This window comes from Uloborus diversus, chromosome 2 (assembly GCF_026930045.1).
Source record: "Uloborus diversus isolate 005 chromosome 2, Udiv.v.3.1, whole genome shotgun sequence".
In the NCBI taxonomy this organism is placed as follows: Eukaryota; Metazoa; Arthropoda; class Arachnida; order Araneae; family Uloboridae; genus Uloborus; species Uloborus diversus.
In genome coordinates, this window is record NC_072732.1 from 145020393 (window position 1) to 145092481 (window position 72089).

At 34.6% G+C, this 72089-nt stretch overlaps 1 protein-coding gene across 1 annotated transcript; it reads right to left on the reverse strand.

Annotated features, from left to right (window-relative positions):
- Positions 1-4744: 4744 nt before the first annotated feature.
- Positions 4745-32945, reverse strand: LOC129217392 (mRNA-decapping enzyme 1A-like). The gene is made up of 9 exons (XM_054851689.1): positions 32712-32945; positions 29128-29168; positions 25334-25461; positions 15400-15466; positions 15173-15323; positions 12650-13291; positions 11953-12109; positions 9765-9907; positions 4745-6423 (listed from the first exon to the last, which is right to left on the reverse strand). Exons 1-9 carry the CDS (start codon positions 32838-32840, stop codon positions 6340-6342), a joined length of 1542 nt encoding a protein of 513 aa, XP_054707664.1. The 5' UTR covers positions 32841-32945; the 3' UTR covers positions 4745-6339.
- Between the last annotated feature and the right edge of the window lie 39144 nt (positions 32946-72089).

Here is a 72089-nt window from a genome sequence, read left to right on the forward strand (position 1 = left end):
AAATGGCACAGGCCTAAAATCTTTGGAATCGAAGCAACATTTACTAAGGAGATGCTAACTAAAAGTAAGCCTGATCCAACTGTAATGATGTTGTACAAGAAAAAAAAAAAAAAAACTTTTTTCCTTTTGGCTACCATGCAAAATAAAGTAAGAAAAAAGTCAAAAAAAAAAAAAAAAAAAAAAAGCACAAATGTGCTTTTTTTTTTGACGTTTTTTCTTGCTTTACTGTTCAGCACAAAGGTATTTATTTATCTTACCATGCAAAATGTTAAAGAAGTGAACCCATAATAGTTTCACATACTAATCAAATACGACATGCAAAGTTATAAAATATACACATTGCTTTATCATTTGTCTTCTACACGTAATAAATCAATCATTTACAACTAAATTTCAATTTTGCACACATGTCACTTCATTTTTTCAGTAAAAATACTTTTTATTGGCTAAAATACATCATTTCTGACTAGTTTGGAGCATTGAATTTTCCTACATAAACAACAGTATAAAATAATTTTAATTAGCACATGTGCCAATCTTTCAAAAGCTAATGAGCAATAACAACAACAGAAGTATTACCAAAGTAAATGACAAGAATCATTTTGAGGGGGTGGGGGGAAAATATATTCACTGGACCTTAAAATGGTTTCAGAAATTTAATTCAACACATGAATAACATTAAGAGCATTCATCTGTCTAAGCTAACACATTTCAAGACTTCAGCAAGCAAATAATATTATAGTATTCATTGAAAAGGAAAGTTTTATTTAAAATGCATATAGCATGCCAAAAAGAGATAAAAAAAACAAACAAACAGAAAAGTTTTCACTTTTAAAGTTTTGAAAGAATTCAAACTGCAAAAAAATACTCCTAAAGGAAATACATAAACTCTGCAATTAATGTGTTTTGCAATCGCAAAGAATTCTGATTCAAATCACATTAATAAAGGAAACAAAATTAAATAATGATAATAATACTCTAAATGAAATCAAACGAAATGTATTTCTACCACATTCTGTTTGCACAACTCTAAGAGTATCACAAAAATATTATTTTCCCCATAAGCAATATGAGATGAAGAAGGTTTTTTTTTTTTTTAAATTAACTAATTATTATTATTATTATTTATTTATTATTGTTGTTAATTATTTTTTGTAAAAGGTAGAGGAACTACTGTATTAAAAGATTTTTAACAAATACATTTCACATAATTTTTTAAATGCTACATGTATTAAATTAAAAAAAAAAAAAAGGTTTTCACTTATATTACTCATATTAAAGAAAAGTTGCAAAAGTTTGCTTACACAAAAAATGATTTTTATTAATATCTTGTCACAGCTTTTACCTCCAAAATTACAAAATATTCGTTACATAGCAACTCAAGTTAACATCCTTGTAAATGAGTAATAATTAGGAACTATATATTAATCAAATGAAGTGGGGTACATCTAAAATTACACAGGACTCGATTACTTTAGTGATTTTTAATAATTAACTAGAAAGTCGCTCGTCATGGTATGATGGGAGAAAATTTGCTTCTACATTTGAATGCATCAATTGCCTGTTTGGGGATATTTTGGTAGTTTAAGTTCTAACCCTAACTCCAGTAGATAGCGGTCATTGTTGACCATTTTTACGTTTCTTCATTCTCCTAAAATGAGTCTTACCAGTAAAACAGTTAAGTCACAGGGATCGAGTTCAGCCTTGCCAGAATTAAGTCTTTTCCTGCATGTTAAACATTACCAAATCATATTATCAAAATATCATGCCGTGGCGCGAGTTTCATTGTGAAGCAAGCGGGTTACTTGATCATCATCTATTATTTATATGACAATTATAAAATTCTACTTTTTAACAAGTATGTGTAAAATGCAATTTAAAAAAAACTTCAGGGCACTATTTAGATTGATTCAAAAAAAAAAAAGTTTAAAAACTCAAACTTAAAGGATGGGGGGGGGGGAGCAATAATAAATTAGCAGTCTGTTGAATGTGTGTCTGTGTTTTCAAACCACCAAATTTTACTACCAAACCTTTTTTCAATGGCTCTTTTGCTTGTGTACAAAACATTGTTAAAAAATACAAGCATCTTCTTTTTTATGTGATAATTTTTCTTTCTCATTTCTTCTAAGAAAGCTAAATACCAATAAACATTTTATTTGTATACAGAATATTTCCAAAGATGCTGCCAACAGTCAAACAATTAATAAGTGATTTTTTGTTGGTTATCTTAATTGCAACATCTTTGCAATGAACAGATGCAAGCAACTGGATTCTCTTTTTCTTAAATTTTTTTTTCAAATATCATGCCATGAAGTATAATTGCAGGAATACATTGCATATCATTATACTTCTGAAACTACTTAAATGAAAAAACAGAAAGAAAAAGGTTTTATAATTGAACAAAAAGAAAAAGAAAGACATAAAGAAAAGTATTATATTCAATTACTTTAGTTTTCTACTACAGTGAAACCTATGTAAGTTGACCACTTGCGGTGCACTACTTTAGTGGTCAACTTATAGAGGCTCAATTATATGATATAGATCTAATTCTGTGCCTGAAAATAGTAGTCAACTTAGACAGGTGGTCAACTTTACAGGTTTTACTGTATTCTAAAAAATACCGAAAAAATAAGAAACAAAAACTAAGAACTGTAAACTTACAACATTTTGACTACTATTAGTTTAAAAGATAGTTACTCACTATTCCTTACACTAGTATTTAATGTATTTTAATTTTCACTAAATTCTCCTTGCACGCCTAGTTCAATGTTCCGACATTTGTTTCATGAAATATATTTTAAGGAAAAAAATATGTGTTGTATGAAATATATTTTATAATATTGTTAAACCTTTTCATGTTTTACATATTGTGATTACTAGTTTTACTAACTTTAGTAGTTACACAGAGAACAAGTTTATACATATTTAGGGACAAAAATTCTTTCAATGATTCGCATTTAAATCAGTAGGATTTTTACTTTATTCTCAATTAAAACAACTCACTAAGTTCAACCACTGTTCAACAATCCCCTATTTGTCTAGTGGGGGAAAAAACTTTCTCCTTGTTTATAGTTCTTCATTGTTGGGCAATATGACTGAGATAAAACATTTCTTTTTATAGAAGGATCTTTTTTTTTTTGGTCTTCAAATTCAACTGTTTGAGCGATGTGTCGGGATTAAATCTGAAATTAGCAGACTAGACAGAATTCAAGAAATGGAGATTTTTAAGAACTTTTATTTGAGTAAAACACAGAAAAAAAAATTGCTAAATTTATACTGGAAATGAATGGGAATCGAAAATTTTTGACACAGTGAGGTGTTTGGTCAAGATCAGCAGATTCAACTGTATTAAAATTATTAATTTTAATATGCTTACAAAAATTTACATCATACGCAAAGTAGTTTTGCAGGATTTAATTTTTTTTTTTATTGAAGTGATAAAAAGAACAATATAAAAGCAAGAAAAATATAACCCATGAGGATATACATTGAATTTACTTTTATGATCAGAAATAGTCACAATAAGCACTATTCAAGATTGCAAATCATGCTTTAAAAATATTAAATGTAAAGTGTATATCACAAGATATATATATAATTGTAAGCAACATTTCAAAGATAATACCTATTTAAAGAATGTATCACAAAATATCTTTTAAGCTGCTTTTGTGGGGAAAAAATCTCCATCTCTCTCTCTCTCTCTCTATATATATATATATATATATATATGTATTCTAATTATTGTTTAGAATCATGAAACAGGTTAGCAGCAGGGTAGGCTCATTTAGCAGTATTACATTGGTAGAAAATATTAAAAGAACTTGTTTTTGTGTGCTCAAAAATTATCCCAATAAACATCAGTTGATTATAATCTTAATTTAAGGAAACATGAAAATATTAAAACTACTTCAGATTTAAAAAATAATATAGAATTCTTTTGACGGAAAATTATTATTATTATTTTTGTAGTTCCTATAAAACAGATTGGAAATGAGTTATTCTAATGAAAGATTAAAACAAATAAAATTTGAGAAACTGACCCATGATTAAAATAAACTTTTAAAAAAATCATTTTTTTTAGATGTAAAAACAAATGAGAGAACAGGGATGAGTTGGTTCAGGTAAAATTATAATTTCTAATACTCTGTAAACTGACAACACAAACGAAATGAGTTTCTTATTTTCATTTCATGCTTTACGAAGTTGTAAAATTTTGTTCAGAAAAACTGAATCTAAATAGTAGAAAAGTAACGGATAAGTTTATGGATCATTTAAAATCAAAATAAACCCAAGAAATATAAACTTTTTGCTTAAAAGCAACTTAGCTGCACTGTAGGTTTAAAAGTATAGATTAAAATAATGTTCAATTAGAATACAACAACATTGCGAAATAAACTGATGTACAGAGGGGGGGGGGGGATTGTAAAAAATTAGTCTACTAGTTTGGTTTTCAAAAAAACTACTTTTTAAAAAAACAATAATATGCACAAAACATAATTTCTAAACATACAAATAAATTGGGGAGGGGAAAGCCACTGAAAGCTTTTATGCTTAAAGTGAGAACCTTTTCCAACAATTATTTAATATACATATATTATAGCAACAGTTGCACTTGAAAAAAATAAATGAAGTTTTTGAAACATGTTTTCGTTTGTGCATATGTAAATGAAAAGCATTATTAAACTCAAACTTATGTTGAATGTTTCAATGATATTCAACAAAAAACAGACTGAAATTTTTTTTTCTAACGAATACATTATAATATTTTTTAGTTCATTTCTTCATATTATGATCAATACTGTGTTTTTGAAATTTTTGCATTAACAACGAATTTTAAATTGGAAGATCTAAAATTCAAAAATATTACCTATTCTTTAATGAAGCATGAAAGTGGGGAATGCCAGAAAAAGTCGAGTTTCCGCAAATGTAGTCACAGAAAGTGGAGAATTTCATGAAAAAAAATTCACAGAATAAAATTAAAGAAATCAATTTTGAAATTTTTTTACAAGTTTAATCTAAGCCATATTTGAGTGAAATCAGTTATCACAACACACATTTTTAGCTTTTATTTGTCAAAAACTTTTTATGATCAATAGACAGGGAAATCATTTTCTAGGGGAAATAATTTCTTTACCTTTCATCAAAATATTATTGCAGTTAGTAGCACAAATGTCAAAACATATAGTCCAGGAAAACACGTATGGAAAATCACACAATGGGCGAAAGTCCTTCCAAGGGTAAGAAATTTAAACCAACTCTAATTATTTCCATCTTTTGAAAGGGAAAAAAACTTAAGCTAATGCTAAAAACTTGAAGAATGTAGAATTTTTAAAGCCATAAAGCCCTTTTTCTTTTGCAAGAACTCAACAGTGCAAAATACTAAATTTATTTTGCATTACTTATTTTTCTAATAAAGTGTACAATATTGTTAAAACTAAAATGATTGTACAATATAAAATTTAAATTTTAAATTATTACAGAACAATCATTCTCACAAAAGAATACTTTTGTGTATCATAAAACCATCACTTCCAAATAAAGGATGGGAAAATAACATGGTAGGACATAAAATTCTGTAACAATGTACATTATTAAAAGATTAAATTAATTCCAATCAAGTTTATAAAACTTTAAAAAGTAATTCGGGCAACACATTTAAAACCATGCACTCGAAATACATCTCAATGTATATCACACAGTAACCGTTGAAAAATAACAGTTACAAAGAAAAAACATGACTATGCAAATTAAGAGTTGAAATTAAAAAAAAAAAAAACATTTACTATGCAAAAATTAAAATTTTTATGCAGTGGAATAAATGCACTTTGTCAGTAAAATTTAAATGGACAGTTTGTGAGACATACATACTCTGATGAATGAGTAAGCTATTGTACATATTTGAAAGGAACAGAATTTGCTTTCTCAAAACTAACAACGATAAGAAATACGTAACGTGTTCAATACTACATATTTCCATCATTTTTAAAGAAAGAAATGCTATTAACGTGCAAAAATTTGCGAAAAAAAGATAAATGCGAGATAACAACCATTAATTAATGCAAAATAATCCAATTTGCATTTAACATAATTTAAGATGATTCAATAAAAAGAAAAAAAAATCAAATGAAAAACATTCTAATATATACATCTATATTTTTTTTAGAAAAAAATAAACAAAAAGATATTCAGATAAAAGTGAAATCCTTCAATTCAGAGAAAATACATGAAAAAAAAAATCAACAAGTAAAAAATATTCTTTAGGAACAAATTATTTTCACAGGCATCTTTTCACTTCTCATGTACAACAGATCACAATTGACGCAGAGCTCCTTGATTTTGTCAGCTAGTGTTTAGAAAATTCAATTGACTCTTTAACCTCTGAACATAACATTCATGTATTTGCACGACAAAATCTTCATCATTCTAAAAATAAAAAATAGAGATAAGAATAAAAGCAAGAGAATCTTACAGTTTCCCTTTAAATGAAGATAATATAGCAGCTCATTAATCAACAAAGATTGGGAATGAAATAGAAAAATATTTTTCACATAGATTTTATATTTAACAATTTAGGGGCCTTTTACCTAGACAGCAAAACACACACACACACACACACACACACAAATGAATAAATAAATAAATAAATAAAAATGAAAAAAAAAAAAAGAATTTTTAATTTCCACCATTTAAAGGTCTCTAAAAAATTACATTGCATGATGTTTATTTAAAATTTGTACAACAATTTGGAATGATTACTTTTAAATGTTATTAACCCTCTTACTCAGCATCCCTGTAGTTCCAATATGAAAAAAGAAAAATGATTTGCACACCCATGATTTTCATAGGTTTTTGAAATTACTACCCATGAAACTCAAATTTAAATAATTGATACAAAAAAAAAAAAAAAAAAAAAAAAGCAAAAAGATTTAAAAAAAAAAAAAAAAGTTTTTATTTTCAGTTAAAAAAGCTTAATAAGTGAGCAATTTGACACATGACATAGATATAGTCAGATCTCCAGTTTCTTTTGCACATTATGTAATATCATGGTGTCAATGGTTCATAATGCTGTGAACAAAAAAACTTTGGAAGTTATTGTAGAATTCATCTCTACTGTTTTTTTTAAACCTTTTTTAAACTCCAGTAAAAACATGTAAAATCTTGAGCTAAACTACTATTTTAGAGCAGGAAAACTTGCCAAGTTCGAATACAAAAATAAATAAATTAATAAATGAAGTTAAACAAGTGCATCTTAGTTTGGTATTTTTTCTAAAAATAATTAAATACCAGTGAACTGATAAAAAATAAAATTTGAGCTAAAATATAAATAAATTATCAAGATAAAAAATAAAACAAGTTGATTTAAGGTAGCATACATTAAAATAACTTTCAAATAAGTGAAATATTTACAGGATGCAAAAGGATTGAATTCTCTAACAACAGTAAATTTTCATCTAAGCAAGCGCTAAATGTTTAAATGTTAACCTCAAAAAAAAAAGTTTTTACTAATACAAATCGATTATGCATTTACTGATAACACCTACAGTAGCGCTCCAATTATCCAAACTCAGACAATCTGAATCGTTGATTATCCAAATCACTTGTGGAATTTCAGAAAAAAACAAGAAGTTCCGTCTAGAACTAGACGAGCCTACTTTCCCGTATACCCATACTACTTTCTAGTACCTGATCAATATTCTCAAAAATAGCTAAAATCGCAAATTTTTTCAAACATATTTTTTTAAATATTTTAAGCTGATTTCTAGGAATAAAATATTCCTTACTTTTCTTCAAAAAAAACGAACGAATAAAATAGCAGCACCTTTTAAACAAAGCAGCTAATACACTTCTTTCCGTTAAAAAATTTTTTTAACAGCTTTCAAAACGAAAAAATAATAATAAGTTCATTAAAATAAATACATCATATAAAAAAAATCGTTTCTTTTTCCCCTGTTGCCGAAAATAATTTTTTAAACGAATTAATGCACTTACCAAAAAAAAAAAAAAAACAATAAAATGTCAACTTAAAGAAATAATTTTCATTGTCAAAAAAAAAAAAATCGTCTGCGCATATTTTTCGAGTTTATTCACCGAAAACTAAATACCTAAATTAAAACTTTAGATTGAAAATAAAAACAAATCATATCAACAATAATTATTTCAGTTAAAACCACAGCAGCGGAGTCGGAGTCAGAGTCAATCTCATTTTGGGATAAAAGAGTCGGAGTCGAATATCCAAGAATCGGAGTCAGTCATTTGTCCTCCGTGTATAAATGTTTGCCAAAGCTACGAAGTCAGAGTCGAAGTCGGGGAGTCGGAGTCCGATTAATTGTTGGGAACAGGAGTCAGAGTCGGTGTCAGGTCCCCCTAAATTCTCGGAGTCGGAGTCGGGAGTAGGTCGTCAAGAGCTATTTCCAACAAAGTTTGTTTGAAGTAAATCCGCCTTCAAGTACGGAATCTACATTGACTTTCAGTTTCCCCGTAGGCGCTAATGTTAAGGGATTTGAACTGTTCAAAATTGAACGGAAAATTGTTCAAATCAAAAAGATATCTTATATACAAGTTTTTTATCAAAAGCTTTTTCCTACAAAGTTTGTTTGAAGCAAATTCGCCTCACAGTTCGGAATTGCTTTGAATTTCCCCGTAGGCGCTAATGTTAAGTTTTTTTGACCTGTTCAAAATTGAACAAAAAATAGTTCAAATCAAAAAGTGAAATATGGGAATGAGGTGTCCTCGCCGAGATCTTTCGAACAAAAAAAAGTTTGTTCGAATCGGACTATTCATTCAAAAGTTATTAGGGGGGGACAGACAGACAGACCGACAGACATTTTTCCCCATCTCAATACCCTACTTTCCAATTTTTAATTTTTCAATATTTATTTAATTATTTTATTTATTTTTGACTTTTTTTTTGTTTTTCACGATATTTTTAAGATGCATTAAGCCTTCTTTCATGCTTTTTTCTTCTTTTTCTGACTTTTACTGGGAAAGTAGGCTAAAAACGAGCTGATGTGTGTATTACATGACTTCCTTTTACTCCAAATTTTATGTCATTTCCCAATTACTGGCAATTTTAATGTGATTCAATAGTTGACTCTCTAAATATCACCAACAGTGGCCGAATTAGTCACCAAGTTGGCGACAAACCTTGGCAACCAAAAGACTGGCAATATATCGCCAAGTGTCTGCCAAATTATAACACCACTTGAGTTTACATTGAAATTAATGATTTCCCCCCAAAAAGGAGCAAAAGACCCCTTTAGAAACACCCGAATGCAACCAAAAGGGGAGGTGCACAACTAGATCCCACTAGGAGCCTACGTACCAAATTTCAACTTTCTAGGACTTACCGTTCTTGAGTTATGTGACATACATATGCAAACACATATGTACATACAGATGTCACGAGAAAATTAATTATGATTAACCCAGGAATCGTCAGTATGGATATTTTGTGCGTCTATACGTTTTTAGGCACTTATCCACGTGTGGTCGAGTCTAAAATTATTTATTCATTCGCGTATAAGTAAAATGAAAATTAATGTTGATTTTTGAGTGAAATTTTTTTTTTCGAATACAATACATCCTTTCTTGTAAAAGGAAGTAAAAAATGATTAAAACGTTAACATTCTGAGTCAGGTACGAAGATTTCATTTTGGCCTCAGCTGTCCCTATCCCTAATATAGAGGAAGATGAGACATGTTACAAAAATACTATAGCAAAAAAAAAAAAAAAAAAAGAGAGACAGAAATGTAGAATTTACAAACCTGCAGCATATAAATCAATGCCTCTCTGAGCTGATCTCTGTTCAGAGGAGTCACTGATGCCTTTGGGATGGGTGGCATATTTGGAGTAATGCCATTAAGCAAAGTTTGAGGATGAAGCAAATCTTTGTGATCATTACCATTACCTGAAAAATTCAAGTTGCAGCATAAGATATATGATTAAGATTAAATAACATATGAAATGAACTTTTCATGAAAATGAACTATAATTGCTAGGGGAGGGGAAACTTGAATTACATGATTTTTTTGTCTGCACACAACACAATACCAGCACATTAAAAAAAAAAAACAAAAGAAAAACATTTTCAGAAAACAACCAGTCAAAATATGCAGACCTATATTTGAGAATTAAAGAACTAATCCCAGCTTAACACAAAATCAAAAATATTTTACAGGCGGGGAGGGGGGGGGGGTGACAAATAAATTCATGATCTGCCTTTTGTTTCCAAAGGAATTAATTTTCATTTTAATAACCTTTGAGTATATGATGTGAGTTTTGTTTTTAAAAAAAATTCTTCTTCTTTACTTATTTACAGATAAAAATAACTTGGATTGAGCTGGTTTTAAGTAGAATCAACCTTTTTTTCTTTCTCATTTTCGATGGAAATTCCAATTAAAATGACACGGTAGCTCTACTTAATGCCATACATTAACCAGTGAAATAAAAAAAATGTGAGTTGATTAAGCAATGCAATGTAATAATTGTTGCCAGTGGGTTTTCAGTGGTTGTTCAGTAGAAGCATGAATTTGGCTGCTTTTGAAATAAAACTGGGAATGGCAATGGTTTTCGATCTGATTGAGAGGGGGGATTTATGTCAAAGCACATGGCAGCGTAATAGTAATAACCAAGAGGTATCAAATCATGAAATAAAAAAAAAAACTTTTGAAAATTCATAGATTGAGCTGGCTTTTTGGTTGACAGTACAAAATGCTTCATTTATAAAATAAATTTATTTTACTCAATTAGGTCTTTACTTTTTCTCTTTGCCATTGTTGCAGCCTTTTTAAGTATCTGATTGTGCAAGTAAGGGACCTCAAGGACAGTAAAACCAGCGAGTTTGAGGCTTCTTTCACTCATAGTTTTCAGCTTTAGCAGCAAATATTTCTTTTGGGCTTCACCCTTATTGAAAAATAACTTCTTTTACTCATAAGTTGGATAGCTTTTTGTGTAAATCTCTTGCCACATGAACCTAGCGTTAGAAAAATGGACTTGAGACACCAGCTTTTAAATAGAAATATATGCCCATCAATTGCACTTCATGTGATTTTTAAGTGAAAATAAAAATAAGAAATTAGTAAGGAGTAAGTTTTTTTTTTGGGGGGGGGGGACTTACGGGTATTTTACTCTCAATCACAGCAAGTAAAAATATGATAAGATAGAAAATTATTCTGCTCTGTCGAAAGATTCATTAGCCATGACTTTCATTTAGGGAACTAGTCAAATGATGAGTTCTGTTCTCAAATGTCATATTCTTTGGAGTCAGTTTGCATGATGTAACATGATTTCCTTTCATTCCATAGTCAGAGCTGAGTAGGAGGTGAATAAAACAGGAATTTGAAAAGCTCATCAAATACTCCCAAAAAATATTCTTATAGAGTTTTATTACAGAAGACCATGTTTATATTTGAACCTGCATACATATTTTTATAACTTTTAATGTGGAAAAGTTTTATTTTCCTAGCAATTGTAGAATAAATTCAATTTGTTTTCTAGTAAACTTGTATTGTGAATGGAGAACAGACTGAGCTTTATTTTCAAAAGCAGTGAAAAAAAAAATCATTTCTTTGTGTTCTCTGCTTTTTGCAATTTTACTTAAAATTGTGATGTACAAGTGAAAGAGAATGGTAGACGTGAAAAAGAAGATCAATGTCCTTTCTCTTGAATATGAAGTAAAAGTTTTGAATGTCAATCATTGAAAAATAAAATATTTATTCAACAGGTATGTGAAACTCCTTTTTTATCAATATAACTTCAAAAATTCATAAAACATCATCAAAAAATAAAACATAGTAAAATCCTCAATAATCTTTATGAAGAAAAATTCTTTTCTTTGCCAACTTTTTTTATGAAAACATTCAGTACCTCAAAATTGTCTTCTATTCTGTAAAATGTTTTTAAAATTCAACAGAGAGAATAAAATTGCACATGAAAAACAACATAAATGTTTACCATAGTTTTGAGAGTCATTAATAAAAGTTGACCCAAGTTCAGGAGAATACGAAGAAGGGAGGATGGACGATTGATGAGCTTTCTTTTTGGGGCAAGGAATGGTGAAATCCATGGGTGACAACAACTGATTAGGAGAGTATGATTTTGATTCATTAACCTGAAAATAAATAAAATAAATGTAAACTTGATAATTTTGTTAGATTTCGTAGTAAAGACAAAAATCTGAAAAGTTATGAGAGATGAATTGCTATCCCTTTTACACATTAAATCTAATAAAATTATCCTCATTATTATTTTTCACTTGGCTGCAGCTCATTTCCTATGTTATGAAATTCAGTTTATAAAAACATGAAATAATTTATAACAGATGACACAATTTGATATTGACTTACTGATAACACAACTAGAGAATTGTTTATTTCATAATTTTCCATAAAGGCATCTAAATACTTAATTAAAAACATAAAAACATTTCGATTTTCAGAATCTATAAATGGAATAAAATGTAAAAAGATGTGAGAGATACTTCTTTAAATAAGTTTAAGAGCAGAACAAAAATTTAAATCTCAATTTTAGATGTTTCCTGCAAAACTCGCTTGCAATGACCGTGCTACCCAATTCTTTGAAAAATCTGAAGTTTACTGTAATTACTAATTAAATTTGAAACTTAAAATTTTAAATATGTACTACTACTTACAACAGGAAGTGAAGCATCATTATATAAGCTTCTTTCACAATTTTCCATAAATGAGCTAGACAGAGCTGGGACAGATGAGAATGAAGATTCCAACATGGCCGGTGTAAGTATTGGTATATCAATAGGATCACTTTTACTATGGTCACCAGAAGAAGCAGCTTTTGAACTATCATTCATATAAGAGTCACTTTTAGGCATAATATTGAGTTTCTCTTTTAAGTCCTTCTCCAGTGTTTCAACAGAAACTACAGGTTCTTCCGCAGATACTGCTCTCGGTTTTGGAGAATCACTTTTAGTCTTTTTTTTCTGTTGCAGCGGCTCTATATGCTGAAGTGTATGAGCAGAATTGGACAACAAATTCTGTAAAATAGTTTCAGCATTTTGACCAGATGCCAACTGATTCACATTGTTAACAGTAAAAGACCTGTCCCGAGAGTTGGTATTCTTTAAGTTTGCAGAATTCTTTTCTTCGATTCCTGCAGCCTGAGCGAATAGCATTCCCAGAGTGATTGGCTTCACATCATTCGAGTCTGTCACAGCACCATTTACTCGAACTGGTTTCGGTTTCACAATATCACCATTTAGATTATGTTGGCTGCTTTTCGAAGACTTAGGTGTTGACCCTTTAGCCTGAGATGATTTCTAAAAGAGAACAAAATTTAAATCGAAACACATTAAAATCTCAACTATTCTACATTCAAGTGAACAGAACTTTTTTTACTAACCGTTAGTTTACAATCCTTTAAAAAAATATCATAGCGGATGAAAATAGATAACATTTTTAAAAATGTACTGATCAGAAGGATAAAATGACAACAAAAGCACCTTTAAAATGTTTTTGGAACTGCATTTAAACACTTAACAGGGGAGGTCACGTATATTTATGCTTTTCTTTCTAGGACAAATACTATAAATCTATAAACTTAGAATTTTGCTTTTTTTTTTTCATTTTATGCACATAGTTTCATTTCTCTAGATACCATTAGTAATGTTACCATCCCAGTCAAGTACTAAACATGTGGATAAATAATTTTGTAAAATATTGTAAGAAATAGTGCTGATTTAATAAAACTACAATGCTTTAAAACTATAGATACATGTTTAATTCTCCATAAGAATGTCAGGAAACAGAGATAAGCAGAGTAGATTTGACCTGTTCCTTAAGTGTTAATAAGATAGTAAAAAAGTATTTAAAAAAAAATAAAAACATTCTCCAATTTTTAATAATTAGTTTAAATTTTCTTGATGTTTACAATAGAATTAAATTCCATGAAAACTGAATAACTTCCCCTAATTTTTCTGCTCTGTTACGGCCCTGTACTATTATAAAAGCCTGAGCATAGTATCCAAAAATTATATAACTACTTCCATGCACTATGAGATTTTTTTTTTCAAGTTTCAATTATATGACTAATTAGCAACATCATTTTAAAAAACAATTAACATCCCACTAAACTAAAAATAAGATGCCACTGATACAATGGGACTAATGTGACAGACTAAGTGTGAAAAGTGAATATAAAAAGGGAGATATTACTGCTTAGGTGGACTTTCATAAACAGCGGTAATGATGAAAATTAAGCATATCACAAGATGTAACTTTTTTTGGTCCTAAGAAGAGGATATGTTAGGTAAAAGGCTACTGGTCCACTACAATAACTTCTGTTTCATTGCAACATAAAATGTGTTTTACTAAAACTTGATTTCTCAACAACAAACTACAATTGAGCAAATCCCAAGTCAATTTGATACCCCCAAAGAAAAAATAGAAACCAAGAGCAACCTGAAAGAAAAAGCGTCAGAGAGTATCTTGGCACACCATTAATGTGCCCTCGGGTGTTTGTATTCAAAAGAGTTAACTCTTTCTGATTCTGATATTAAAAAATAAAAACAAAAAACAATTTGGCTAGACCAGATGGATAGAGTCACTTTGGGGAGGTCTTTGATGTTGTAAGCAGACTTGAGCTCGAAAAGAAAAGTGTGACTTTTAAAAGAAACTTTTATAGCTTTTCTAAGTAATCAGGTAAATACTTAGGCCCATCAAGGCCTCTTGGAAGAAGCTATTCTTTTCTATTCTCTGCATTCTTTTACCCTTGATGCATGCAGAAGGAAGAAAAGGCTGTTCAAATGGACTAAGGATAGGGACTGTAGAATTTAAGGACTTTTAAGGGCCTTGAATTATAATTGACTACTTTAATGGACTTGAATTTTTAAAAAGTAAAAAAATTAATGAATTTCAGGAACTTGTACAAACAATGAAAACTTTAGAACATCCATTTTATGGAGACGTGCCACTTTCAAAATATTTCTTAGCCTGTAGTTCTTTCATTTTGAAACCAAGACTAGTGTGTTGGAATTTCAGTATGGGGGGGGGGGGGACATTGCATTTAAAATGAAATCTCATTAATTTTATTATCTGTACATTATGCAGAAAAATTGCAAATTTTAATAAACACATTCAAATAAGTTTTGATCACATGAAAAAACATTCTGAAAGGCTAATGAATCAAAGATTTATAATACCTTATCATACTCATTTTGAGCACGAGTCAAAAGAGATATGATATCTGTTTGCACATTGTTCTGTTTGTGATGTTTCCTGTTACTTTCTGAAAATGATCGTTGCCTCATGTCTGATGATTTGTTAGATTTCCAAACATGTAACTGTGATAAGCTGAAAAGAAACAGCAAGAATTAATAACACACATTTTTGAAATTGAGCTAAAAGAAGGTCTTGATATGTTCCTTACCTCGTAAGAAGTTTAAAAATTTTCATACAATTCTCTTTTTCATAAAACCATATTCCATAAATATGACCTGCAATAAGAAAAGATGAAGTTCTTGTTAATTAGAAAAGTTTTCATACTGCAAGCTGCATGCAACTCATTTTCAAAATTCAGCAAACTACCATATTATTAAATTTTCTTTAAAGTGAAACTTAGAGTTTTAACCCCCGTTATGGTTTTATTTTACTTCTTAAAAAACTCCAAATTTGACGGGTACTAGAAAATTGAGCTTCTACAAGAATAAGAATGGATACATTGCTCTCAAATAGGCTTGCTATTTTTCTGAAATTTTCAACTGGGGCACTGGAATGGTTCCCCCCCCCCCCTCCCTTAGCATGGTTCCCCCCCCCTCCCTTAGCATCCTGAGTATTCATAAAGGTACACACCCGGCTCGCTTCATAGTCCATGGGACAGTAAACCATATTGTTTCATTTTACGACAATGGAATTGTAAAATGAAAAAGCAGCAGAAATGAACAAGAAAATATTGAATGATTAAACCAAACTACTAAAATATATGAAAGCCAAATTTTCAATGTTTGTACAAAATGAAAAAAACTGACAATAAAATACCGATCTATATGCAAACGCGTAAGGAATATTACGTCAAATTTCCTTGCAACGGAACTTGCAACCACTCAGCTCTTACACAGTGTTTATTTTGTGCTAGCAGTGCAATAATACTGCACTGAGTACAATAAAGTTCAACAGCATTTTTTATTTTCATAGTTTTTATGGTAATGAAAATACATTTTTAACAGTCACTTCATAGCTGTTGGCAACCGGCGAACTGTCAGCTAATGTTTACGTGGAACAATGCTTAAGCCAGGTTAAAGCGTTGCTGCTTTGCAGCTCGGTCAAAGCTTTTTGACTGCGTATGTGGAATTGAATGAAAAATAAAATTTATAATTTGAAAATATGCATCACTACAGTATCTCCTAATAAAGATTAAATTTTAAAACATAGCATTGCAAATAGCAGAATGAGCTGAAAAGAGGAACCAAGGTTGCAGTACAAGCAGCTCTGGCACAGAACATTGCAGTACATGGTACTCTGAGATGAACAATTAGTTACATTCTATGTTCAAATCATGGGTGCAAGTTTGGTGATGTGCACTATGGATTTTTTGTTATTTGTCCGGGTGAATAGCATTTTTTTGTAATTAGTGGGTTTGAGGAGCATCTGCTTGTCAGGTGCAATTCTTTGAACTGTTAGGAAAATCCGAAACACCTGTTGGTCACGTGCTTCTTTTATTTCTGGTGTTATAGCAGGGGGCAAAGTTGAGAAAGGTGACTTTGAAAAGCATGGGACCGGACACATAGTATTCTTTTGGTTTTGAAAAGGGGTTACTTTATAACAGGTGGATTCTAAAAACTTGAGCAGGAATTATTTTATGCCACAAAACATGTGTTTGACTTGTAACATAGGCGTTTCTTTCCTTCGATGTTCTTGAAAGGTCCAGTATAATTATTCTCTTTATGATGTCGCGAAGGACTGTTGTAAAGGAAAATTTATCAGAAAATGAATTCCTGCAACTGTTGCAGGATTTGCCTGAAATTGATTCTGGTTTGGATGCGCAGTCTTAATTATCTGAGAAGGAATACATTCCTAGCGATAAAAATGAAATACGTTCATCAGCTGATTACGATAATTTTTCAAAACCTAGCATTGCACAAAAAGATGCTGATAAATTTTCTACCTGAGAGAAAAAACAAAACGATGTCAAATTAAATAATGCGGAAATAAAACTATGACTATTTGTTCTGATTGCAAAAAGACATTTTGTGGCTCATGTACAGGCAAAGTGATAAACATGATTATTTGTAAATATTGTAAAGAAGAGTAATGTAAGTATATTACGATATTTATGCATTTAAGAAATAAATCACATGAATAGTTGAAAATACAGTGAAGCACCTTTTATACGTTTTTGAAGGGACTGTATGAAAAAAGCGTACAAACGAAAAAATGTATAATAGGTATAGGTTAATATGTATTAGACTTTGCAGGGACCAATTTTGAAAACGTATAATTGATAAAAATGTATAAAAGAGAAATGTATAAACGGTGCTTCACTGTACTTGTTAGTGATTACACGCTTAGAAAATGTCCTCTATTTTGTACAAATTTTATCTTTCGCAATATCATTTACTTACTGTATATATGCTTTTCACTTGATAGAACATAAAATCAAATTAAAAAAAAGCTGTCTTAGACTAATTTGCAGGTTATAGGAGGCGTATTTTTAAAGTAAGTTCCGTTTTGACATAAAAAAAGAACGAGTACAGATAGAGCAAAGAAATTTATTGCACAAAAATCTACCATCCTTATGCTATTTTTTGACATTGCTCCCGTGATTTTTCCAAACATTTTTCATAGCGTGGTACAGGTTTTTGTATACTTATTCATAGAAAAATTGCCGCCTGTGTAGTCAGCCATGGGATAACATGTTCTCTGAGCTCATTATTGCTGTTGTGCCACAGATCACCTTGGAAAGACTTTAGATGCCGATACAAATGAAAGATGCTGCGAGCGAGGTGAGGGCAGACCAGAGGATGTTCAAAAACGCCCCAGCCAAAGCCCTGTAAGAGTCCTCATGGTTGACTAAACGGGCGGTAACTTTGTACGAATAGGTATACAAAAACCTGTACCACGCTATGACAAATGCTTGGAAAATCACGGGAGCAATGTCGAAAAATAGCGTAAGGGTGGTAGATTTTTGTGCACTAAATTACTTAGCTGTATCTGCACTCGTTCCTCTTTTATATAAAAACGGAACTTACTTTAAAAACACGCCTCATATTATGGTTAAATTGTTAAATGAATTTAATAATGCATCAAAACAAATCTTTCCTATGACTAAAAATCCCGAAAATAAATCATTTTCACATTTTTAAGTATAGCGGTCAAAATGACCGTTGCTAGTCTTTCTAGGTATACGGAAAAACGTCGTCTTTCTAGTGTTAATGAATTGTTTCAATGGAAGGTTTTGAAGTCCATTAAAATGACAAAACAATGTATGGCACAGCTAAACAAAGTTTCTATGTAACACTGATCAAACAAAGTGGCAATAAATGGAGATGAACAAGAATTGCCAAGATTTAAAATGCACTAATGGAAAAATACCCTTCAATTGTAATTAAAAGTATGATTATATGTGTTTAAATTACTGTACCTAAGAATCTGAGTTTTTGACGATTTAATCCGATTAAAACAAGGTTTAAAACCATATGATGTCAAAAACTTGACTGTTTCAAAATAACTTCAGCAGTTAACCTATACTTTGTTTCACACTAAGTAGGCACTGAAGGGAAAGCTAAGTGAACCGAATTGCAGCCGTTGTCAAGGGAACGAGGTCACTCTGCATAGGGCGCATGCCAGTCAGCTGCGCGACTTGCCGAATTTTGGCGATTGAAAAAAAAATTTAAAATACCAAGAAAGAAACAACTATCCTTGAAGTTTTCAAAGAAATTAGATTTGTCTCAAATATATTTCATCATATTTTTATCACAAATGCAAGGATGTAAATGGGATTTCATTTTGGGGCAGAGAGCTATCGGTCACAAAGTAATTAACAAATAATTCTGAATGATCAAAAAATTAGCAGGAAAACAAATAAAAAGTAATAAAGAGAGAATATGCTCTGAAAGACGCATACTCTGTCTCTGGTGATTTCTTCGTTCGCTGATAAAAAGCATTTGCCCTCTCGTCGAAATACTGACCATCCAGTATATATATCATCCATTTCAAAAGGAAAAGATAAGACAACCGAAGTTTATATATGTAAGGAGAACGTTAGCACACAGCTTTGAACATTTACCTATGGTAATAATGGGTACCAAAGGCATCAAAAAGAACCGTGTTCTTTTCAGAAGTATAACAAATGAAAAACTATCAGGCATTGTTCTCCAAAGCGCATTTTCGTTTTTCTACTGCAGATTAAAGTTCATCAACAAGCCTTTAGCGAAAAAAGAAATGTAAATTTTCAATCCTTGCCAGCAATTTTATTAGTTTGTTAAGAAGTGGATCTTTTATCCTGCCTCTGACATAGAAATGGTATTCCATATGTGCCTCCTCTTATCCATATCTTATGTATATATAAATCTATAGCTTCTTTACAACTTGTGCTTTCAGAAAAAATGACTAAACTGAAATTGCCATTTAAAAATAAAACTTAGCTTTCGGGACAAAATTGATTGCATATTTGAAATAATCTGCAGCCTTTGTTACCCCCCCCCCCCCCCCACATTCTTTACTTCTGTTTTGAATAACTTCTCTTTAATTTTTCACATGCACTCGACTTGCCCTCTGGAGTTGAGAAAAGCATCCTAAGTTCGTTTAAATCTTTGCAACAAAAAATGAACTTTTAATATTTATACATTATTTTCCATAAGCCTACTGATTTAAAAATCCAACTGTGCCAATGCCAACCATTTCTTCGGAATTTGGAAAAGGTGCCATTGTGTCTTTTTATACACATGTATATAAATCAAAGAAGAACCTTTGTGCAGAAAACTAAAAGAAAATATAACAATGTTAAATCGGTCAAAAGAGAACAACAGACACCTGTTTTAAAGTTTCGAGGAGCCTCTTTTCCATTGAAAAAAAAAAAGATTGTGCTCACTTTTCTGGATTAAAACTGGGTGTTCCCTGAAACCGCGAAACAGGTGTCTGCAATTCTAGGCAAATTTGTGTAACTCAACGTTGTTTTATTATCTAAAATAATATACTTCAACCCTGTATAGGCGTTTTCCTTTTATACACCCTAGTAATAATGGTATAGATTAAAGATTAAATAACCAGTTTTGGAGAAAAAAAAAATATTGCCCTTTTTAAAAAATTCTATTCAAATAAAAAACTTAGAAACTCTATGGAAACAATTAGCTATTACTGCATTCCGGAGCTTAGAGAAGATATTAATTTTAAATTTTTCAAAAAAAAAAAAGGTTGATTTTAGCTCAACTTATTTATGAAAAAAAGTTAAAAATAATAAATGAAAATGCATAGAGGTTTGTGCAAATTGAAAAGTTATGGCTCTCAATTTTGCGTGACTGTGAAAGTATATGATTAACCCCGAAACTCAATTTATTAAAAATTATTTTACTTACCTTAGCGTAGTTAAAGTATAGGTATACTTCGAGAGTGAGTAAATTTACTTCCTAAAAAAATTAATTTAGGGCAGGGGTTCTAAACCTGAAGGGGGTGGGGCGAATTAATTTCATATTTCGAGGGAGATGTGTATGTTTCAAATTTAAAATGAAAAAGCAAAACTTGATCATCCAGCAGTTCATCGGTGTAAATTTGTAATAATATATCTGTACATGCGTGAGAGCATTATTTTTTTTCCCTTCCATAAACTTTTCAAACGATCCAAAAAAAAAAAAAGACTCTCTGTAGCAAGGATTTGTACACAACAAGTATTCGATACATTCAAACAAAATTCGGGTTTCTTTCATTTTTTTCACAATAATTTTCTTGAAGTTTGGGCTCATTATGTAAGAAACGAAAGCTATTTAAAACTACCAAGTAATAAATCTCAAATTCAAAGAAAAAAAAATCCCGGTCTATTTGTAATTGCAGCAAGTAAATAATTGAAAACTAATATTTTCATTTCATTTTTTATTTGTTACTCACGTAAACTGTTTTTAAAAATGTATTAAATTGCTTGGAAATAACGATGGAAAGAATGAATGAGAAAACAGACCAGGTGGAAATGCTTTGACTACAATGTAGAGAGTTCATTCAAGACTGATAATGACAATTAGTTGTTTTTCTTTGGGCGATGCAAAGTGGAGGGAAATGAGTTCTGGGGGGTTTGCCGGTCCACAGGAAGCCCGCCAAGGTTAACCTTCAAAACTCAAGTCTTCGCCAAGACAGAAGTCAAGTTACGGCGCTTTGATTTTCCTTTCGTAATCAAATTCTTACAAATTAAGTATATTTAACACACAACAACTTCAACTATATGTCTTAACCACATACACTCTCTATTTTTTTCACATCATTTATGAATTTACACCCGTTTAAACCAGGGTTGGCAAAAACCCGGGTTTTTTTTAAAAAGCCCATGGACCAGGGTTTTTTGGGTTTTTTAAAATAAAACCCAAAAAACCCAACTAAAGCTGGGTTTTTTATAAAAGAAATGTGGGTTTTTTTTGTCTTTTTTTTAGGGGAAAGGTGGGGTACTCGTAATATATTGTAGCATAAGTATATGGACAAAGCACAAAAATTGTCTTGACAAATAAAAGCTGGAAAATTCAGCGTTTTCTGAAGAAAAGTATAAAAGACGACAAAATTCAAGAATGGTGAAGTTTCAGATTTTTTTAGTTTCCAATGATTACCAACAGTTAAGGCAAAGTTACTTCTTGAGTGATAAAATCTATTGTTCGTTTGTTCGTTTTTAATTTCTACATTTTTTTTTTTGTATTTTACTTTATTGTATTTTATTTTGTTATGCAAAACTACTGTAGAACCTCAATTAGTTTAAATCCCTTTTTACTGAATTCCAGCTTAATCAAGACGTTTCGTTGAATTTTATGTTACATGTTTTTCTATTTCTGTGTACAGAGTAAGAAATATTAAACTTTTTCGTAAGATAATGAAAATACTGTACATCCTATTCTGTTTTCTGTCCCACCATTTGTAAAACCTGTTAATTTCTAAAAAATATACCTTGTTTATTCGAGTTTTGTGACGTGTTGGTTTGCCAGAAAATAATTCACATGAGAGCCTTTTAGCTAAAGTAGTATCCTTTGTACAATCTGCAAATATTGAGAAAATCTGACGTGACAGGACTTAATCAAGATAATTTGAGTTCATTTTTGACCAGTTGAAGGAAAAAAGTTAAATATATTTATTTAAAATCTTTGAAGTATTTTTTAATGCCCTTAAGAGTTAAGAAATACTATTAAAGTTCAAAATTCATTTGGTACAGATGTGATATACCCCCCTCCCCCCTTGGCGAGGATAGAATTTTTAGCTCATTTCGAAAATCGCCAACGTTGGCGATAAAACTTTTTCTGGTAGCCCTATGTAACCCTGCAGAATATACCTGGGAAGTACAGATGTGAACTAATTCTTTTCGCACATGTGTGTCCGTGGAGGTAGGTGCACATATGTTCCGCTCTTAGGGGGATTTTACGACGTGGTGGTGTTGTTTCGTGCAATATACCTAACAGGAATGCTTATTTTGTGTTAGTTTAAATTCAGTAGTTGTGTTTTGAAGTAAAAACATTAGAAAATGCCAGTTTTCTTCAATTAATTAAAAGTTAACTCCTACGTGGTGTGTATCTGTAACGTGCCATTGTCATATGATGTATTGTTTTAGACTGAGTGTGAATATTTATACCATATAAAAAGGTAAGTTCTTTATTTTAGAATTCAAAAAAAACCTCTCACTTCCAAAATTCTTTGTTTTTACAAATCCTTGAGGGGTTCTTGTAGTATACATAACTGTGATCATACCCCGACTGTAATGTATATTAACAGTCGGAGGGATAACGGACCGAGCGAAGCGAGGTCCTGGCGAGCCCGAGGTCTCATAGTACTTTCGTAATGAGACCGAGGCAGGGCCGGCGAGCCGAGGTCTCATTACGAAAGTACTATGAGACCGAGGGCTCGTATCCCGGAGAAATGATGAAAAAAAAAATTAATGCATTAATTTCGACTTGTAATTAATACAATAATTTATTTCATTGTATTTTAATATGTTTACAAAAAACCCCGGCCCTGTACATTTGTGAAGCATATATTCGTGATGTTTTTTGTTGTGCTTTTATGTTGTTTTTATATATATTGTGTTCTGAAGTGCTTTGATCATGTTTTCTTATCTGATTTTTTCCTGTTGGCGCTAAAAAAGCATCGCTAAGAACGATGTATGACGTATGTCGTCATACATCGTTTTCTTGGCAACGCTTTCTTGGCGCCAACAGGAAAAAGTCGCCAAGGGTGGGGTATATCACATCAGTTCCATTCATTTTTTATATTCATTGTCTATGGTGAAGAAGAAATAAAAAAGAAATTTAAATTGTAAAAGTATTTAAATTAATTATTTTTTTAAAAAACTTCTCAGAAAATTTAAAAAAAAAAACCAAAAGTGGGCTAAATAATGGGTTTTTTTTAATGGGTTTTTTCAAAAAAAAACCATTGGGTCCAACCCTATTGGGTCCAATCCAGCCAACCCTGGTTTAAACCTCCAAATTTACTAGAACTACTTCTCATTTCATTGCATTGCACTCCGAAGCCCCCCGTGCCTACCACGTTTGCAGTTTACCAGTTTTAGATGCCCAAAATGACTCGGACAAATGGGGCCACAGGGACAGTTCAACCCCGACTCGACCTTATATCGCGGAGTAGCACATCAAGTACCTTTCCCTTCAGTGCCAACTTAGATTGGAACATACTATAATAGTGAATATTAAGAAAAATAAATGAAAAAAAGAATCCTATTTAAATTAAAGGAAGAACTAATTATTTTGTAATATTTTGAATAGACAGATTCTTTTTTTTTCTGCATTTCAACTGTCTAGAACTTAAGTAACTAAATTAACTAATGTGAAACATTTGTATTAAAACAAAAAGTTAGTTGTCTTATCTATTCTCCCTCATTTTAAAAAATATTTTATAAAAGAAATTGGATACTCTCTCACACCAAAAATTTAGCAAACGCTACTGGCAAAGTAATACAATATTTAATTGTTCCCTGTTCATCATTAGTTCAGAGCTCTTGTACATATGACGTCATTCCGTACGCTTTACAGATAAAGATGGATGCCGCTTCACTAATAAAGATGAAATAGTTTTTTAAAAACAATTTCAATTTTTGCATAAATGTACAAATATTGAATCAAGATATTTTTTCCTCGTAATAATAGAGCTTTATTTAGCAGAAAAATTAATTTTTATGTTTTGCACTTCCATTGTCATAGAACTTGATTTCTAGTGATATTTTTTGAGCTGCACCATGGATTATTAGGAGTATTTTACGGGGTAATTCATTCTCAATGCTATGAGTGAATGGTTACTAATTATGAACCTATAACAAGGGTAATAAGCAGTAACACAAGCAGATAAATATAAAAGTTTTGTTTCTGGTAAGTCAATATTTACAAGTTATTTTCGCAAGAACAAACACTTTAAATGAAGAATAAAAAATTGAACAATATTTACATGTACATTTCACGGGCAAGAACTTGATTTAGAAAGTTTTTGTTTTAATCTTGTAGTAAAAATTGTCACAAGCTAATCTGACATTAATTTTGCAAGTCAACCCTTCCCAATTAGTTATTTTTAGACTTTTTTGGTCATCTTTAATCAAATTTATCTTTTACCAAGATGTGAAGTAAACTGGCCAGGACACTGGGATTTTGTCTGAAAACCGGGACTGTCCTGTGCAAACCAGGACGCCTAGCAAGCCTACTTTTAAAGATCTTTCATGACACATTACAAAAATTAATTTTCGGGCAAAAAGTAAAAATACAGTATCCCAGTTATAATCTAGAGCACTATCGCCTCCAAAACTAATGGCATAGTACAAAGTAAAACAAATGTTTTAAAGATGTAACTGCCTTTTCTAGCTTCTGTAAATACTAGTTTTATAAAAATTGTATAACTTTCTACTTTAACTCACTCTACAAAACTGAAATTATTTTCATGCAAAAATTAAATCCTCCATAAAGTATAAACATGTTTTGAAAATAGCAATTAGCTTCAATAACAAAAGGATCTTTTAAAAATTGCTGACAACAACCAGATTACATTGTAGAGTGCAAGGGTAAAAAAAATATTTGGTAGATGAGTAAAATATTCAACAATTGTCAATTAACAACGAAGCATCATTATAAAATTTAAACAAAATACTTCCCATTTGGAAATATAGTAAGAAATGCAGTGCATATACTAACCTTTTCCATTTCGATACAAAAGAAATGGAGTTTGATCTTGAAAATCTAATCTCTCAGTAATGGGTTCAACTAAATTGGTTGTACTCAACCTATTCATAACCATAAAACCATGTTGGGGTTTTTGAGACCTGTTGAAAAATAAATAAAAATTAAAATAACTACAAGACTCCCCTATTGTGTATGAAAAATAAAATAAATTATAGTAACATCAGAAATAAAAATTTTGAAGTCAGAATATGGGCCATTCCCCGTACTCAGGTTCTCATTTGATAAAGTTTTCTGTCCAGGATTTTTCACAGGGTCCGTTTTTTGTGAAAAATCAAATAATTTTGTGAAAAATCACTTTATTTTGTGAAAAAAAAAAATTTTTGCAAAAAAAAAAAAAATTAAACTAAAAACGAAAGTTTAGACTTTTGAGATGAAGGAAACTGCATCATTGATGCTTAAAGTTGAGTCCCTCTTTTTTCTGTTGAGAATATCATTCTTGAGTTTTTTTTTTCCAGCCTTTGGGGAAGGGCGGGGGGGGGGGGGGGGGGGGACATCGCTCACTGGGAGATGGGCACCCCTCAAGTATCAATATTTATCTACCATTCTACATCATGTTAAATTATACTAGAAATGTTATTTGTATAGTATTTAAAATAACTGTAAGAAAAAAAATTCAGGCAGGGGATCAGCATTTAACCTTTCAACCCAAGGTACTGTTTAAGAGCACAGAGTTTCATTTACAACTTATAAACTCCGTGATTTTTACAAAAACAAAAAATATATTTTAGTTGTTTACCTCTTAACTAAGCGCACTAAACATCAAAAATTTGAAAAATCAAGATTCCCATAGCAGATGCAATGAGATTGCAATTCTCAAAGTGAAAACATCAAAAGTATAAAAACGGCTTGTAAAATAAATATTTTTGATAAAATTATTTTAGAATTGCATTTTAGAGTCCTATGATAAACATATCATTAATATCTGGACACAGTTGAAGCAAAAAATAAACAAATAAATAAAAATAAACCATCGATTCAGCATTTTAATTATTGATTCATAAAAGAAAATGGAATCCCGCTTTAAAAACTTTAAATAATCTTTGTTACAAAAATTAAGATACTTTTCATTTATTTGCATCCTAATAGAGCGAAGTTAGCTTGGAAAAAGAATAAAATATGATTCTCATACCGGATGTAAAAAGATTGCATTTTTCAAAATGTATGCATCTATAGAAAAAAAAACGGTAAAGAAGATTTAATTATCCTTTTTAGCATTGAAAAACCAAACCCATATAACTTTCTTCCAAAATAAGTTTAACATCGCACCGCCAGACGCTAAGTGGCGATAAGTTTGAATTTGATAACTCTATCTGAAGCGATCACACCCCCCTACTATCCTTTGCAATTCCAACTTCTTTTCGCTGTATAATATTGATTATTAAATCATGAGTGGGGAGAAAAGCGCTTACTACGCCTATTCAGAGAATGTTGATGCTTTTCCAAAGAAGTTTACAACAACACCGCTGCATAAAACAAACAAGCAAAATTATAAATCAAACCGACTTTCAGCTGTTCATTTATTTCAAAGAAACCAACAACAGGCATTATATTATTTGGCCGTAGTAATTATTTATGGCTTGCAGGAGCATCACAAGAGTGCCGTTTTTTTTTCTTTTGCAAAATTAGCTGATCTTGTATAAGTTGATTCCTGTAATTTAACTTTAAAAAAGGTTCCAAACGTTATCGTTTTTATACAGGAAATATGCTGCATTATTTTAATTTGAGATTTGCTTTTTCAATAAACAATTTGTGAAAGATTCGTTTTTGTCTATCAGAATTTTCTGAAGGGTCCATTTTGGTTGATCGGATTTTTGTGAAAGGTCCGCTAAGGGACCCAAATTTGCTCTGGCCAGACCCCTGGTCATATACATTAAAGAGATACAATGTTTGACTTAAATAAAGTTCTTTACGTTCATTTGGGATACAGTAAGAAGCTAGGGATATCAGTATTTTAAATTTCAATACAAATGGTTGGTATTTAAACCAGAATTTGGCACCGTCACTTAAGTCAAAAAAAGGAACTCAAGTTTTATAGATTTACTAAAAACTTAAAATTTCTCCTATTTCAGAATAAAAATATTGCTAAAAAAAGTATTTCATGGAACAAAAATACATTTCCAAGTTACGTGCTCAAAAATTTCACCTATTTTACAGTTGTTGATTATGCCAACTAATATTTTGAGTGTTCTCATGCAAGGGGTCAGTTTTCATATTGTTCCATAATTGAGAAAATGGGAAAATCATAAATGTTTTTTAAAACCACCACTAAAAAGTGAATAGCTACAAAATTGTTTTAAAAATTTGAGAAATAACCATATTATGTATTGCAAAACAGGTTGGAGTAGCATAAATGCAATGTTGGAACGCTTCTGCATAAAAATCTGAAATCTACTAAAATTGCATAAAATGTTTCTAAGAAGAAGAATTCAATATTTATGCCCTCCAACTTGTAGAAACTGAGATCAAATGTCTTTGTCATCATGACACTAATCTTAAAACTGTAGATGTTACCTTAAAAGTCATGTTAGATATTGCCTGACTAGCAAATTGCATAATTTTGAGAATCATGAATCTAGAAAAAAAAAAAAAAACAACTAGATTTATGTCAATTCAACAAGTATGAGCCCAGCTAAAGCAGTTTGACTGCATAGGGACTGCAAAAGGGGTGGCCTTAGTTTAACTGCAAAGTTCCTATGTTGCCTCCAGAAATGCAGGCGTTTTTATTCGAATTTGCTCTTTATTTGAAGACACATTTGGCCTCTTTTGTCAGTACGACATAGGGGAGCGGGACTTGATCCCGGGGTGCTCCTTAAAGATCATGGTAGACTGCACCTGAAATTTTTAGGTGGGGTTGTTTTCAGGGGATTTTTTTTCTTTTTGAAGGGAGCTCTCCCTGTGTGGGAGAGGGGGTACTTGAGGGGAGGGGAAAGAGCATCAGAGCTCTTGGGGGGGGGGGGCACTCCTGTTGATTATATATTGCATATGCATCCAAATGGTAATGCAAGGGAATGGTAAATTCTAAAAGTAACACCATTGGTAAAACAGGTAAATTCTAAAAATAACACCATTGCACTTCTGGAGCCAAACTAGCAGTTTTGAACTCCTGTTGCAGCCAAACTAGGGCCCCTTATGTTTTAACTGGGCCCATATCTACCACAAATTGACCTGAATCCAGAATTTTGTCCAGATCTACGACTCTCAAGGACAACTTCACCAACAGTATTATTTTTGGCATAAAAATCTCTTCGTGTATCAGAGAATATTTGTTTGAAGTATTGGAACAAAGGAGTCTGCGAAAAATCCAGTACAAGCTCCAGACAATGAAGTTTATAAGTTCATGATTATTTAAGGTTTGTTAGCTTGAACCCTTCTCATAAGGGTTTTATCAAAATGTATTCATGTCAGAGGTTTGATAATGAAGTATTCATACTCCCATTTGTAACTCCCATTTGGGTAACCAGGGGGGCCCTGGCAGGGCCATTGCAATTTTCCGAATTATTCCTTATTTGGCATCTGACAATTCGCAAATTGGAAGATGCTAGTGCAGAGTTACTTTTTTTTTTCCTCATGCCTATAATTTATCTTCTCATTAGATGTAGCTGTATGTGTACATGCTCATATTTTTCTATTTGATAAAATTTGAAGTTTCATTCCGTAAGTGAAGAACTTTCAGTTAACTAAAAATTTAGATTCTGGACACTCCTGTTTATTTTATAACAAAACATGAAAATGCAAAATATATTTACCTCATATACACAAAGAGTGTACCCTCAATATCAGTCTTTTCCTGAGAAAAAAAGAAAATATTTCATTATGTTTAATCAAGCAAGATGTTAAAAATATAGATAATATATGTAAAAAAATAATGGTAAAAAACAATCTTTAAAATACAGGTATAATGAATTCAATGTAATGTTTCAACTATCACGAATGTAACAGTAGTGGAGAGGAAGGCACATTTGGACAAGAACACATATAGACACATAAATTTTCCTAAACTTCTGTTCCTATTTTTATTTTTAAAATAAAAAAGCTTAAAAAACCACTAAGTCAGTTGAGTGTTCTTCCAACAAGATTATTGCAAAGGAATAACTCTAGTTGCTATGGTATTTTATTTAAAAATAATTTTTCCAATCTTAGACCCCATTGATTAAGGTAACATTGGGACAGTGATTCATCCCCATTAAAAACAGTATGAAACATGATTTTGCACCCATGTTACCACAATATTATTTAGATAGGTGCATTGTCTACATTAGAAACAACAAGAGAAAAGAGTTCGAATCAGTCCTTTAACATTGCGTTTAACAGGTCATAAGAACAATACTGCCGTATGCAGGTAAACGGCAATATCTGCAGAAATGAGTTTTCAAGATATTTGAAAAAATGTGTGTCGGATTCAATGCTAACCATTGGGGCATCTTGGAATCAGACGTCTTTTTTGTGTCTTTTTTTCAGCGGAAACCAAATAAGCGGGCTTGTACAATAATGATGACCTACAATAGATGACAAAAATGCAAAAAAATGAAAAATTTGCAATTAGCTGCCCTTTACCTGCACATGGCAGAATACTTAAATGCATTGTTTTTATGACTCTCGATATTATTTTAAACTGTGATTTGAAATGTTAATGAACAAGCAGATAGTGTAACTATACTGTTCAAAAGTTTAAAGTTTAGTCTTTGTCCAAAGTCAAAAGATTGCTGTGAGCTTGCAGCTCTTAAACTTGAAAAATTTCTCAGTCCCAAAGTTATCCCATATCATGTAAAAAGTTGAGAATTTAAAAGTACTTAGAGGTGATAAAAAATAGAACTTAACATGGTTACTTCTATATTAATCACTTGAGGAGATATTTATTAATGTGTATAGAGACCTGAATGCAATTTGGTGTGCATACTTCTTACTTCTTGAGGCACAAGCAAAAGTTTCACCCAAAACAAGAATTTTGAAAACCAAATGACGAGAATAACTTGGCTGTCAGAATGAGTGAAGTAGACTAGAGGGTTCTGACAACTGCTATAAAGTAGCAGCACAATACAGGCCCACTGAACAGACGTGATTTCAGACAGAACCAAAACAGTGGTCCCATAGGAAATCCCACAAACTAAAAATTATCCAGTCCTTAAGTTTGCTCTCCAGTCAATAAGATAGCCCATTTTATGGCATACTGGATTTGTTTGAATGCTAACTAATACACATTTGCACTGTAAAGAAATTATTTATATGCAAATAAATTACTGTATTTATTGAATGTAATGACTTACTAATAAAAGTTGTAAAACATTTAAATTTTACTCAGCTAAGTTTAACAAAATTATAAACATCTAGCAACCAGGCACATTTAGGCACTGCATTGGGAACACATAAGAAGTGTAAATGTGCCTCAAATGTTTTATTAGAGGGACCAGAAAGTAGCATTGCTTTTTCTCAAACAATTTTTTACCAAAATTTTATTTTTAATCAATAACACACTTACTTTTGTTATCGGCATCCTTATGCCACCTAATGTGGAAATTTCTGATCCCAAACCAATAACTAGTATGTTGTGGCCATCACGAAACTTTCTTCTATATTTTTCTTTTTTTTTTTTTCTGATCCCTCCCCATGCTTGACGAGGAAGCAATATTCCCAACAAAAACAAAATGACACATGCAAAAACTTGACTACCATCCCAATGTCTGAATGATTGCAAAAGCAAAGCAAAGAGCGAAAATTGAAAGTTATTTTAAAAGCCTTGCTTGAATTAATTACAAGTATTTTATTTATTAACAAACATAAGATGGCAACAGTTAAAAATTTTAAATCATTGAGATAATATTTCCGATCATTTCCATACAATTAAAAGCACGAGAATTACGCAGACGACAATCTATTACGATTTATCTTTCTTATTGTTGCATTAATAAAGCTATTTTTATTCGCAAAAAAAAAATCAACACCTCTTGGAGCGATTGGAGTCAAAATTTGAACCAAAGCCTGTTTACGTATGGATTCACATATATTCCAAATTTCAACCAGAACGTAGCATTACTTCTTGAGATAGGGTACTCACAATGGAAAAAAAGAACATGCGATTGCGCTACCCCCCCCTTTTTAGCTGTTGACACCAAAATAAAATCAGCTCTTATACCCACTAAGGGCTACTTGCCGATAAATTTTTCTTTCATTCCGTTCATTATTTCTTGAGATACAGCAGTCACAATTGACGACAAAGAAACGTTCTATAGCTCAACCCCCGTTTGAGTTATTGACACCACAATTGAATCAGCACCTGTTCCTGTTAATGGCAACATATGGACCAAATTTTGTTTGATTCCGCCAGTTACTTCCTGAGGAATAGCAAGCACGCGTAACTCAAAAAACGTCCCATTGCTCCACTCCCCTTGGAGGAATTCGCGCCAAAAACCAATGGGCACAAGTTCACATACGGGCACATATGTGTACCAAATTTCGTTCGATTTCATGCGGCAGTTTTTGCTGTAGAGCGGCCACAAAAAACTAGTCACACACAGACGTGACACACATACATACACACACACACACACATACATACACACACACAGACAGACAGACATTTTCCAAAAATAGTCGAAATGAACTCAGCACACCTCAAAACGTTCGAATCCGTCAAAATTCAAAATTCGAAAATTTGCACAAATCCAATACTTTCTTCTATATATTAGATATAGAAAAAAGTAAAAATGGATTGGTTTTGGACAAAAATATCTGAAGTAGGCAAATTTTCAGTTTGTATATTACATACAGAACTATAGTTGGGGCAAACCTAATCCGGCAGCATAACAATGCAGTATTACAATCTGCTAAGCCTCCACAATGCTGCCAGGTTAGGTTTGTCCCAACTATAGTGGATATGAGACCTACTTGTAAACTAGATGTGGAAAGACAAGGAGGGGGGGGGGGATTTTGATCATAACTAGAGTGGAGAGATAAATCTTCCCTTAAATTTAAAGCAGTGAAAAATAGTGGGTATTAAGAACTGACTCCTCAAAAAAATTTAAACTATGTCACACACTTGAACGTAAAACACACGCACGATATTTTCATATGATTAGGTGACATAAATAGGCCAAAATAAAGAAAAAGTTTTGAGATCGCAAAAAAAAAAAAAAAAAATCGTATTTCTTGCTGAAATGTCAGCAATTCATAAAAAACTAACATAATTGAACGCCACAGATTACATAAACCATGTTCAAGCCTTCTTGATTGTACTAAGCCACGTAAGTACCGTACATTAACAATATGCTTTGTACGAACCAGTTTATAGTGTGAAGTACTTATTACATAATAATAATATTCTATGAAAACTTACCCACTTACTACCTTCGGATATATATTTATATAAAGCAACTTGATTAGCATTATCAACAATAGATGATATGGAAGAATCAACTTTGCGCAAAGCAGCAAGATTCATTCGGGTAGCTTCGTTATCTACCATCTTGAAGCAGTACAGTCAGATGAATAGATGAATTATAATTAACTCATTTGCCAACAAATTCACCATATAATAACAATCAGTCTATACTGACACTGAAAACTAAAAACCTGCACCAAAGGCAAATATTCTATACGGCCTTACAGAGCACGAATATTCTCGTTTGGGGGCTTGTTTTTAATCGCCAAAATGTACTTCAGTGCGAGATTTGAAAAAGTGATTGAATTCTAAATGATAAAAAGTTTACTACACGGAAAGTAAAACTAAAAAAAATATTAACATATTGAGATTTCAACGAAATTCGATAACAAAACAAATTACAATTAAACAGGTGACTATGCAGATTTGGGTTATTATTCCTTATGATATCGCCAATTGGCGATGACTAAGCTGAACTATAAAATAACCCTGGCTGTCTGCAATCGATGCGCGCAACCTAGCGGCGACAAAAGTAGACTTTGAAATACTGCTAATATGATATTTATGTTTTATTGGGAATGGAAAGTAACTACTGTCCGTTCTCGAAGGCAAACACTACCATCATGGAGATATAGCTTATAGACTCCATGACTACCATTCTGGACCGAATACATTTCAAAAAGGGGCAATAGGTTAAGGATAGGCACTTTCCGCTCGCACTTGTTATCAGGGGTGTCCATCCCCCCAAGCTCACTGGCGCAAATTCCCCCCCCCCCAAAAAAAAACTTTCTCGCTTTCGAATCGGGTTAAATATAACAGTTTTTAGAGTGTCTAATTTCCAGTCAAAAACCATCGGGGGGGGGGGGGAGGGGTAGCGCTAACAAATTCGGAACTCCAGTGCTCGAATACGCTACCTTGCGGTGATTTACAAAACTGCCGATGAAACTAAAACATTGCCACTTTGCGTTCCACGTGTGTCTGTTGACGGAAACACAGGCAGTTTGTTCTGAGTGTTTATTAACGCAATCGATGAGTCTTAGTTTGCTTTCAGCTACAGAAATTAATTCGTCCCTTAGTAGTATTCTCGAGCTTCTCAAAATAATGATAGTTTTCCTTATTTCCTTCTAAAATATGAGTTGATTGAAAATGGTGAAAGCGAAAACTGGATTAACAAACTTGGATAACGTTATACAAGGTAAAAAATTTTATTGTTTTGCATGAATTTGTAAGAATATGAGTTTTTTTTAATCTTAAATTAATTTAAGTAACCATCTTTTACAGCAGCATTTAGTTGGAATGGACGGTATGCAAAATATTTTCTTGAATATATTATCGTAGAACAAAATGAAAAATGTTTCACCGAGAAAGAATTTATTTTATTCCTTTTATTCTCAGCTGAAAGGTTTCGCCAAATTTGTTTAGGGTTATTCGCAACTCCAACGAACTATAGGGGGCACTGCAGTCACTGTCTAATGGCCGACATAAAAACGAAAACAAACGCATGTGGTAACGAAGAAAATGCTAAAAGTGTTGTGATTTTTGTTACTATGTATGATTTTTTCGCTTTATTCATTTGAAAAGATTTTTCAAAGTCTTTTGGTTATTCTGACCCATATAAAAAGAGATTAGAAACCAAAAAGTATTACGAAAGTAAACAATTAATGCAGAACACACAGTAAGTTGTTCTGAAGCAGCCATTTTCACGATGTTGAATTCGGAATTCATAAATTTTTGGTTCGCTTCGAACGGCATTTTCATTTTGTACCGTTTTTTCTATACATTAGTACATATTAAGTTCAGTTTCGTGACATTTCCGGCATTTGTTGACATTTTTGTCACATAGTGCACAGACGTGGCAGACTGTCAAGAGTAACGTTATGATTGGATATCCAAAGAAATCATGCATTTAATTCATTCGTCATGGAAATGATTTACCTGATATGCGAAATCTTGTCAAGATACATTATTCTTTCACACAATTTTAAAACCATAACCCTATAAACAGATTTTTGGCGAACTTTTATTTTTTATTGCTCAAATTCTTAACGTTCTTTCTGGATTTTTCAATCTGTTCTGCGATAAATATTTTCAAGAAAATTTATTTGCATACTGTCTTTTTCAGTAGGATACTGTAGTAACAAAGGTTATTTAAATCATTTATGTGGAATTAGGTTAAGGAAAAGTGTCCAGTCAATGTTGTTAAGTTCGTTTTTTTTTCATCGAATTGAAAAACCGATATTTATTCAAATTCACTCAGAACAAAATAAATAAAATGTGTACTCACAGTTTATATATGGTGATAGTTTTATTTTCAGTTGATTGACCATTATTTCTTTTTACTTATCGAATTCTGTAATCTTGCTACCATTTTATTCCATTCATGATAAAAATTAAAAATGGTTTAACTAAAAACGCGAAATCTCGCCAAGGCTACTTTGCTCGCACAATACTAACACTATAACCCTAAACAAATTTGGCGAAACCTTTCAGCTGAGAATAAAAGGAATAAAGTAAATTCTTTCTCGGTTAAACATCCCTAACAACACAAGGATATCCTTAGGGACTCCTGCGGATATCATTTTCAGGATGATCTGACATCCGCTGGCAGTCCGATAATGCTCCTACACCTGTCGTAACTTTGTCAAAAAGTACACTCCTGTTGTCATCCACAAGACATCCTGCATCTGACACTTGTTGGATAGTAATAGGACAATTTTAGGATGCACGGAACACCTCTTTTTCCAAAAACTATCCTTAAGGATGTCTTTTGGACAATTTTAATCCAGAAATAATCCCAGCGGTATCTTATAATACAGTTTCTGGATGACTATTGATCCAAAAACTCTCCTACTGATACCTTATAATACAGCTTCTGGATAATCCAGAAAATTTCCTATACGAATCTTATAATATAGTTTCTGGATAATCATTTTCATCCTAGTCCAGAAACGATCCTATTGGTAACTTATTATATACAGTTTCTGGATGACTGTTGATCCAGAAACTGTCCCACTGATAACTTGATGTCAATCAACATATTTAACAACAAGTAATTACAATGTTAGCAAATATTTTTAAACAGCACATAATTAAGATATAAGTAAGTACAGTGAATGTCAAAAAAATTTACTTCCTTTTTTTCATGCCCAACTGAAATAGTAGATCAGAGCCGGATTTAGCTTTTGAACCACTCCGTGCAAAAGGGAAAAATTGCGCCCCTTGTGAGCTGCATGTATAAAGAGCTTTCCCCCCAACAAATAAAAAAGTACATACTCTTTTTTACATTTTTTGGCAAACGCATAAAATGTGTCAAAGTAACTTGGCAATTAATGTTAATTGTAAATATTAATAATAATTTTTAAATCGGTTGACAGATTTCATTCTGGTGATTTCCAATTTTCCATTCATGAGACAGCATCTGAGAGAGAGAGTAGGTCCTTACTAGAATATGAGCACACAAATTAGGGGACTTGTGTTACCTATGTGGAATCTGGAATTAGTAGAATTATGCTTATGTGTTACATGTATATTACTAATCCTTTTTCTATGTTCAAATAAATAAATAAATAGTTTGAATTTTGAGATTTTGAAATCAGATTATGTTTTTAGCAATCACGAATTGCGATAGGACCCTACTCGTTAGGTTTTACTAGTTGGGTTCTCTAATGGCTCTGACCGCAACGAAAATTGGAATTCAAGACTTTAAAAATCAAATGAATGCCAGGGGCTGGTTGTTATGTGCTGAATGCTGTGTGCTAGATACTTCTTCGTGAAAAAAGATTGTGTACAGTCGAGAAGGTCGTATAAATAATTCGATTCCGAGGCACGTGGAGGCCTGCATTATAATAAAAAAATAAAATCAAGGGACGGACATCGTTCAACGTTTTATTGAAAACAAACAATTCGTGATTGCTCAGAAAAAAAGAGCAATGTGAACATTGCGTCATGGGTAAATTTTTCGCATTAATAGGGGGTTCAGGAGTTACACCCTGGAAAGTTTTCCGAATAGTAGCTCTGAAAACACTATTTTAGACAATCTTTGATGATATAAGGAAGAGAAGGAATGTTAAGGGGACCTTACTTTGGAATTTTTCGAACTTGAAAGCTCAAAACAAAATTTTAAACGATTCGAAATTTTTATTCTGTAAACAAAATTTGAAAAAGGGAAGGGAAGAAGGAGCTGTCGATACGTGTAGAGAGGAAAATTCCCCCCCCTCCCCAAAAAAAAAAAATTTGTAGTTGTTAGCAATCTTTGTCTTTTTTTATTTATTTCTATTGGCGCTTTGTTAGAGAGGCTTTGACTTTTGTAGACCTAATTCGATCTCCCGATGTAGCATCCATTCTTTCATGTGGCACCGTGCCACGACAATATCGACTTCCAGTTTCCGTATCAGACGCAGGTACCTGTGCTCTTACAATGCGAAACTGAGCTGGGAATTTAATTTTTTCGAGAGTACTTCAAGCCAAACGAATAATCGAAGGATCTTTCACATGCCGCATTATTATACGACTTGGGCTCTGTCCATTCTATGCATCTTGAAAATCCATCGATTGGAGCCAGGTTTGAACCTGTGTCTTCAGGCATAAGATGCCAATGCTTAACCGTTACACCACTCGGTTGGCAAGCAACACTTGTTGAAGTAAGTCTGGGATCATCCCCAATACATTTTTCGTACAAAATACGTAATTGTAAGCCATCTTAAGAGAAGGGATGGGATTGGAGAATTCTCCATAGTAAATTGTCAGAAGTTTTAATTTCCAAAATCACAGTTTTAGACGATCTTCGGAATGTTAGGATGAGGAGAGTTAAATGCCTATTCCTTCGGAATTTTTCGAAATTGAAATCGTTTAAACAAAAGTTGATCCTTAATAGTGGAAAGGAAAGGTTCGGAAGAACTTCCACGAAAACTTTTCAAAATTGAAATTATAACTACGCAAATTGTAAGCAATCTTTGATGACGTTAAGGGAAAGGGTAAGATTCGCGCAACTTCCTCCGAAATTTTTCCAAATTAAAGTTTTGAAAACAACAGTACACAATCTTCGATGATGTTATAGGGATCAAGTTAGAGGGTTCTAGGGTTTCCACTAGTCCTAGGAACTCTTTCGAAATTACAGTCCTAAAAACGCAGCATTATTATTTTTTATGCTTCAACCCTTACCTTACATTTTAATATGTTTGAATTCAAACGCTTACAGCCCCAGTAGAATATTTCATTGTTTTGGACGGAGGTGTTTTTATTTATTTATTATTTTATTTTATTTTTGACTTTTGTGTAGTAACTATGGTCATTTTTTCTACTATGTTTCATTTTAAATATCGTGCCTAATTAATCTCCTGCAGAATTCTTGTTTTAACCTTCGTTTTTTTCCCTTCAACCATTTAACAACTTCTGGTGCGACTTTTTATAACAATCGTTTAAATCTCACTTCTCTCTTTCTCTCTTACTGTGATTTTTTATCTGTTTGAACCATATTTCAGCGGCACATACATTTTTCAGCATTTAGCTATGAGATTTTCATAGTAAGAAAAAAAAATGAAAGTAAGAAAAACAGAAACAGAAAAACATCAGCTCCCCAGACGCTATCTTGTTTATTTATAAATTTATACATTTTTTGTCTAAAGCTTGCTATGAGTTTCCAAATTGCACTGAATACTGTAAAAGCACTTTTATCGCGAGGCTTTAAATTTCGCAACCCCGTCATAATCGAAAATTTTAAACCTAGCGAAAAACCTTTTTACGTCGGATTTTTCAACTTTCGCTTCTGTTTACAAAGAAATCGCGAAATTTTCAACTCGCGAAATCACTGTTATTTTCCTTTTCGTGAAAATTACGGCTCGTGAAATTTAGTCCTATAACAGTAACTTTTTTTTTTCTGTTTAAAGATGTTTGAAACGTTCATCTCAGCGGCTCTTAGTTGGTTTTTCTTATTAGTACAGATGTTCTCTGATATTTTTCTAAATATATGTATATATATTCTTCAAAATTGCATTTTGTTCTCAAATTTTACAGAAAAAAATTGTAATTTTCGTTATTTTTTTTTTCTTTTAAATCTTAACCCCGCGAAGGATTTCCTTTCGTTACATAAGTAAAATCAAATTGGCTGCCCGTTTTCTGAAAAACTGGGATATTTACCCCGCTCCCCTCCCCCCTCCTGGAGACTATGGGCACTCCGATGGTCATTGTGATCTTCCAAAAAGTTCATAATTCGGCAAATTTTGCCTGACGATTCTGCAAATTTGGAGACATAATTGAAACATTTAAATTCCTCAATGTAACTATTTACTAGAGATGTAAGTACATGTGTGCATATCCATAATTTATCATTCTGCAAAGTTGGAGCTCCGTTCGGCAGAGAATTTTTCTCCTCCCAAAAATTTAAGTTCGGGTCGCCCCTGCTAGTGTTGATCCAACTGATGATTCCCCTTCGTTTCAAATGCTTTTAAAGTCTCTGTAATTAGTAAAAGAACTAACACCTTTTACTTCAAACTTGTGCAGACTACGGTATAAAGGGATATTGCGATGCATCCTCTTCATTTGTTGATGGTGCCAGTATTTTTTTTTCTAGAGAACTTAGTTTTTTTTTTTTCAGCCGCTCAGTTGCAAGTTTTTCTCATTTTGATTTGGCAATTTTGCGCCCCTCAAAAATTTTTACTCCGTGCCGGGGCACGGACTGACGGAGTATTAGTCCGGCCCTGAGTAGATACCAGCAAAGTTTCAACATTGAAGAGAATTTAATTACAATTTCTCATCAAAGTCGTAGCTCAACTAGTATTGTTCTTTGCTTTCTCTTCTTCATGGTTTCTTCAAAATGATGAAGAAACATAGTGTTTATCCTATTTTCTTTACTTAACAATTCATCAGTAAAAAAAAACACTCTCCCAAACAAATGTAAACTTAAGAAATATCCGTCCGCAAGAAAATACAAATTCATAACAAATCTAAAAAAGGTTCCAAACTGAAAAATAGTAGTTTATTCTCCATTAAAAAATAAAACCAAAGCAAATAAGTAACTTTTAACTAACTTTCAGACATCTTGGATTTCGACGGATTGCGGTCACCACGTGCAGTCAAAAATGCGGAGATCGGAAATGGCGTTGCAATAACTAATACACGCATGCGCGAAAACTCGCTCGTTCCAGGAGCACTCCGGAGAAAGAGTGTTATGGGAGTATTCCTGCCACTGTTACCCGTTGGACTCCTAAAGGAGTCAGTTGTAGGATGGTCCTATCATTGGAGCTTTGGGATTAATTTCGGTCATCCAGAGGAAGGCTGTGGTTGTCTGGGATTTTTCATTTCGTTCTACGATAATAAATTCAAGAAAATATTTTGCATACTGTCCATTCCAATTAAATGCTGCTGTAAAATATGATTAGTTAAATTAATTTAAGATTAAAAAAAACTCATATTCTTACAAATTCATACAAAACAATAAAAATTTTTACCTGGTATAACGTTATCCAATTTTGTTAATCCAGAGTTTTCTTGTTTATGCTTCCACCATTTAATACGTTTTTGAAAGAAATAAGGAAAACTAACATTATTTTGAGAAGCTCGAGAATACTACTAAGGGACGAATTAATTTCTGTAGCTGAAAGCAAACTAAGACACATCGATTGTGTTAATAAATACTCAGAACAAACTGCCTGTGTTTACGTCAACAGACACACGTGGAACGCAACGTGGCAATGTTTTAGTTCCATCGGCAGTTTTGTAAATCACCGCAAGGTAGCGTATTCGAGCGCTGGAGTTCCGAATAGTTTTAGTATTGTGCGAGCAAAGTAGCCTTGGCGAGATTTCGCGTTTTTAGTTAAACCATTTTTAATTTTTATCATGAGTGGAATAAAATGGTAGTAAGATTACAGAATTCGATAAGTAAAAAGAAATAATGGTCAATCAACTGTAAAGAAAACTACCACCATATATCCGTAAGAATTCTGTAGATGATTTGCATAACTTGACATAACTAAATCGTAACTCAGAAATTAGAAAAATCGAAACAGAAAAATTTTAAATTAACCGATTCGGGAATTCGAGAGAAATAACTCAGCAACAAATGCAAGCGCTAGCCAAGCAAGGCAAAGAAGTATCATCTTCTTTCGATAATAATTTGTAATGTCATATTGATAATTGTTGATCCTGTCAGGCCACAATTATCATTTAGTTTTATCAAGAATTGATAAATATCGAATTCAACATCGTGCAAATAGCTGCTTAGAACTACGAACTACGTAGTTTGCATTAATCTTTGACGTTTAGTAATGCTTCTTGAATTCTCATTTCTTTGTACGTGGACCAGAATATCCACAAGACTTTGAAAATTAATTTCAAAAGAATAAAGCGAAAAATATCATACATACGAACAAAAATCACAACACTTTTAGCATTTTCTTCGTTACCACATGCGTTTGTTTTAGTTTTTAAGTCGGCCATTAGACAGTGACTGCAGTGCCCCCTATAGTTCATTGGAGTTGCGAATAGCATTTGAACTGAATATTGTTGGATTGTTGATCTGCCTTGCCTTCCCAAATTTTACAACGTGCACCGTGAGTAAACAAGTTTTGGGTACCCCTGAATTTTGCTACACCTTTTTTTTTTCCAAACGTATGAACAATTACAGGAAGAGTGGATTCAACTATATGGCTTGGGATGGAGTCATTACTAGATGTATACAATATGAATCAATAAAATATGAATCATATCTTATTGTCACTTAGATAGGGGGTTCGGGGGTTTCTCCTCCGGAAAATTGTCGAAATTGTTGTTTTAAAATCACAGTTTTAGGCGATCTCTGGGTGATGTTTAAGGGATAAAAGGTTTGGTGTGCCCTTCTCGGTAATTTTTCAATATTGAAATTGAAACTTTAAAAGGCGCAATTGTAGATAGCTCAACGTGTGAAAGAGAGCGCTTCCTTCGTTTTCAAAATTGTAGTTCTAAAATTGCAGTTTTAGACTATCTGTGGTAATGTTAGGGAAAGAAGAGATCCTAGGGCTTGTCCCAAGAAAATTTTTAAAATTAAAGTCTTAAAAACGCTATCTATGGTTAGGGGAAAAGTAGTTTTCTGAAATTGAAGCTCTAAAATCGCAATTGTAGCCGACCTTTGTGACGTTAAAAACGAGTTTTCGAAGCTCTGCTGGAATTTTCTCGAAATTGAAGCCCTGAAAGCCAAATTTACCACGATTTTTTAATAATGTTGACGAGAGTAGGGGGACGGAGAGGGACGCTCCACTTAAATCTTTGAAGTTGTAGCTTTAAAAAGGCAGTTTTGATAGATCTGGATAGTGGAAGGTGAATTTTGGTGCCATTCCCCCGGCTATTGTTTGAAATTGATGCTCCAAAAATGCAATTCTGCTTTTCTTTGAGCATGTTTAAGGAAAAGAGGGGGAAATCGGGCTCTCTCTTATAAATTTTTCAAAATTGCAGTTCGACGAACGCAGTTTTAGATGACTCTTGATGATAAAGAGGGTGTTATTCTGGCGCTACAGTGGGGGGGCGCTCTCCTGGAAGTCTTCCAAAATTGAAGTTGCATATCCAAAAAAGATGGATCAGACACGTCGTGACAGACATGTTTCTGAAATCCTCAAAAATGGATTCAGCTGTTCAACCCTCATCGAAAATCAGAAACTCGAGAATTTTAATGAATCAAATATCCTTCTATACATACCAGATATAGAAGAAAGTAAATGTGATTTACGAAACAAAATTTAAACACCTTAAGAACAGACTGTTCTTAAGGTGTTTAAATTATGTTTCGGCGACGCGAAATGGGAAGATTTGGCGCCGAAGATTGGGCGCCGCATATTGGGCGCCGGGAACATTGGGCGCCGAGCACTTTGGGCGCCGGGAACTTTGGGCCCCGAGCGTTTTGGGCTCCGGGAACTTTGGGCGCCGAGCATTTTAGGCGCCGGGAACTTTGGGCGCCGGCAAGCGAATTTTGAAACCCTCTCAATTACAGTGCATTGGCGAAATTCGGAAGCTGCCAAAATGGTTGGCGAAAATTTCGCAGTGCTGCTCTTTGCGGAGCGCAATGCTGCTTATGCTCTGCTCAAGCGCCTCTGCTTGCAACCAGTCCGTTTGAAAACAAAGTTCATTGTAATAGTCGCGATCGTCATATACTTCTGTATTTTTACTTTCTTCTATATCTAATATATAGAAGAAAGTATTGGATTCGTGCAAATTTTCGAATTTCGAATTTTGACGGATTCGAACGTTTTGAGGTGTTCTGAGTCCATTTCGACTATTTTTGGAAAATGTCTGTCTGTCTGTGTGTGTGTATGTATGTATGTGTGTGTGTGTCACGTCTGTGTGTGACCAGTTTTTTGTGGCCGCTCTACAGCAAAAACTACCGCACGAAATCGAACGAAATTTGGTACACATATGTGCCCCTATGTGAACTTGTGCCCAGTGGTTTTTGGCGCGAATTCCTCCAAGGGGGGTGGAGCAATGGGACGTTTTTTGAGTTACGCGTGCTTGCTATTCCTCAGGAAGTAACTGGCGGAATCAAACAAAATTTGGACCATATGTTGGTATTAACAGGAACAGTTGCTGATTCAATTTTGGTGTCAATAACTCAAACGGAGGTTGAGCTATAGAACGTTTTTTGTTGTCAATTGTGACTGCTGTATCTCAAGAAATAATGAACGGAATGAAAGAAAAATTTATCGGCAAGTAGCCCTTAGTGGGTATAAGAGCTGATGTTATTTTTGTGTCAACAGCTAAAAAGGGGGTAGCGCAATCACCCGTTCTTTTTTTCCATTTTGAGTACCCTATCTCAAGAAGTAATGCTACGTTCTGGTTGAAATTTGGAATATATGTGAATCCATATGTAAACAGGCTTTGGTTCAATTTTGACGCCGATTGCTCCAAGAGGTGTTGATTTTTTTTTTTTTTTGCGAATAAAACTATTTTTATTAATGCAGCAATAAGAAAGATAAATCGTAATAGATTGTCGTCTGCGTATTTCTCGTGATTTTAATTGTATGGAAATGATAGGAAATATTATCTCAATGATTTAAAATTTTTAACTGTTGCCATCTTATGTTTGTTAATAAATAAAATATTTGTAATTAATTCAAGTTAAGCTTTTTTTTTTTTTTGCTGGGAATATTGCATTCTTTTCAAGCATAGGGATTGATCAGAATTCACAAGAAAGATATAGAAGAAAGTTTCGTGATGGCCACAACATACTAGTTAAAACTCTGAACGATATTCTTGGTCTAAATTAAACAATTATTTGAACACAATATTGTTACAAATCCTGTAAATAGTAATTATTGTAGCAACGTAACCTGTAAATAGTTTCCCGTAATGAATATACAACCCCTTTTCATTCGGCTAAAGTATACGACCCCATATTTTCTTTTCTTTTCATTGATAAAATTTGATAACGGTCTACGCATTTCGCGAAGAGGTAAGAATGTTGTGGAAAATTCTTTTCGGTGTATATAAGCCGTTAGCGATGGATAAACAGTTAGTTTCGATTGATATTTCGAACTGAGAGCATTTTTGCTCTGTTTATTGCGAGGCATTTCGCTGTGTTGTTTTCGTATTTGGAAGTAAATACGTGTGTAAACGTTGAGTTTACGGTGTTGTGTGATAATTGCTTAATTGCTGATGAATAATTTAGCAGTTGTTGAAGATCTTTCCTGTACATAGTGTAAATAAATTTCCTGTGTTTTTATCAAGAACTGTGTCTTCATTTCAAGAAAGTGGAAGTCGCAACGAATCCGTTACAATTTGGCGCCCAACGTGGGGCCTCTTCTGGACTTTCTTGGAGTAAGTGACTTTGGACATTTTTTCATAAAGACTTTTTTTTGAATTAGGACTTTATTTTTATGGTGATTACTCGCGCAATGGATGAACAATTAAAACAACTTCTTGACGCAATCACCTCTGTGAAGAGTGATATGGCGGCTAATCAAGAACAATTAAAAAGTGACTTGACTGCAAGTTTTACAGCTAATCAAGAACAATTAAAAAATGAATTGGCGACTAACCAAGAACAGTTAAATAGTGATTTAACTGCTAAAATTACTACAAGTCAAGATGAAATAAAAAGTGACCTAACGTCGATGAAAACCATGATGGAAAATCAACTAACCGCCATGGGAGATAAAGTTGATGCTCTGGAAGAAAAATTTGATAATGTGGAAGCGCGTATCGCCAATGTGGAAAATAAGTTGGAAGAAGAAGACAAGAAATTTACTTCATTTAAGGAAGAAATAATTAAAGACATGGAAAGGAGATTGGCGACAGCGGAAAGCAGCTCTGTACCGTTTTGCGCTCCCACATCTGTTGCTCGACCGTTCATTAAACTGGCCACATTTGATGGGAAAAGTTCGTGGCAGGTGTACAAGACCCAATTCATGATAGTGGCGGAAGCGAACGGATGGGACTCTGCTACCAAGGCCTGCCATCTTGCAGCATCCCTGAGAGGTGACGCAGCGGACATTCTTCAGACCCTTCCGGATAGCCAGCGCCTGGATTTCGCCGCCCTCACATCTGCGTTGGAGCTTCGCTTCGGTGAGAAGTGCCAGAAAGATTTCAGCCGACTCCAGTTGAAGTCCCGTTTGCAGAAAACCGGGGAAACCCTGCAAGAGCTTGCGGCGGACGTCGAGAGACTGTCTCATCTTGCTTTTTGCGACTGTCCTGCGGATGTTCGAGACAACCTGGCACTCAACTACTACATCGACGGGGTTCGAGATCCGGAAATCCAGAAAGCTCTACGGATGGCGGATGTCAAAGACCTGAGTTCTGCTGTTGTGTATGCGATGAAGTTGGAGGCCGCCCAGCAAGCAACCCGCAAGGATCGCCATTCTTTCCGCGGCGTGAAAACTGATGAGCCTGATCCGGTTTCGTCACGCTTTGCTGAACTGGAAAAGCAAATAAAAGAAATTGCAGGAATCCTCAAAAGGACTTCGGCTCCCAAGTACCAAAATGGACAACCACTTAAGTGCTGGAAATGTGGCGGCGAGGGTCACTTACGAAGAAACTGCGAAGCTCGCCAAGAAACCAGAGGGAAGAACGCCTCTCCCTCTCAGGTCCAGGAAAACTAAGCCATGGCAATCTCGCGGGGCGGAGGTCGCCAAATTGGAATGAGCCCCATCATAAAGTTTTCCAGATTTCATCGACGAGTGGCGGCAGTAATGGACTGTTTGTTTACGCATATGTAAACGGGTTTCCCTGTGAACTGATTATTGACACTGGAGCCAATGTTACAATCATTAGAACAGATGTGGCTCGTCAATTTGGACTCAACATTCTATGGACGCCGCCCTGCGTTACCCTCCAAACTGTGACAGGTGACAAAATCGAGATTGAAGGTAAAGTGAACTTAGAAATTGTGTTTGGAAATGCCACTTACCATCATACGGCATTCGTTGCCGCTATCACAGACCCCTTCATTCTCGGATTGGACTTTTTAAAGAAGTATGACATCAACCTCGACTTCAAGACTAATGAACTGCACTCGATGAGAGAAGACATAGCCATCTTCAACGCTGAAAATGATGTAAAATCCGCTCATCAAATAATAGCCCAAACAGATTTATCAATTCCCTCAAGGTCAGAATCATTAATACCTGGCTCCATTGAAGAAAGCAATAGTTTTCGATTTGGACTCATTGAATACCCTAACCTAAGCAATAACCTAAAAGGAGTGCTGGTAGCATCTACGCTTGTGGACCTTTCTAAGGATGTAATTCCTGTGGAGTCGCCAACGTGAGTGAAAGGCCAAGGAATGTTCGGAAAAGTGAAGTGTTAGCAACCTGTATTCCAGTAAACAGCATCATTAGAAGAATCAATTCCCCCGAGACTGTGTCTTCTGAGCCCTTGACATCGAAGTTAGTTGGGAGTGCGCCATTATCGAAAGATCAAAGAACTGCTGCGGAACAATTGGTGGATGACTTCAAGCATCTGTTTTCATCAGCATCGGAGGATGTTGGCCGTACGAACTTAACGCAGCATAGGATTTACACTGGAGAACACCCCCCTATTAAACAGCATCCAAGACGACTACCGTTCGCCAAGAAGGAAGAGGTTGAGACCCTCCTGAAAGAGATGCGGGAGAATGATGTCATCGAACCCTCGTCCAGTCCTTGGGCCTCTCCCATCGTCTTGGTCCGAAAGAAAGATGGCTCCACCAGATTTTGTGTCGATTACCGACGACTGAATGAAATCACCAAGAAAGACAGTTACCCTCTTCCACGGATAGACGACACCTTAGACACTCTTTCCGGACACAAGTGGTTTTCGACCCTGGACTTGAAGAGCGGCTACTGGCAGGTTGAGATACACCCTGATGACCGAGAGAAGACAGCGTTTACAACTGGACAAGGCTTATGGCAGTTTAAAGTGATGCCCTTCGGCCTCTGCAATGCACCAGCTACATTCGAGCGTCTTATGGAGACAGTGTTAAGAGGACTTTCCTACGAATCTTGTCTGGTCTACTTAGATGATATCATCATCGTGGGACGCAGTTTCGAAGAACATCTGGCAAATCTTAGGAAGGTGCTGCAAAAGCTTAAGGAAGTCAATTTGAAGTTAAGCCCGTCCAAATGTAATTTGTTCCGCCGGGAAGTGAACTACCTTGGTCACATCATCTCTTCTGAGGGTGTACAAACCGATCCAGAAAAGGTATCTGCGGTCAGGAGTTGGAGTCGTCCCGAAAACATCCATCAGCTGCGAAGTTTCCTGGGGCTCTGCACGTACTACAGGAAGTTTGTAAAGGGTTTTTCCAACATCGCACGACCTTTGCATAAGCTGACGGAGAGCAAGCAAAAGTTTGAATGGTCCAAAGAATGCGAAGATGCATTTCTACGACTGAAGGAGGCTTTAACATCAACCCCTATCCTCGCCTATCCTCAGCCTGAAAAAGCCTTCATCCTGGACACTGATGCGAGCAACGAGGGCATCGGAGCTGTTTTATCCCAAGAAATTGACGGAAATGAACATGTCATCGCTTACTGGAGCAAATGCTTATCAAAGTCGGAGCGAAATTACTGCGTCACCAGAAAGGAGTTACTGGCCATAGTGAAAGCTGTAGAACACTTCCATCATTACCTCTACGGCCGAAAATTTCTGCTTCGGACAGATCATGCCTCGTTAACTTGGCTTTTGAACTTCAAGAATCCAGAAGGCCAGATAGCCATGTGGATACAGCGGCTCCAGGAATATGACATGGAGATCAAGCACCGAAAAGGGTTATCTCACGGGAATGCTGACGCTTTATCAAGAAGACCCTGTCCTGAGAACTGCCACTATTGTTCCCGAATCGAGAAACAGTATGGAACGACTAGCCCTACCGCCTATCAGGTGACAGTGACTCCAATTTCATCAGAACCTGATCCATGGAGTGATGACCAAGTTCGAAAAGATCAACTTGAAGACCCCGACATAAAACCAATTTTAGAGTTCATGGAAAGTGACAGTCGACGCCCGAGCTGGCAGGACGTTTCCATCTTCAGTCCTGCAACAAAAAGATACTGGGCTTTATGGAACTCACTCCATTTACGGAACGGCGTGCTACACCGGAAATGGGAATCTGACGACGGCAAAACATCTAGGTGGCAGTTACTACTTCCCCGATCAAGGATTTCAGATGTTCTGAAAGAAATACATAGTAGTGCGACTGGAGGACATTTTGGTGTCTTGAAAACCCTCAATAAAGTTCGGGAGCGCTTCTTCTGGAGCAAGGCGAAGGATGACGTGGAGAAGTGGTGCCATTCTTGTGACGCCTGTGCTGCTCGTAAAGGACCGAAGAAGAGAAGCAGAGGGAAGCTACATCTGTACAACGTTGGAGCTCCTTTCGAACGAATTGGGATCGACATCCTGGGTCCTCTACCAAGAACTGCTGATGGGAACAAATACATTCTTGTTTCTATCGACTACTTCACCAAATGGCCGGAAGCATATCCCATTCCAGATCAAGAGGCTACCACCGTAGCAGAGACTCTAGTCCAACATTGGATCTCGAGATACGGAACACCTTTGCAGATTCATTCCGATCAAGGAAGGAATTTCATCTCTGCTGTGTTTAAGGGCCTATGTCAAATTCTCGGAATTGAGAAAACTAGGACAACACCACTACACCCACAATCGGACGGCATGGTGGAGAGATTTAACCGCACAATCCTGAATAATCTCTCGCTTATGGTATCCAGAAATCAACAGGATTGGGACAAGAAGCTTCCTTTGTTCCTGCTGGCCTACCGCAGTGCTGTCCACGAAACTACCGGATATGCCCCATCTCAGATGCTCTTCGGACGAGAGCTTCGGCTACCATGTGATCTCGTCTTCGGTCGTCCTTCGGATGCGCCTTCATCGCCTAAGGAGTACATCCAGGATCTCCAGGCCCGGTTGGAAGACGTTCATAACTTCGCACGAGAGCGAATCAACATCGCGGCGGAGAAGATGAAGACCCGATACGACACAAGGTCTACTGGACATGAATTCAACGAAGGCGACAAGGTTTGGTTATGGAATCCCATCCGACGGAAAGGTCTGTAACCCAAATTGCAGTCGCATTGGGATGGACCCTACAAAGTCCTTAACCGACTAAATGACGTCGTAGTGAGGATCCAAAAATCACCTAATGCAAAACCTAGGGTTGTACATTATGATCGGTTAGCCCCATACTATGGCCATAGTTCATGAGTATTACGTAAACAACCATGGTTGATATCATAAAAGTTGTAGATAATTTTTTCTTTTAATGTTTAGTAATATTTCTTGTTATTATTGTGTTTTCTGTATCTGTTAGTTATTATTTGTTTAATGTGTGTAATTGTGAACTTGTGATAGAAGTTTGGCACCCTTTCTGGGGATTGTACTGCCCGGGACGTGCAGTCCTTGGGAAGGGGGCAATGTTACAAATCCTGTAAATAGTAATTATTGTAGCAACGTAACCTGTAAATAGTTTCCCGTAATGAATATACAACCCCTTTTCATTCGGCTAAAGTATACGCCCCCATATTTTCTTTTCTTTTCATTGATAAAATTTGATAACGGTCTACGCATTTCGCGAAGAGGTAAGAATGTTGTGGAAAATTCTTTTCGGTGTATATAAGCCGTTAGCGATGGATAAACAGTTAGTTTCGATTGATATTTCGAACTGAGAGCATTTTTGCTCTGTTTATTGCGAGGCATTTCGCTGTGTTGTTTTCGTATTTGGAAGTAAATACGTGTGTAAACGTTGAGTTTACGGTGTTGTGTGATAATTGCTTAATTGCTGATGAATAATTTAGCAGTTGTTGAAGATCTTTCCTGTACATAGTGTAAATAAATTTCCTGTGTTTTTATCAAGAACTGTGTCTTCATTTCAAGAAAGTGGAAGTCGCAACGAATCCGTTACAATATGTATCAAGTTTTTAAATGTTGCAAGTCGTGTATGGATATTACGCTAGTTAAATTTTGTATTTAGACTTATAAATTTTGTTTACAAATGCTTCTTATGCAGTCGTGAAAGCTTGGCTTCATCTTCATACGTTATGGCTTTCATATTTTAACTCGTATTATATTTAAAATCCTTGAAACTTATGTTTTGTCACATACAATCTTATTTTGTGAAACAACCACGAATTTTTTAGCGTTACTAAAAAGTTATGTTGTTGACTAATATAATGTAAAAAATATATGAATTTTTTAGGATATATTTGACATTTCTTTTAATTTAGTATTAATTCAATGTATTTTAATTCGTAAATATACTTCAGTTTGATTCTTCTGTGTGTTGAAGTTACGCATAATTCAAACTGCAGACGCTATTCTTTTATATTTTCCGAAAAATATTAAAGTGCATTTTACTTATGAGTTAAAAACTAGTTGGGTTGTGGAACAGTCAAAAAATATTAAGAATTTTTCCTACCTTTCCTGCAATCCTACTGTTGATTAAAAAGTTAAAGTTGAAATTAAAGAATGATAACGGAATATAATATCAATTTATTTTAAATACTAATAAAATCTCGGTTGTGTTTCTTTAAAAAAAACCCCTATATTGTCCTCTCAAAGCAACAGTAAGATATCTTAGTGTTATATCTGTGATTAGGTATGTTACTGTTGTTCTGAAGCTATGATGTATTTTGGTTTTGCATTAAAAAAATCCGAGTTTAGACCAAAATATCTAGGACAGCATCAAGACAAGTAAAAAAAAAATCTAAAGATGGAATGGCAGATCTACCATGTTGCAATTGTAAGGGGCTCCCAGGACCATAAGGCTATAAAGATGATTCAAAATTGCAGCCTTTTTTTATTTTTTTACTTAGTTCTATGATAGACAAAGACTTAATAAACTTTTTAGAAGTATCAATATTTTGAAATTTATCAAACTAAACAATGAGATGGGCTGGTCATTTCTCAAGAATGGAAAATGACAGAGCTGCGTTGACGGTCTTTAGTGCGGTCCCATTTGGACAGCGACCAATGGGTAGACGAGAAACAAGATAGGTCGACTGTGTGGACTCTGATTTTGATTTCATTAAAATCAAAAACTGGAGGTCAACGACAAAGAGGAGGACAGCCTGGCGGGATCTCCTGAAGAAGGCCAAGGCTCGCAATGGGCTATCCAGCCAATTAGAATGATAATTACAGACAAAGGGGTCCCCAAAAATATATTTCAATGGGTCTCTTAAACCCATAAATCAGCCACTGAAAACTAATCTTCTGGTAACTCTGAAGTAATTTGAAGTGAATATTTACCAAATACTTGAACTACCTATAATCTGTGAGAAGGTAATTGTTTCGTATTCACAGTAATTATAACAATTGGCTAAAATCACATTGGTTTGCTCAAGACATGAATAAGTACAGAAATTCTTAATTTCTTAGTATTCCTGAACTGCTAATACTTCGTATAAGCAGGCTTGTCATTTCGAATTTTTCCAGGGTTTGAGGGGTGGGAGAGGGTGTTTACTCAATGCAAATTTTATTGCAGAAACTACAACCCCTTATATGTAACATTAATTTCTCAAAGCTAGGGGTGAGGCAATTGACCCTCCTAAATGACAGGCCTGCTTATAGGAAGTTTAAATTTCGACGGGGTCAACAGGAGGCCATGTCTCCCTGGTGTAAACCTAACCGACAGCTCTGTAATGCTGTCATTAGGATTTGCGTAGCCTTCACAATATTCCCAGGTTAGGTTTGCCCCAACTATAGTGGGCCTAGCTTGGAATCTAAGTGATATATTTATGGAGGGCTGAAAAGAATAAGGTTTTGTCAAAATGTCTTCTGTTGAAAGGTTCTTCATTCATAAAGACGTAAGGATTGGTAGGGGCACCACGGGCTCTCACAACTCTTTGCACTGAATCTTATTCAGCTCCCTATTCTGCACAAAGTATGAAGTTGAGAAGACGATTGAATGTCATGGAGAAGCGTGCCATATCTTGCGCTCACTTAGGCTTCAGATCTGGCCCTTCCCCCAATTTTCCTTCCACTTCCACAGTGCCATGAATTCAAAATTAATTATAATGGAAGAATAATTAACTGCAAGCTCCTTCTGCAAACTTATATGGATTGCTTTGAACCTAAAAAAAAAAAAAAACATGGGTGACTCTCATGTTGTAGGGTGCTTACTTTGACTCAAGAGCCTCCCCCCCCCTTTCCCCCGACTACCAATCACTTCTGAAGTGCTACAAATTCAGAGTTAATTACAATACAATATGAATAGCAACCCCTTCTGCAAGTTTTCCGGATTGCTTCACATGCCATGAATGTAAGGGAAAAAAACGGAAACGAACAAGTTCAAAGGGTGCAAGAATGCACTAGCCAAGGGCACTCACTTTGGCTGTACACTCCTTTGATAAGGAACATTTTAATATAATTAAGATTTTGGTGCAATCTGCAAATTGTTATCAATTATCAGTTCATTCAGGCAAAATTAACAAGGCCAAAAAAAAAAATTTTTTTCAGAGCTCTGAATATATTATTACCATTAGCATACAAATGAACTCACACCTATTAGACTATAATGATTTAGTACAGTTAAGGAGTGACACAAGCTCGGAGCATAAAACAATCGAAATGGAACAGCTTACAGTTCCTGGGGCCAATGACTACTATTGCGAGTAGTTGGTGGTAGACAAACGTGTCATTTCAATTTTTTCTAGGAAATGGGGGGGGGGGAGTGTGCAAAGGGCTGACACTGGTCGCTCAAATTCTCACGAGCCCCACAGAGCATAGGAGCAGTGACTCAACATCTTCCCACCCATCCTTTTTATTTTATTTTTTTATAAAACTAAAAACTGAGACAGATGAAGGTGAAATTACAAATTAAATGAAAAGGATTATATTCTTTCCTGAGATAAAATGTATTTCTTAGATCATTAAATGGTAGTATTTTTTACAGATTTTCTCACGACATTTTTATTGTTAAAAAACTTTATGAACTAACCAAAATCTTCAACATTGTTCAGAGAAAACCAATAAATTAAAACATCAACAACATAAGAGAAGCACACTCAGATCGTATTTCAGTTACTATTCTCAAGAATATAAAAAAAATCAACAGTCAAAGAAACTCATTTTGAAATAGCATGTATTATCTACCATGTTTAAATCTGTTCTGCGTCTCTTTCAATGTGAGTTTATTGCGAATGTTTACAGCAAGCAGAATTTTCCAAACATAACAACAATACAGACGTAAATTAAGATTCAGAAGAAACCCTACGAAAACGGAAATATTTCACAACACAAAAACGGTAAATCGTGAAATTAAAACGAACTAAAACTTTAAACAGCAATATTTCGCATTGCAATTTCTATCTCACAATTTAAAGAGGCGGCTCTGTTTACATTTTACTCGGGGTTGCTTTAATGTATCCAGGTTACCATGCTGTTTAATAGAACGCGCTCGTTTTTATTTCTCATTTCGCCAATGTACTGTAATTGGTTTTGTTCGGCGATCCTAACCGGTCGACCACTGAGTAACCGGTTGCTAACCGCTCCGTTCTATCATCAACCGGTTACCGTATTAATATGTTGATTAGTTGATTGAAGCACGTGATCATTAGATGTCACGTGATCGAATCACCGGTAGCTACCAGTTGAGCTCATCGAACGCAAGGAATGCTTGCGTTCGACGACCTCACCGGTCGACCGGTTACTAACCGCAGCGTTCTATGATCAACCGGTTACCATTCTTAGCAGTTGATTGGAGCACATGATCATTAGCTTTCACGTGATTAACTAACCGGTAGCTACCGTAACCTAAGCATTGAGAGCGTTTCAAAATTCGCCCTCAGAGACCACCCGCACCTACCAATTACTTGGTTTTGGTAGCCGCCATTGGGCGCCGAGCATTTTGGACGCCGGAAACATTGGGCGCCGAGCATTTTGGACGCCGGAAACATTAGGCGCCGAGCATTTTAGGCCCCGGAAATACAGGGCACAATATGCTCGGCGCCCAAAGTTCCCGGCGCCCGATATGCGGCGCTCAATTTACGGCGTCCAAACTGCGGCGCCCAATCTTCCTAGACGTCGGCGACGACAACCAACATACCAACCAAACCCCATCAGCGAAAACCAACATCACTGAAAGTTAAAAAAAAAAAAATCATCTAATGATAAATTGAAACATTCAGTTTAAAAATGGTAAAGAAGATGGGAGTAAAGTGAAATGAGAGAAAAATTCTTCACAAGCTTAAGCTTGTTAATGAAGAAAATATATTAATTTTCAATTGCAGGGATAAACTAGTATGTTGTGGCCATCACGAAACTTTCTTCTATATTTTTCCTTTTTCTGATCCATCCCCATGCTTGACGAGAAAGCAATATTCCTAACAAAAACAAAATTACTCATGCAAAAACTTGACGACCATCACAATGTCAGAATTATTGTAAAAGCAAAGCAAAGAGCTAAAATTGAAAGTTATTTTAAAAGCCGTGCTTGAATTAATTACAAATGTTTTGTTTATTAACAAACATAAGATGGCAACAGTCGAAAATTTTAAATCATTGAGATAATATTTCCGATCATTTCCATATAATTACTAGTATGTTGTGGCCATCACGAAACTTTCATCTATATTTTTCTTTTTTTTTCTGATCCCTCCCCATGCTTGACAATATGCAATATTCCCAACAAAAACAAAATTACACATGCAAAAACTAGACGACCATCCAAATGTTTGAATTATTGCAAAAGCAAAGCAAAGAGCGAAAATTGAAAGTTATTTTAAAAGCCTTGCTTGAATTAATTATAAATATTTTATTTGTTAATAAACGTAAGATGGCAACAGTTAAAAATTTTAAATCATTGCGATAATATTTCCGATCATTTCCATACAATTAAAATCACGAGAAATACGCAGACGACAATCTATTACGATTTATCTTTCTTATTGTTGCATTAATAAAGCTATTTTTATTCGCAAAAAAAAAAAAAAAAAAAAAAAAAAAAAAAAAAAATCAACACCTCTTGGAGCGATTGGCGTCAAAATTGAACCAAAGCCTGTTTACATATGGATTAACATATGTTCCAAATTTCAACCAGAACGTAGTATTACTTCTTGAGATAGGGTACTCACAATGAAAAAAAAGAACGTCCGATTGCGCTACTCCCTTTCTAGCTGTTGACAACAAAATAAAATCAGCTCTTATACCCAGTAAGGGCTACTTGCCGATAAATTTTTCTTTCATTCCGTTCATTATTTCTTGAGATACAGCAGTCACAATCGACGACAAAAAGCGTTCTATAGCTCAACCCCCGTTTGAGTTATTGACACCAAAATTGAATCAGCACCTGTTTCTGTTGATGGCAACATATAGACCAAATTTTGTTTGATTCCGCCAGTTACTTCCTGAGGAATAGCAAGCACGCGTAACTCAAAAAACGTCCCATTGCTCCACCCCCCTTGGGGGAATTCGCGCCAAAAACCACTGGGCACAAGTTCACATAGGGGCACATATGTGTACCAAATTTCGCTCGATTTCATGCGGTAGTTTTTGCTGTAGAGCGGCCACAAAAAACTGGTCACACACAGACGTGACACACATACACACACACATACACACAGAGAGACAGACATTTTCCAAAAATAGTCGAAATGGACTCAGCACACCTCAAAACGTTCGAATCCGTCGAAATTCGAAAGTTTGCACGAATCCAATACTTTCTTCTATATATTAGATATAGAAGAAAGTAAAAATGTGTTATTCGCAATCTTCAAAACTAGTTCTTAACGATTGTTGAGGCGCAAATGAATCAATGGAAGACTAGAGCATACTGGTCAGAATTATTACAAACAATAAAACATTTTTGACCTTTCTCCCTTTCATCATTTTTACACATGCATTCATCATGCAGAATATTGTGCTACTTCCAGAAAATTTATAAAAAATTGAAAAGAAATCAAATCGTCTGACCCATCATTGAAACGGACAACAACTCCATGCCGTCTGTGATGTTTCCTTCATTGAAAAAGAGAGACGGTCATTAAATTTTGGAAAGAGTACCAGGGCCGTCGCTATATAGGCAAAAAAAATCTGTGAGGGGAGGGGGGTACGCTTTTGGCGGCCCGTTAATAGTTTCAAACGCATATTCCAATATGCAGAGAGATAAGATTTGGCTTCTGGTTTAGCAGGGATAGTCATATTACTAGACCTCAGTACTAGCAATATAAATTTAATCAGTCAGAATTTGGTGTCGGAGGCCTACCTTCTTGCATTATTTCGAAACTGAAGACATAAAAACGCAGTTTTAGACTATATTTTAAGTTTGGGAGGAAGGGGGAGAGGGGGTTCAGGATAGCCTCTCCCGATAATTTTTCCAAATTTAAGTTCTCTACACAATCGTACGTTATATTTAATTATGTTCAAAAGAGGGGGTCTACGCATTCCCAACATGAATTATTCGTGATTGTGACATATAAAGACTGGCGATATATCACAAGTGTCCGCCAAATTATAACATCACTTGAGTTTATATCAAAATTAACAATGATTCCCCCCCCCAAAAAGGGGCAAAAGACCCCCTTTGGAGCATCCGAATGCAACCAAAAAGGGAGGTGCACAACTAGACCCCACTAGGAGTCTAAGTAAATAATTTCAACTTTCTAGCACATTCCGTTCTTGAGTTATGCGACATACATACACACATACGCACATACATACATTTATACATGTCACGAGAAAACTCGTTGTAATTAACTCGGGGATCGTCAAAATAGATATTTCGGGTGTCTGTACGTTCCGAGGCATATATCCACGTGTGGTCGGGTTGAAAAATAAACTAACATTCATTCGGGAGTGAGCAAAATGAAAATTAAAGCTGATTTTTGGGTGAAAATGTTTTCACGAATACAATACTTCCTTTTTTGTAAAAGGAAGTAAAAAAATAACGTACACCTCGATCAGTGGCGGACTGGTCCTGCGCGCCATTGGCCCGCGGGCTGGTGCATGGGCTGGCCCGTCCCTACTCAGCCTGATCAACCTCCCTCCTCTGCGTCCTCTAACATGTGCTCCTTCAAACCTGTTTCTCTTTGTTTTTTACTTTCTTCTATATCTAATATATAGAAGAAAGTATTGGATAAGTGCAAATTTTTGAATTTCGAATTTTGACGGATTCGAACGTTTTGAGGTGTGTGAGTCCATGGCGACCATTTTTGGAAAATATCTGTCTGTGTGCGTGTTTGTCACGTATGATGTTTGTGATTAGTTTTTGTGGCCGCTCTACGGCAACCGCACGAAATCGAACGAAATTTGGTACACTTATGTGCCCCTATGTGAACTTGTGCCCATTGTTTTTGTCGTGAATTTCTCCAAAGAGGAGGTGAAGCAATGGGACGTTTTTTGAGTTATGCGCGCCTGCTATTCCCCTAGAAGTAACTGGCGGAATTAAACAAAACTTGGTCCATATGTTGCCTTTAACAGGTACAGGTGCTGATTAAATTTTTTTGTCAATAGCTCAAACAGGGAATGAGCTATAGAACATTTTTTTGTCTTCAATTCTGACTGCTGTATCTCAAGAAATGATGAACGGAATCAAACAGAAATTTATCGACAAAAAATCGACGTATAAGAGCTGATTCTATTTTGGTGTCAATAGCTGAATAGGGGGTGGCGCAATCGAACGTTCTTCTTTTTCCAGTGTGAGTGCCATATTTCAAGAAGTAATGCTACGTTCTAAATAAAATTTGGAGCAAATGTGAATCCATATGTAAACAGGTGTTGGTTCAACTTTGGCGCCCATCGCTCCATGGGAAGGAGGGGGGGGGGGTTGATTTTTTTTTGTGTGAATAAAAATAGCTTTATAAATGCAAGAAATAAGAAAGATAAATCGTAATAGACTTTCGTCTGCGTATTTCGCGTAATTTTACCTGTTGGAAAATGACATAGAGTAAAGAAATTACTTATCTTAATATATAAAAATCTTCTGTGCGGACGTTTTTCACAATAAGGCTTTTAAACGGCTGGACCGATTTTGATCAAATTTTTTGTGTGTAATTAAGTTGTGGCAAGCATGGTTTTGAACCGCGATGGATCGAATCGGAAACGTTTTTGTTAATTAATTAATTATTTAAAACATTGGATGGTTATTTCTCCCAAATGATTAATATTTATTTTAACCTATTGTTGAGCGAGAATTGAAATAAATATTTAACCCGTTGCCAAAGGACAATAAGAAAGCCGTCTCTGCTTTTTGTAATGAAATTTCCTACTGTGAAATGTCAATTGAGAATAGATAATACGTAGAGAGAGAGAGAGAAGCCTTCATTTCTTGAAAGCGACGTTTTTAGTCCCGTGATATAATATTTTTAAGTTAAGTACAGGAAGAAATCGGGTTTCTTTCACTAACCAAATGATCAGAAAGTACTGTACATTTGTTTCTCAGCTCAAATCCTTCTGAGTTTTGGCACCAATGTCAAGAATACTTTAAGGATTATAAAACTACTCAGTACATTATTAAAGGAAAAGACGGTGGAATTTAAAGACGAAGCAAACTTTATTTTCCTCCAGATAAATTACAACAGGGTAGTTCTGTATCTAAAAGATCCGTGCAGTGGAAGATTTTTATCTTTGGTGGAAAGAACAAATTAGGCAATATATGAGGATATTTCGATAATTGGGAATCTGGCGCTCTTTCTTCATTCGCGCCAATTTTTGGCTCCAACGCCTGCGCGAGAGATATATTTCTTTGCAAATCAAATCAAAGAGATCGGAAACATCTCTTCACATAGGATTACTATAAATCAGTAGGGTTACCAAAATTAAATCATTTACGCCAAAAATGAAGCGATCGCGTCAGATTCCCAATTATCGAAATATCCCCCAATATATGAAGATTATTTATGTACACAAGGAAATATAGTGAGACAAATGCTTAGCGAGAGAGCAAGATTTAAAACTTTTTGTTCAAAAGATAGGACGGAGCTCATCGGTCGGAGTGTGCTTCACTCACCTGTAGGCTGGATTACAGTAACGTGGTAGCTTGGCGAATTAGGCCATAAACAATAGAGTTGCAGGATTATTTGTTTGCATTTTAAAGCTGCTGTTAATGTAATTTATTGTATTTTTTGTTTATTTGGCGAAATATATTAAATTGCGAAGAACTGTTGGTTTTTAAAGAGTGTTTAGTCATTTTAGCTGAAGAATGTGTTTATTTTACATCGGAAGGGGAGGGGATGGGAGAATGAGTGATTTTTGCTTATTCTGATAACTTTTTTACCTTTATCATTTTTTAAAATAATATCCTTTCGATTGTTTTATTCTTTTTTACATGGGGGATGTTGCAGCGGGATTTGCCGTTTGTTTCAGATGGGAAGTTAGTTTTTTACACTTAATATCTGAGGACGATTTTCATCCTTTGAGTATGGCGGAAGGAACAAATCATACAATCTATGAAGATCTTTCAAGTAAGCGAGAAAAAATAGTTTAATAAAACAATTGCTCAGTGGGCATTAAAAAATCAAGTTGTAATTATACACGCATTCTGACTGACACCCAACAGATTAAAACATTTTCTTTTTACTATTTTTTTTTCAACAAAAAGGTTCAAACACTTGATAGTGTATTGAAATATTTCAACTTTTCAATTTACAAAGTTTGAACAGAACAACGTCTGTCGGGTCCTCTAGTTAATTGTATATTTCTTTACTTCTTGGAAAATGACCAGATAATCGCGATAATTCAAACTTTTCAACTGTTGCCAGAATCATAACTACAAAACTACAAAATACATCACAAAAATTACTAAACTCATGTTCATGTCTATGAGTGCCAGCAACGGGTGTATTCTCACTCCCGTTGACTTTTAACAATAAAATAAAATTGATTAATTAAGGTCTACAAATACTGAGAAAAAACTACAAAATACATCAAGGGAAATATGGTTCACTTTCATGTCCATGAGCACCGGTAGTGAGCTGCTTCAAGAGAGTGCACTTTCAATCCTTGGCTTTTAAAAATAAAATTAGTTGATTTTAAAAAGTAATATCACTTTTAGATTTTTTTAAATATAAATTCCTTTTATTTATTTTTTACTTTTTGCAAACCTTTCCTGTACTTAACGATCTTTGCTGAATAGTTTCAACAAAGATAAAAATACAACTCACTGTTCGCTTTAAAGAAGCCCAGTGGCTCTAATGCTTAGCGCTTTCACGCCACAGGTCCAGGTTCGATTTTGGGGTGGGCGTGGTCGACTAAGCCGTTCATCCCTTGAGTTGGTTGATAAAATGAGTACCAAGCGTGCTTGGGAACTAAACAATGGGGGTCCCACGTTATTGATTGACCACCTAACCGGAACATCTGCTCTTGCAGTGGCGGATTTACTAGGGGGTGGTGAAGGCGACCGCCCCCCTCCGTGACTGTCATTTTCTGAAACCAATGATATAGAATTGAAAGAATTACTAGCAATCGCTACTAATTTTAATCAAAAGTACATTCCACAAATTTGCTTTAAATTAATTTCAGAAAGTTAGTGTAGTTGAGGATGGACAGCGTTACTCACTTTTTAATTTGAACCTAAGCTCGCCTCTTCCCCTTTTTTCGAATTTTGATAATTTTTATATTTCTATATGTGTTTTTCAACCTTTTTCTTCCAGGACTACACCATACTGGTATGATAAGACATTGCTATGATTTAGAACAGTTGTTTCCAGCCCTGGTGGGGATCGCCCCCAAAGGGATGATTTGACACTACAAGGGGGTGAAAATTCGTTAGAGGCGATTAATATTTAAATGACAGGATAAGGGGGGAGGGCATTTAACCCCTTGCTCCTCTACATGACAGGTCGGGTGGGGGAATGCTTTTCACGGTTTTAAACCGCCACCCCCTTGAATAGACTGTAAATCTGCCCCTGTGCTCTTCCAACCCACTGTCCTTAGTCAGGAAAACTGAGATGGGCACATTAGTCCTGGGCCCTCATGGGCTGTTGTTCCACTGGGTTTGGTTTATTCACTTTAAAGTAAATAAATTAATCTATATAAATAAAACAAAGAATATGTGCGTATATAGTATATGTGTTTGTATATATGTGTGTATGTCCTCTATACAAATCCACAGTTTACGTCGGATCTCGACCAAATGTGGCAGGAAGGTACTTGGGCACCTGAGAAAGAATGTAGGGAGGGTTTTCGAACGCCAAAAAAGGACTGAACCGTTCGAATTTTAATTTTAAAGCCCGAAAATGGCATAAAATGGTTCCTTCCACCCAAAATAATTATTCGATTTCTTTGATTCAGGTCCCATTCGAGAGTCCGCGAAAAAACACCTATAGAGTTCCTTTATTTCCTTCGAGTTTCAAAAAAAAAAAAGCTGTAAAATCACCAGAAAAAAAATTAAAAAGCACTGCGAAGCGTAATGCAACAGAAATTTTAAAGCGGAAAATTACCGTTTGCGGGATTTCATTTTAAATTAGCGTTCAGAAGGTTGCCACTTTTTTTTTTCCTCGGCTGTGGCTCAATAACATTTTGTTTTTGTTTTGAGATAAAATTTTCCCCTTTTGATTATTATTTAGCGACTTATCTTCTTTCTTTCTTTCTTTCTTTTTCTTCTTTTTTTCATTTCTTTTTTTTTTAAAAAGATTTTAGTTGTATTTCTGGGGAGTTGCGTTTAATTTTTTTCGGGAACTTTTGATTTGCCATTTTCTTTCTTTGAAAATGTATTTTGACGGGAAATTTTGTAGAAGTTTTTTTTCTAATTGAAGCATGATTGTTAAACACGCGTCACTTGACAAAACTTTTTTTTTCGAGGTAGACCGTGCGAAAAGCCAAGCAATGCAGCTAGTTAAAAATAAACGAGAAAAAAAAAAAGTTGATGAAATTTTTTTTTTTTTTTTTTTTTTTGCGATTTGCATGCAAGTGAACCCTGCCCCTCCCCCCATATTTGGTTCTGTCGGCGCACATGGATCTAGTTTATCTCTAATTGTGTCTGATAATAATATTTTTAGAAAAAATATGCTTAATACTTTCCTAAAAGTACAATAAATAAATAAATAAATAAATAAATAAATAAAAAATAATTGAATTTTGACATGTGGGATTCAAATTATGTTTTTCGCAATCACAAGTGTGTGTATGCACGAAGGCGTGTGTGTTTGTGTCTGTGTGCAGGCATGAGTGTGTGTACCTGCGTGTGTGTATGTGTATTTGTGTGTGTAGGTGTGGGTATGCAGGAGTGTGTGTATGTAGGTGTGTGTGTGTATGTGTGTGTGTTTGTGTGTGTATGTGTTTGTGTGAGTGTGAGGTGTATGTATGTGTGTGTGTAGGTGCATGTATGTATGCGTATAAGTGTAGGATATTGACGAATCCTGGTGACTGTTTCCTCTGGAGGAGCTGCATCGTGAGGAGCCGGTCGACGGTGATGCTGCAGAGAGTGGTGGATGGAAAATAAAATCATAAGACGCCAAAACAGTCAAATGAAAGCAATAAGCAATCTTGATTGCTCAAAAAAACAATAACTTTTTTAAAACACATTTAACCATTCATTTGCTAAAATTAATTGCTTCACTGTTGTTACTGTCAATTAGCGTGGAAAATAGGGGGCTAATAGCCACCTAAAGAACTTTTACCTCCCCCTAGGATCTTTCTAAGAAGATCGTAAAAATTTCGAAGAATATCTTCATTCCTGTCCCCTATCTACCCCCTTTTTCAGTCTTGCCAAATAAAGCTTGAAATTGAGCCTTAAGACTTCAATTTTGAAAAATCACCCAAAGAGCCCCTCCCCCCGCCCCATCCTTTTGTTTAAACACCAGAAATAAACTAAAACTGGCTTCTTAGGACATTATCAATTTCGCAAAATTTACCATGGAGAAATCCCGAATCCCCTATTCTCGGTCTAGGAAGATTGGACGCCGGAAACATTGGGCGCCGAGCACATTGTGCCAAATATTCCCGGCGCCCAAAGTTCCCGACGCCCAAAATGCTCGGCGCCCAAAGTTCCCGACGCCCAATCTGCAGTGCCCAATCTTCCCATTTCGTCATATATATAAAAGAACGTATTGGACTCGTGAAAACTTTCGAATTTCGACGGATTCGAACGTTTTGAGGTGTGCTGAGTTCATTTCGACCATTTTTGGAAAATGTCAGTCAGTGTGTGTGTGTGTATGTGTGTCCGAGTGTGTGTCACGTATGTGTGTGACCAGTTGTTTTTTGTGGCCGCTCTACAGCAAAAACTACCGCATGAAATTGAACGAAATTTGGTACACATATGTGCCCCTATGTGAACTTGTGCCCATTAGTTTTCGGCGCGAATTCCCCGAGGGGGGGTGGAGCTATGGGACTTTTCTTGAGTTTTGCGTGTCTGTTATTCCCCAGCATGTAACTGGCAGAATCAAACGAAATTTTGTTCATATGTTGCCCCTACTAGGTATAGGGGCTGATTTAATTTGGTGTCAATAGCTCAAACTGGGGTTGAGCTATATAACGTTTTTTGTCGTCAACTGTGACTGCTGTATCTCAAGAAATAATTAACGGAATCAAACAAAAATTTATCGACAAGTAGCCCTTAGAGGGTATAAGATCTGATTTTAGTTTGGTGTCAATAGCTGTAAAGGGGGTAGCGCAAACGAACGTTTTTCTTTTTCCATTGTGAGTGCCATATCTCAAGAAGTAATGCTACGATCTGGATGAAATTTGGCATAAATGCGAATACATATGTAAACAGACGTTGGTTGAATTTTGGCGCCAATCGCTCCATGGAGGGCTGAATTTTTTTTGAATAAAAATAGCTTTATAAATGCAATAATAAGAAAGACTAGTCGACCCGTGCGGAACTCCGCACTGTACTTCGAATCGTTTCATAAGGCATTTCGCTCTTTAAAAATTTCGAAGAAAGAATATTATGAAGAAAAACCGAAAAAAGTAAACGGAAAAAAGTAAGCGCACAAGAGAAGGCATGTAATTTGAAGACATCAGTAACAAAACCTCGTTAAATACAACGTTGTAATAATTTGATCATCGCTCACCTTTTAGAACAGTAAAAATAGGGGTCGGACCCAAACATCCAAAAAAAAAAAAGCTAAAACTGGAGCAAATTGTTTATTACCCTCCCAATAAGAACAGGTAAAAAGTCCCACCCCATTGTGCGTCGGGTTTTGGAATGGGGGGCATCTAAAAATTGCTGTTTTGGGTATTTTTCCAGAATTATTAGAATAAATTTAAAGTGAGAATATTATGTTATACTAAATTTAAAAGCATGAAATTAAAGGTGTTTGACCCCCAAGAGGGATGACAAAACCCATAAATGCTACAGAGCCCCCCTATCCCCGTAAAGCGAAGCAGTACCCCCGAACCCCCCTCCATACATTTCATATGGAAACATTATTTTATGCTAAGAAAATTGTTAGAAATCAAGTGTGTCCATTTTCCAAGAGCGATGGTGCACCTCCTCTCAAAGCTACAACACCCCCCTTCTACCAAATAAAATAAATCCTCCCCCCCTCCCCCCACCTTTTATTTCAAGTAGAAGTATTATTTCATGCAAATCTAAAATGCATAAATCAGGACTGTCCACCCCATAAGAACAGTAGCTCACGTCCCAAAACGAAATTATGTACTAAAATATTATCCTTTCCCCCACCCCCTCTGATGGTGCACATTTGATTAAATGGCCAGAAAAATAACGCTGAATTGTTTTTTGCTTTCAAATGATTTCTCCTAAGCTTGTAACAAAATGTCTTCGTTATCAAGATGTTTTTTGGAATCTAGATCCTCAGCAAAATCGTTATTGTTGCAGCTATGTCTAACACAGTTTGGGCATATAATTGAGCACTTCAGTCTACTTTCAGACTTTTCAAACATTCACTATATCCAATGAACCCCTCAGAGCAAGCACAAGATTTGAGACGCAGAAAGTCTTCTAGAGCAGAAGGCTTGGCTGTAGTAATAGGACTTCATTTATATTTCTGTGGTGCTTTTTTTACACCCATCAAAAATGACACTAGCTTTCCCATACTTACAAGTGACCTACACGCTGCATTGCTGGCATATTGAAGCTTACATATCATTACCAAAAATATGTTCAAGCGGGTATCTTCCTTCTATTACATATGAGGCAGTGAGAAGCAAAGGGCAAAATTAAAAATTTGGAGATAACCAATACAAATGGCTGGTGAACCTCTCCTATATCTTGGGGCAAGAAATGGTCCTAGTAGACCTGGTAGTTGCTTCTATACAGCATGATTTAGAAAAAAAAATCAATGAAAGTCTACCTAGGATCTTATCTTGAAACGCGTTTTATTCAAAACTTGAAAATGTCCACTTACATCCCTTTGCTTCTCACTGCCTCATATATGACATCAGCTGTTCGTTCTGTGATTTTGGATGAACCTTTTGCTTCAGATAATAGTACTTTAACGATACAGGATTTCTTTCCTTCTGAAACCAGATTCATCGACTACTGATGGAGGATCAGCGCATAACTCGTACCAGAAGTTTTTAGCAATTTGTTATTCCATCTTTACTGTTCATACCATTCGGTGTAAAAGATGGTTTGGGCTTACACATCTTTACAGATAGTAACTACTCACGTAACAGAAGCTAAAGACACAACTGCTTACCTCCTTTAGAAAGAAATGCCTCAAAATTGTTTGCCTTCAATATGATTTGATGTTATTACCCAAACGTTAAAGGTCTTATCGCAACTCACCTTATTATCAGCGAGCAATACCCATACCAACTTGAGAGGGAAGAAACTTCTGGGGCTTTAGAAACGGATTGAGATTTCCAAACTGAGAGACAAAAAGGTGTAAATATTTAGCATTCTATTGATGTATTGCTCATTGCTCTCATCAAGACTTGTTCTATCGTTGAATCACTACAGGTTCTAGACCACCTGAATTTGTCACTGCGTTAGATCGATGGATAGCTGATGTTTGATGTGATCAAATTTTTTTTATCGCATAATGTACTCAAAAGTTTCACATAGAGTTGCAAGTATATGTCCGCATATTTAGCATAATTCACATAACCAGCTGCGTAAAAGAGAGGTACCTTGGTGTTTGCAAATGAGAATTTCACCGACTTAGAGGGTGCAGAATTGCAGCATTGCCCGTCTCACTATTGGCAGTTTCGGTTTGTCCCACCCTTACGGTGATGGCAAAAGATTGTAGAAAAGTTGAAGTAAGTTAATCAAGAAGAAGTAGGGAAACTTTGGTCAATTTGGACTTTTTTATGCTGCACAGGAATTTTGTTTTCCAGCGCTCTAAACAGTTTAATAACTCCAGTCACAAATAATTTGGTTGCTGAGCTCACTTAGATCTTTTAGAATTATCATTCTGACATTACCATATCATTGTGAGGCATTTCGTACTTCGGAAAAGTTTAAATCAGTTAAATTTTTTCGTGAACTTCACTGCAAATGTGCATTCTTTGTGATTTTGGAATGTAAATTCAGGGTCCCCCCCCTCAAAGCGGTGGCGCACCCCTTAAGAGTGACGGAGTACTCATCCAGAATAAAAGTCCTCAATAAGGAAAGAAATAACCCTTGAAAAAACTGCCTTAAAAATTCCAATGACGCAAAGCTGCTCCGTGGACACCCCCCCATTCCCCCCCGCCTGTGCACCCCTGTTAATTAGAATTTTTTTATGTGAGAGTTTATTGTTTTACTATTATAGAGTGGTTTCTGCGAGGTTTCAGATTTTTTTTTAAGTAATAAAAATTATTTTTATTTAAATAGAGGATTATTTCGTCTCCCCCCCCTTCCCCCCAAAACCCGACGCGCAAAGTGCTGGGACTTTTTACCCCTTCTTGCTGGAAGGGTAAGAAGTAATTTGCAACAGGTTTCACTTTTTTTTTTGGATGTTTGGGTTTGGCCATTTTTTGGCCTAATTTTACTGTACTATTTTGGTTGTACGTATTTCCAATGCAAATATAAATATCATTAAAAATGTGGTTAAGTGACACGTGAAAATTCAGTAATTTTGCATGTGAAAAAACAGGTTATGGCAAATACAATCCTGCCCATGTGAGCATCTGACGAAAAAAAAAAGAAACGTTAAAGAGATATTTATTGGTACGGATTCGAACTGGCGCCATTCTGATTCGTAGTACTACGCTCCAACAAACCTAGCAACTGAGCCTTCCTTTTCGAATGCTATTCATTGAAGGAATGCGTAATATAACACAGCAAAAAAGCTTTTTGCCGAAAAAATATAGTAAGATCATGCGTCTATATTTTAGCCAGCCTATGTTTTAGCCTATGTCATTAGCCAGCATGCGTAAAACATGGAATTCGATTAAAGAATGAGAAAGATCTCACGTAGCGATTGAAACAAACATTCTAGAGAAGTAATAAATTCGATTGAAAATAAGTGTTTTCATTTTTGAATAGTCAATAATTTCCCATAGCCGGCTTCTTTAACCTGTACGGCTTAAATGCCCGCACTTGTTTTTCTTTTAATCGAACACTTAAAATTCAAAACGAAAATTTGTTGAACTGAGTCCGTTTTTTAAGTGTAATTTTTCGAACGTAGACGAAATCGATTTTTTTTTCAGCAGAGAGCAGAGGAGTACAAAATGATTTCTTACTAATGAAGTTGATAATAATTTTAATGTTTTATATCGTATTCGCGCGAATAAAAAATTAAAGGTTTACATGATGAAACTTGCAGTTTTAATTTGGCGTAGTATTTTTTCATTTGTACAAAAGGTCGAAGACTGCTATTAGAAACATCTACATTTCAGCATACAATGAAAATATTTTTCTGCACAAAAAGGATTTTCTTGAGGTAAATTTAATACTTTTTATGCTTACATTATGCTGAGTAGTCTGGATGGAGTCAAAGCTTAAAAAAAAGGAAGAACACCCTTCGGTTAACAATCAACTTATCCGAATAATAACTGAAGCCTGCATAAAGGAGTCGAAACACCAAGTAGCATTTCTATTGCATTTATTTTATTACGTGTGTTATCTGTTGTATGTTATGAGTACATGTAATGTGTAATATTAATCAAAATTTTCTATTATGTCGGACAGCTCGTGCTTGCCGGAAGTTCAGTTAGTTAACAGCCGAACGCTCTACCGAAAAAAAACTTATCAATTTAACCGGACAACTAAGTTCAGTGCTTTTAAGCTTTATTAGAAAACACACACACACACACACACACAGGTTAATTTTATTTTTTTTTCTTGCCGAAAGCGACGTAAAAAATTGGAAAATTGTATAAGAACTTCGCTTAAAAAAAAAAAAAAATCTGCATAAGAACTTCAGGCTGCATCAAGGTTTTGCAGCAGCAAGGGGAGTTTCCGAAAACTTGATTTTTCGACCGTAAGTCTATTTTTCGTCCTTAGCCGACCTGATAAGTTTTAAAATGAGAGGGGGGACTAATATATAAGATAAGATATTGAAGATAAATTTTTTTTATTTTTGAAAATTTTTACAATTTGTTACCGCAGGCTGCTTGAACCATTATGAGTTAGATGGCAGCACGTGTTCATCATTTAACAGCACGGTTAAAATACAAAATAATTTGAACTAAGCTCTTTTTAAGTGTAGCTTTTCGAATGTAGCAAAAATGTGATAGGCTATTTGTTTTTTTCAAAAAGAAGAAAAAAAATGTAGTTTACCCTTCAAATTGAGGTAGTAATTTTTTTTTATTTGTATAAAGAATCAAAAACTCATTAGAAGGATCTATATTTCAATTAACGATTTATTATTTTTTTCTGAACAAAAAACAATCCCATTGTAGTCTGAAATCTAAAACCTGATACTTATATTTTCGCTTACATTATGCTTTAATTTTCTTACAGGAGCCAAATCTTTAAAAACAACAACAAAAAAAAAAAAAAAAAAAAAAAAAAAAAAAACCTTACAATTCAGAAGTAATTTCGCACAATGTTACTTCAAATTTTCATTACAGCAAGGAGCGTTTCCTTCTCATTTATTTTATTAGCGCATATTTGTTGTTCATTTTATTAAGTGTTCATGCAATGCCCGATATTTCTCTAATTTTTTGATGCAGATCGTCCGGACGTGGGCCCGAACACTCATTCTCCTGGTTACCAGGCGAACGCTCTGCCGATCAAGCTATTCAGCTCTGCCAGTTGTAGTGCAAGTTAAAGTTATAAATTTAAGCGAAAACCTCATTCTGGTTCGTTAAAACAGGTTTTTTGGCAGAAAAAAAAAACAATTTTTAGACCGTGGGTCTATTTTTCGTCAGTAGCCAGCACGATAAGCTTTAAAATAAGGTGTAAATCAAAGAAATCGATCAAGAATTGAGGAAAATCTCACGTAGAATCCAAAAACAGGCTACAGAAATAATATATAAGGATAAATCGTAATAGACTGTCGTCTGCGTATTTCACGTGATTTTAATTGTTGGAAAATGACCAGAAAATTGCGATGATTTAAACTTTTTAACTGTTGCCGTCTTGTGTTTATTAACAAATAAATGTTTGTAATTATTTTAAGCAAGGCTTTTAAAATAATTTTCAATTTTCATTCTTTGCTTTGCTTTCGAGTTAAATCGGGAATTGGGATGGTCTTCAAGTTTTGGCGAGTGTAATTTTGTTTTTGTTGGGAACATTGCTTCCTCGTCAAACATGGGGAGGGATCAGAATTATAAGAAAGATATAGAAGAAAGTTTCGTGATGGCCACAATATACTATTTTTTTTTTCGGAGCGAAATGGAGCCCGTTCTGGTTTCGCTTTTTTCGGAGCCCTTTTTTTTTGCATCTGCTCAAAGTAGTCAATCCTCATGGGCATTACAGATATAAGATTTTTTTGAATCACCTTCTATGAGAGGTATGGTTGGCAAAATTTACAGTAAAAACGTCATACTTTTTTGTTAAGAATGTCAACTATGAAAAAATTTGATGTTTAAACCTCAAAAGGACAGTTAAGTAATTTAGGAGAGAACAAAGATTCATCCTTTGGGGTTTGAAATGGGGCGTAAATTTAGTATAATAAGCAGATTTTTTAGGTTTTCGATAATAAAATTTTTCTTTCCTATCAATGGATTATAAGTATTGCGGACATACATCTCACAGAAGATATTATTTATTTTGAAATAGAATATAATATACATATACTAGCTGTAAGCGCTCTGCGCTCGCTCATTGAAGTTGGACCGTGGGCCCTCTTCTCCCTACCTTGGGGGCTTACTGAATAAGCCTATTAAGCTGCAGCAAATCCCCTACTATTTGGGGGCCCTAATTGTCTGAAACTATTCTTGCAAATGGAAAAAAATTGTAATGTTCGACTGTAAGAGGGCCTTGAAAAAGTGTTTGGCCTAGGACCTCAATATCGTAATCGGGCGCCCTTGGTCAATAAGTTTTGGGGCTTTAGCGGCACCAGAAAAAAAAGATAAGCATTTCAAACTAAGTTTGATTGTTGGAAAATTTTTATAAAATTGAATGAAAACAAAGCTCAACGTTTTTTTGATCTCCCTTGGGGCTCCCTTGCGGTGCGGGGGTCTTGCGGTACGTAGTTACGCCACTGTTAACAAGAAGCACATATGCTAAAGTATCAGCCAAAAATAACCTGAAAGGTTAGCACTGAAAGAAAAAGCACTATTTCATAAATTTGTAATTTTTTTACCACTTAATAAATTTTCTTGTTAATTCATTTTTTCTTAATAAGTGTTAACAATTAGTGCAAGTCCAACTACTGGTGGTTTTATCTCAAATTTTAAAGGTATTTTGTCTTTTATTGAGAAAAGTGAATTTATATTATTCAAAAGCTTCCTGTGTCATGAGGCAACGATAAAGGATTCAAACAGTTTTTTAAATCAGGAAATTAATTAAATTCGTATTTCATTTACAAATGTCTTGTCAAGAATTATTTCGCGATAAAAATGTTAAGGGAAGAAAAAAAAAGTGAAAGAGAAAGAGAAATCAACATCACCAAGAAAACTTATAATCTTTCGATCACAGGTGCGTGACTTTTGCTGCAAGTTCACATCAGATGAAGAGACACAATAAAGTTGTGTTTTTTTTGTCTTGCAATTTTTCTTAAGGGCTATCTCTCTTGAAACTAAGACGACGTAACAAGAGGTAGACGGTTTATCTTATTAAATCGAACATCCCGAGGTTTTGTTTTTGATACGCGAAGTGGCTTCGTGATGGCTTTGAGAAAAAGAGGAAAGGAAAAGAAAATGTCGGAACTCCCTATTAGTTCATTGTTTGTCAAGTAACTCTTGATAGAAAACGGAAAAACAAGGCTTCAACAATCCATTTATGTTTTCTAATGATTTTCTAACCTATTAAATGTAATACATCTATTAGTGTTCTACGGAGTTGAAAACTAGTTTTTAATCTAGACAACAAATAGTTTGCGTCCGGGTATGACGAAGTCGAAGAGATTGAATGAAAATTTTTTAATGCATAATTAGGCATAATTAGACTACTATGGAAAATCTCTACAGAACTAGGATTACATAAATTTCCTAGTAACCGATACAGCTTCTTCATAAGTCACGCCGTTACTTAAGAAAATGCTATATCGGTTACTTGAAAATTTTAAGAGATCTCAATTCTGTAGAATTTTTAAAAGTTTATAAGATATTTTTTTAACGGGGTAAATAATGAAGAAACACGAAAAAAAAAAATTATAACGCACCTCCTTTAAAACGATATACAAATTTTTAGTCACTCACTTTTTTTTTTGTACATGAATCCACAAAACTAGAAAATCGCCCGTCAAGTTATGACGGGTGACATTTGCTTCTACACTTGAATGAAGCAATTGTTTGTTAGGTGATAGTTTGATTATTGAAATTTCAACCGTAACTGCAGTAGATGAACCCTAAACTCCAGTAGATAGCGTTCGTTGTTGACCACTTTTCCGTTTCTTTATTCCCCCTGTCTTACCAGTAAAAAAGTTAAATGACTGGATCTAATTTAGCCTTGTCACAATAAAGCTTTTCTCTGCGTGTCAAACATTACCAGAATATATTACCAAATTA

Excerpts from the sequence above, each read along its gene's own strand:
- LOC129217392 (XM_054851689.1), bottom strand. The coding sequence starts at position 32,840 with ATGGTAGATAACGAAGCTACCCGAATGAATCTTGCTGCTTTGCGCAAA. Across the intron at positions 12,110-12,649 it reads ATGATGCTTCACTTCCTGTT|GTTAATGAATCAAAATCATA; the intron begins GTAAGTAGTAGT and ends ATTTATTTTCAG. Across the intron at positions 9,908-11,952 it reads TAATGACTCTCAAAACTATG|GTAATGGTAATGATCACAAA; the intron begins GTAAACATTTAT and ends TGAATTTTTCAG.